The 60,948-nt window shown below is 40.5% G+C and overlaps 1 protein-coding gene across 4 annotated transcripts; it reads left to right on the forward strand.

Annotated features, from left to right (window-relative positions):
- Positions 1-12,755: 12,755 nt before the first annotated feature.
- On the forward strand, positions 12,756-60,741 carry KIAA0319 (KIAA0319 ortholog). 4 transcript variants are annotated; one of them, XM_061346379.1, is made up of 21 exons: positions 12,756-13,048; positions 24,965-25,126; positions 30,348-31,120; positions 35,258-35,441; positions 37,466-37,570; positions 38,243-38,340; positions 38,744-38,831; positions 39,410-39,502; positions 40,095-40,227; positions 41,976-42,204; positions 44,044-44,167; positions 45,573-45,705; positions 46,577-46,725; positions 49,231-49,382; positions 50,593-50,731; positions 51,835-51,994; positions 52,798-52,940; positions 54,789-54,911; positions 56,315-56,405; positions 58,655-58,746; positions 59,597-60,741. In XM_061346379.1, exons 2-21 carry the CDS (start codon positions 25,078-25,080, stop codon positions 59,773-59,775), a joined length of 3,237 nt encoding a protein of 1,078 aa, XP_061202363.1. In that variant the 5' UTR covers positions 12,756-13,048; positions 24,965-25,077; the 3' UTR covers positions 59,776-60,741. The 4 variants fall into 4 exon arrangements, with proteins under 4 accessions (XP_061202363.1, XP_061202362.1, XP_061202365.1 ...); XM_061346378.1 differs by lacking the exon at positions 12,756-13,048 and adding an exon at positions 24,680-24,797; XM_061346381.1 differs by lacking the exon at positions 12,756-13,048 and adding an exon at positions 24,680-24,797 and having other exon boundaries at positions 58,658-58,746.
- Positions 60,742-60,948: the final 207 nt, after the last annotated feature.

A 60,948-nucleotide genomic window follows, 5' to 3' on the forward strand; every position in this document is an offset into this window, starting at 1 on the left:
ATTTATACTAACTGGCTATAAATTAAGTTAAATTCCTTAATTAGAACCTGCTTTGCCCACAACAAATTTATTTAAGGATCAGTTAGCTGAATTAAGTGGGATTTGCTTTGAGTTTTATTTTTTACTCTAATGAAAATTTTTCCTTACATTTGAGCTTTCTGGAATTGTCAAGATTGGCGTTAATATCTTGCATTTGTGTAGAACTTTTCGTACTGAAATATTCCAAAATATTTTATAAATTACAACTACTGGTCATGAAGCTTCTTCCTGTCAATTATAGCATATCCAGTAACAGAGGATCTAGAATAATTTTGGCAATGGAGAAGACAGGCACATTTAATTAAATGTACATTTTTCAGCTGCCTTTGGAAAAAAAACCAGCTGATTGCCTTCCAGGAACAAGCATTCATCACCAGAAAATTACCCCTGATGCCTGCTCAAAAAGAACATTTTGTGGAGCCAGTCCATCCAGACGCGGTGGCGGGAGCTTTCTTCAGCCACAAAACATCAGCCAGACACGTTTTTTCCTTAACTTCTATAAGGATAAAAAGAACAAAATTTCCTTAGATTTGCCACTTCTGGGGGAGACATAGTTCAGGGATGTTTTGGAAATTATGTCTGTCTGAAACACCTCTGATAAATATATCAACATCTCCATGTTTGATCTGTATTCAGAAGTGTATGATACGCTTCTTAATCATACCCTGTCATGCAAGGTAGAGTTTTATCATCATGCCTGATGAAAACAAATATTTAAACCTGGTTTTCTTTCACTGAAACTGCATACTACAGAAAGCGACAGCTGTTTTGAATATAGCATTGTCTCATTCATTTTGGGGGTGATCATTACTCTCACATATATGTCAGAAGACGTAATATGTCAGAATGAAGTTTCAACAGCTTGTGGCTAGGGAGTTAAAAAACACTGTGATAGAGATTACGAAACGTGATACTTTTCAGTTTGGTTTTAAAAATTGAGGTTATTGTATAGCATTTTCAAATAGAGCAATATATTCTGTTTGTTCTTCTGAGTTCTGGATAAGTGAAAAAAAAACTAAAGAGGATTTCAGGCAGAACATCTTTTTCCTTTTGGCACTCTTCGTCTATTTAAAAGTAGCAAAACATGCAAAGCCATTGCATGAATAATTAATACTGAAGTTATCCTGGCTAAGATTTTCAGAAGCAGATTTTTCATTATCTTAGTGCTCTGTATGCAAATGTAAATGCCCTTAGTGGAGTATGAATCTATGTACACTGGCTATACATTCAGTGGGTTCATAGAAACAGAAGCTTTTCAGAGTATTCCCTATATTTGCTACTTAAACATGTACAACCTAAGGATTAAAACCACAAATAGTATTAAGAAATTACCTAAGATTATTATTTTATGGGTTTTTCATCCTCTGTTCATTATGTACAAAATATTTGCTATTTTGGCTTCAGCATTTCTCTTGCCCTGCTAAAGTTTCCTGTCCTCCACAAATCTGTTAGTGTGGATGACAAAGGATGCTATGGCTGATGAAGAATCTGTGACTAAAAGAGGAGGTTGCTGGGGAAAGAGGAAAAAAATGTGGCTATTGTCTGCTTGAACTGCTCCAAGGCAGTGAGGTGTTCAGTTCTGAACCAGGTTTATGTTTTGACTGGCTTTGAAATAAAACTGTTTCTCATTTCTAAGAATGTTGTTACTGTGCCTGTTACTATAAACTGTAAAGCTGCAGGAAGTCCCCGATGCTGACAATGGATGAATACAGGTTGCTGATTTAATTTATGTTATTTGCCTCACATACTGTATCTGAATCTCTATATTTATCTCTGGGTCCTTAAGTAATGTTGGAGTAAATCACACAAAAATTAGAGCAGTCATTTCAAATGAGGTACCTAATTTTCAGTCTTTCTTTAGTTAATAACTAGTGATTTGATCCTGATTTTCAAATAAATTACTAAATTGCACATAGTGCTCTAATAATTTGGACAAGTAAATGTATTTTATGCACTGTGCAAATTATTTGTTTCAATTATCTGTTGATAGCCGATTAAGGGAGGAAGAGAGGATGTTTGACAAATGTAATACACAGTCACAGTACGTTCTTTAATGATGGAATAGAAAGGCAGAATTAATGAACTACTTTCAATGAAGGAATAGTCAACAACATTTTCCCAACTCCATTAACATCAGTGTTGAATCCCTTGGGTTTAGCATTGCAGATACTTTTACCAGTGCTTCAGAGCAATCTGCTTGACAGTTACAGTTGTGACCACAGAAACACAGCAAACCACAAGTATTTTACTCACATGCACCTTTCTGACTGACTGGCTGGCTTTACCTGCTCACTGTGCTGAAGCCAGATTACTCAGTATGACCTGGTGCTACTTCAGCTACTTCTAATTTTTTTCTGTTACACAATGCAGCATTGTGTTACAGAGTGTAGCATTTTTACATTCTCATTACATACACAGATTTAGACTGAGCATGAAGCCCTTTACCTAGGTATCTCATGAAGACACAGGAATGGCCAGCACTTACATACAGTATTCATTTACTCCAAGTTTCCTAGTAATTCACAGTCTCTCATTTCCCTGTCTTGAATTGGTTAATGCCCTTGATCCAGAATGAGTCCCCTGCACACTGGACACAAATAAATGAAGCTTATTCTCAAATAAGGTATTTGATGTGGACCAGTCTCCTGAAGTTCCGAGATGCCACTGTGTCGTGGTTTAACCCCAGCCAGACAGCTTGTGCACTCATTCTCCCCCTTCTTGCCCTCCCCCTACTCCCAGAGGGACGGAGTGGAGAACTGAAAAGAATGCAACTCCCACAGGTTGAGATAAGAACAGTTTAGTAACTAAGTTATAACACAAATCACTACTGCTACCACCAGTAATAGTAATGATAAAGGAAATAACAAGGGAAGAGAATACAACACCTCAGCACCAGCCAACCAATAACTTGCCCCCCAGCCCAACCAAGCACCAACCGATACCTCCTCCAACCCTGCAGTCCACCTAGCCCTTCCGGGTAACTCCCAGTTACATCCTGGGCATGATGTGCTGTGGTATGGAATACCTCTTTGGTCAGTTTGGGTCAGGTGTCCTGTTTCTGCTTCCTCCAGGCTTCCCCTTCTCCCTGCAGAGCATGAGGCTCACAAAGTCCTTGGCCAAACCAATATATCATTGTTATCAGCTCTGTTCCCAGCCTGAAAATCAAAACACAGCACTGCACCAGCTACCAAGAAGGAGAAAAATGACTGCTACTGCTAAACCCAGGACACACTGGAAAGTCAGTGAAAAAAGTACATGAAAGTACAGAGGATGAAAGTACAGAGAATGAATTCACCAGAAAAAGTGGCTGCTAAACACTCTGTCACTGAAAATTTTTTTCCAAACATTTACAGGTAGCAGCATGTGGGGGCAGGCTTAATTGAGGCAGCTAAAGGCAAAGGGTGGTTAGGTTTATGTTCAAAATTTCATCCAAAAGAAGGGAAGACCAGAGAGTTATAGGAATGCTTGACCCATTTTCAAATATTCTTAAAGAGTAATATAGCTTTGGAAGAGCTCAGGAAAGAGCAGCTCAAGTGTTCAGTCTGCCAAAATCAAACTCTTACAGTGGAGAGAGTTTGCCAGCTTAAATAAGTGCTTGTACCTACCTGTAATGATAGAATAGCTACAGAAGATAAAAAAGGTCAGCAAATCTGTAGCTGCTGCTTCAAGATCATTTGAAACGAAAAGTAAAATCTAGCAGTTGTTTTAGATTTTTGCTTTCTGGAAGATAATATTTAGCTTTTCTAGTATTTTTATATACTCTAAATTCTCTTTAGAAAATCTCAGACCGGCTGTAAAGAGATGCCAGTGTTGGTTTCATAAAATAACCATTGGTGCATTTTATTATCATATACCTAAATTAAAGAAGACTCCAAAAAAGGACAGGTGAAGTAGCTTATATATTCCACCAGTTACAAGGTCACATACAAACGACTACTGCAGCAGCCATTTACAGTCAAGCTTTTCTAAGAAGTAGTTTGGTTATGTACCAAACTCTTACATCAGGCTCAGTAAATATCTCCTAATTGGCTTAGCAACTCAATGTTTTATGATGTGGTAATTCTATTACATATCCATTCCAGCATTATTTCCTCTCTTCCTTTCACTACTGACATATTTTGTTTCTCTATCCAGTCAATCCCCTTTTTTCAGGAGCCATCCTTTTCTATGGCTGAGCTTATGAAGTTTTCAAATGTCATTGTAAGTTCTTAGTAAGAAGCAGTAGCCTGAAAACCCTCACCTTCATCCTAACAATAATTAAACCATTGGTCTTCTGTGTTAGAGAAACTAGTCATATTTCTCTTTTATCTTTCACTTTTAAGACTTTTCTTTCAACTTGCTAGTGACCTTCACTGGTGCTTTCCGAAATGTCTCCCATTTCCTTAAACTTCTTTTTAGCAGTTAATTTGACTGTAGATATCTCAGTATCTGGCTTTTTGTTATAAAAGTCCCTGTCTGTAATTATCTATTTTTTGACTTAAAGTGGCTTTGTCTGTACCTGAAATCAGTGCTGGTGAGTTTTCCTGCAATAAGCTTATTGACATCATGTATAATTGTAATTTATACCAACACCACCTTCTTTCCTTGCAATTACTTCCCAATATCATCTGAGTATCTATCATCTGCATTCTTTCCTTTTCTCTGATTTAAAAATAAATAAATAAACAAACAAACTCATCAGATACCCTGAGCTGCTTCCCAACATGCCAGGGTGAGCCTGGGGCAGTAAGCTAGCGTGATCGTACCTCCTACTACACTTTCACTTCCCATTTGGATGCAGTAGCTGGCCACCATGAAGCAAAGGTAGTTTCATGTATATTAACCTTCAGATGCAAATTTAATTATCTCACTGCAGTAACCTTAGTCCCCTCTGTTTTGTTCCTGCCATGTTCTCCCACCAGGTTCAGCAGTAAGGACTACAGGCCCATACAACAGATGCAGCATGAGAATTTAAGGTAAAGAAAGAAAAGATCAAGCCTCCCGCATCGAATCTTAGATGTCCTTTCCTCCGTGCCAGCTTCTTCTCAAAGGGTGCTGTGTTGTTACTGTGTAAAAGTACCCTGTAAAAAAGAAGTTATATGTCTTTTTTTGTAACGGGATTTCACTGACTTCCCACAGCATTTTCCCGAGTATAGCTGAAGCCAGTTGCAGTTTTCTACCGCAACTGTAGAGAGCAGTCGAGATCAGACGGATCAGAGGATTTTCAAATCCCTTCTTTCAAACTGTTTTGCCCCATTTTCCAGGCAAGAGTCTTAACCTGAGCATTTTACTCAAAACAGCAACAGAAACCATTTTTTATTATGAAAGTATTTTACACAATTTGACTACATGGGAGAATAAATAGTTATTTCAAAGCCAAACCAAGGCCAGATCAGAATTCAGTAATTCCCTGAATGACATCTAAACCAGCTACTGACTAAAGAGTACCATCACAGTGCAAGGATATTTTATTCCTTCAGAGATATACTGCTGGGGAACATTCGCTGCTGTATTTGTATGATGCTAATCTATGTGAGGAGGTATAGGAACCTGCACACATGAGATGCAGTGAACTGGCAATGTAAGCTATTGCGCAGGAATGCACAAATGCACCATGTTATGAGTGATACAGAACAACAGAACTTGGTTACTTGATCTGTGAGGTCAGAAAGGAAAAGACTGAAGAGAAGCGACATCTCGTTTTTCTTTATCGTGTTTTATATGTAGCTTGTTGCTTCATGTGTTATAAGAAGACATAACTCATTCCAAATGATTAATTTCAAGCTAGTGTCTCCATGTATTAAATATCAAGTCATACATCATGTACGTAGGTTAGATTATCCAGTTACCAAAACATTGTTTTGGTCTCCATGGTTACTCAGGTGATTCTGGCATTTTTCTTCCACACCATTTGTTGCCAAGGATACAAGTTGTTATAAAATACAGCAGCTACAAGTCAAGATTGCCAGTGTATAGTCCTTCTGCATGTGGCAGTTATATGTAATAAATCTTTCTTTACACAACATTTGAATCCTGAAGGCATTTTCGGTGGAGTTCTTTGAGTTAACCAAGTTAGTAAGTTTGTTACAAAAGGAGAGGTTTACTAAGGCTATCAAACATAGAAAAGTATACAGCATAACTACACTGTCTGAAATAAAGCACTTGAGTACCTTCTGGCAAATACAGGAATAATGCTGATCCTAACTCTATTATTCTCAAATAGAATTCCAACCCAGACCAAAGGAAACTGATTCAGAGCAGAATGTTTTCTACATTCAAGGCCAGTGTAACTTTACCAACAGGGATAATCTCCCGCACTGTACAATAGCTACTTGTTAAAAAGAACCACAAGCATTTACAAATTTCTGCTGCACTACATAAACCAACAAAATGAGACAAAACTGCCTATAAACATAAAAAGGGACAGAATAGGAAATGCACTTAGCTAGGTTTATACATTTTTCTGCCCAGAAAACTGCAAACACAACTTTATGCAGGCATTCATATGTTTAAGTATCTAAACTGCAGGGGTAATACACAGCTGAAACCACTGAATTATATTCAGGAACTGAACTGTTAGTGATCTACATTAGATTGCATGTAAAAATAGGTGCTGTCTGTAATTCTGCAATTCATATATTTAAAAAAAAAAATTAAAACCTGCATTTCCATTAGAACACAGTTCTCTAAGACCTACGCTTTTCAGTTCCTTCAAACTGAAGAAATAAAAAATATCTATTATTTTCAGACATAAAACCAAATGTGCTGAAAATCAATCAATCTAGTTGTGCAAAACCTCAGAATTTGCTATAGTATGCTACAACACAGTATATTGCCCTATTAACTATAATATTTACTCTTAAGAAGACAAAGCAAAACAAAATTAAAATACCCTTCTGAATATTGTTGCTGTCCAACATGACAGATCACATTTCTCTGCCATAATGCGACCTTGAGTAAAAAAAACTTTTTCTCCTATGAAAGTTTTCTTCTTTTTTTTTTTTAATAGATGTCCATTTTCTGCCTAAAATTCTAGAAATCCTGAGTATCAAGTATCTAAAAGAAAATCTTGAATTGCTTTAGTTCTGTCTTGTGAGTTTCTGGAACTGTTCTTGTCAATAGACTTCTCTTTATTTCCTCATAGCTGCTATATTTAAATCTGATCACTTTTACTCAAGCCATACAGGAAATTTTTAGGGTTTTTTTGTATTATTAATAAAATAGTATTGGCAATAACTTTTTCAATGCACAAAATATATGCAATAATTAGAAAGAAATACATAATTATTAGAACAGTAATTAGAAAAATATGTAATATTTTATATTAATATCATTATGCAATAATTAGAAAAAATAGAAATGGCTTTCATTTCTGAAACATACACTGTCTTCTAAAGTGAGATAAAGTTAATTGACAGTCTTACCATCTGCTTAGGAACATAATATAAAAATAATATCCAGAGACCCAGAGTTTGCCTTTTAAAATATTATATTGCAATTTTAAATGGCTTCTTATATTAAGACATCACAGAACCTGTGAGGAGAGTCTGATTAGGTGAAGAACAATATGCAGCTTGGGTTTCTTAAATAATTATAATAACTATAATTATAGTAATTACATCATTTAAATAATTAGGTATTTCCTTTTCTTCTGTCAAATTGCCTACTTTCCTTTTTTGAAACAGATTTTACTGACTTACCTCAAAGCCTGCATTTTCAGTTTGTTAGCTGATTGAGAATGCCGGTAGCCAGCTGATTAAACAGCTCCATGAAGAGAGTTGCAAATTTGTAATCATCATGCTTTATTTAGGACCTAATTAAATTCTGTTAATTGTAGTTGGGGAATGACTTCTTAAGCTATTAGTGTTATAAACCTAAGCTATTAAAATTATGTTTGGAATTCATGGGGAAGTTGCAAGCTTTATGTGAAAGCTAGTCCCCAAAACTTCCTGAACTAAGCAAAAAAAGCATCCTAGTAACACTGACAAAAGTGTTGATATAAAGTATAGTGCTAAAACTTTGCTATCTTTAGGCTTGCCCTGAACACAAAATCTGGACGTTTAGTTCCAACATTAGGGAGCTTCTGAGTCCAAGGGTTTGAAGTGACCCATTACTCAAGAGCTGGCTGAAACTACCTTTCTGGATGAGTTGCCCTCTAAGTCATGAAACATGCTTGTGTGCATCGGAAAATAGCTGCCTAGACAGTACGATACATCTAGTAACAGAAAAAAATATACTGCAGAATTTCAGCAACATTAAAGAAAGCTGTACAAAGCAAGAATATGCTGTATGACGCACAGTGTGGGTGTTGAGGAAATCAGTATATTTTCCCCTAACCGTCTACTTTTGGCAATGATATGGGACAGAGTACTGCATTAGATGAATCTTTGGTTTGACTACACTTGTGTAAGAAATATTTGATATGTAATTTTAACAAGCAGCTCTCCAACATAAAAAAAAGAGTAAAAATGAGTGTTATGTGAAAGATACTGCTCAAGATAAAATTACACTGTGAGATATAAAACCACTTGAAGCTCAGCCTGGCTAATTGCAAATACCTTGGATTTTCTGGTTTGGGCCCTCCACCACTTTTTATAAAAAGTACAGTGATGGACTGTGATGATACCATTTATCTTTTCAAAAACCTCTATCTGCTTTAATATCCCTATTCACATTGATGATTTGGAAGGGTGGCCTTGAAGGACCATTTCTGGTTGAGTACCTTTGCCCGCATGGCCATGGTCATGAAGCCAATTGTGAAACCAGAAAGGCAGGAGGGACAGTCATTTTACTCTAGTAAATGAGTGTTTAAACTATGTCAGTGTGTTTAAATCCTTTGTTTCCATAGCTAACCTGTTTTTAAGGAATGATTGATACTACAGGAATCAGCTATTTCAGGCAACAGTGACAAACATGAGGCAAATACTGCTGCAGTGTGATCAGAAGAGGAAGAGCCCTCAGGTCCTGTCAGCACCACACACTGGTCCCACCACCTTAGGGTGCTGGCCTGGCCTTGCTGAGCAATGAATGCACTGTGCCCTCCCGGGCACAGGGACACATGCGCTCACACAAAAGGTTGCCCATGCCCTCTGGTCATGGGGCTGCAAGTCTCCTGTTGCAGTAGGTCATGGTGTGTATGTACAGCTGTGAGATCACCAAGAACAATTGGCCTGAGGAGAGAGAGTGTAAAGTAATCCTTTCTCTTAGATCAGGAATCCTTCTTACCTCCTGGCCTCAACAGGCTGCCCAGGTGTAAAGAAAAAACATCTAACAGCTCTAAACTACAGTTTTGAATAAGTAAAAGGGTGAAAGTATACATGTGCCTCAGTGAACGATAAGATACTTCAGCAAAGTAAAGAAGGAAAGGATTATACCATGTCACTCTACCCTTTTGCACTGATGGGGCAGAGAAGCCAATAAAGACCTACTCGGACAACATTTGTTGAGGCAGAAGATTTACCTGGACTGGCAGTAGAAATAACATGTGAACACAATTGTTGATGCTGGATAAATGTGGCCAAAGAGAAATCATTGTGGCTTTCAAAAAATTTCACAATTATTGAGGAATCAGAAAAGAAAATCTGTCTCAGATGCCTTGGAGGTGAACACCACCCCCTTTTGCAGTGCTGGCAGACACTTCCCTGAACTGAAACAGATCAATTTTTTTTACCTACTTAAGATGGAAGGTAGGGAAAGAGTATTTTCAGAAAACCACAACACAATCTAACAAAGATTAAGTATTGTAACCAAAACAACACATCTCCCAGACCTCTTTCTTTTGGAACAGATGTCACACGGAAAACTGAGCAAACCAGGTGAGAAGGGGAATCAGAACAGTGTGACTCGGGAGGGCTCCACCAGCACCCTGGGATGGGAGGAACCCTGCGTGCCACAGTAACATTATACCTGTCACAATACCAAGCTGCTCAGAAGGGCTGTTCAGCAGTGTTGAGGGGTGCCTCCCAGAGGCAGGCTCCCAAATACCCCTGGATGTCTGTTAGTGAGTTAGTTGTTCTGAGTGATGACAGCTTCACAAGGCTTTTGTCTGATCAAATGAATGGGCTTACTATGGGAAGGCAGCTGATGGGAACCAGATCAACATTTACCTAGAAGGCTACATTTTGAAGTTTTAATGATTTTCAGATAGCATTACAGCACACTGAGCCTAGTATTTCATGAGAGCTAAGCCTATTAGTTCATCAGTGATATGAAAGGCAAGAATTGGCTCTGCAAGAAAATATCATCTTAGCCTCAGCCATCTTCATCAAACCTGCTCTCACAGTCTGTTCCGCCATTTCATAGCATTTCTGGAGTTTGAAGACTGTGAACAGGCACCAGGTGCTGCTGCTGGGTCTCTCAAATGGGAGCTGTCTGCTCTTATGCCTTTGTGCTTTCAACGCACTTGTTCTTTCAATGCAGAAGACAATCTGCGTACAAGAAAGTCAGGGGTACCAGATCAGGCACTCCTGTGCAGAGATGGACAGTTACTACTCTTATCCTTTTCCTCCTGCTTTCACTAAGATAATGGGAGGTCCGTCCTGAGAGGACACACAGAGGACTTGTCTCGGTGAACCTGTGCTAAGGAGACTTTTGCATACCTGCACGGATCATTAAAAAAGCACTAGTAATGAGTATACAAGCGAATAATCTTTCCTGCAGAAAACTTTTTTTTTTTTTTTAAATAGTCCCACCGTATCTGGTGGTTTTGCAGTCAGTAAAATTAGAACTACAAAACCATGCCAAACGTTGGAGGACAATCCTCTTCCCTCACTGGGTCAGTAAGCCAACCCCTAGTCCTGGCAGGAAGGCTGCAAGGCATGAGAAATGGGGCTGCTTCACGAAGGACAGCCAGCTTTCCTCTCTCCACACACATTCTCCTCAAAGTCAAGTAGCCTTAGGCAATATTGGAAAAAGCAGTCTTCTCACTGATCCTTTGGTGTTATTAGAATGATTTGTAGATTTCACATGCTGCTTTTCACTTAAGTAAGCAAGCAGACTTTAGTCTCCATAAGCTGCCCAAAACAACTAACACATGGAAATCACAAAAACCAAACACTCAAAATTCGCATAACAATATGGCAGTAAGAAATACTTCAAGAAGTGTCAAGACAATTCCTTTAGGCTTCTTCATATATATTCACAAGCAATCCACTATTACAATTCAGAGATTTAATTCCTTGCTTTACAGAGCAAACACATGAGTTATGGGCTCCCCATACCAAGGAATATTGAAGTAGCTTCAGGAGATGTCATACAGACTGCTGTCAAAAAGAGTTGGTAAGGTAAGAGTCAGAAGAGGTAAAAAGATGAGGTAAAAGCAGTTGTGTGCTCAAGAGATGATACTTTAACATCTTTAAAGCACTTTTTTTTTTTCTTTCATCATTTTATAGCACCTGCAAAATACCACTTACCCCCAAGCACTGGCAATTCATTAAAGACTAAAGACAATTTAGCAATGCACTGGCATCACTAGCAGGTGGAACAGAAGATCTGGGACCTTGACAGGCTGGTGCAATTCAGCATGAAACCTGTGCAACTGAAGCTTGAAATTCACAGCTTTTTGCATTTTATTTCACTTGAAATAGTTTGCTTAAATTGTTAAGATGAACAAACTTAAACCACTTCTCTATGGCACATGGACTTTGGTGTTGAGTAGAAAAACGCCTCTTCTCAAACACAAAAATTATTTTGAGTAAAAAACAAGGAAACAAATCATTTCTGCATGTTCTGACTCCAAATATGTGAGAGTCCCTCAGCAGAAAATATGAATAAGGCAAGAACTAGGATAGAGCAGAATCAAAGACACAGAAATGCTGAGTATTTCATTGAAAAGCTGTGCTGAATAAGCTCTGGGTACTCTTACAGCTGCTTCAGAGAGATACTTGTCATTAGGATGCCGGGCTTTGACAGCTGAGCAGCATCAGGGGTCCCTGGCCCAGTGTTTTTCATGAAACTGGAAAGGTGAGAATCAGAAGGAAGGTAGAAAAAGGACATGCAGACTGGGGGGCTTATGGCAGCTAAGTGCTAGCCCCAGAACACTGCACATAGAGCACCTAAAAGCCATGTAGGTGGCAAAGGTCTGGAGAGACCTTCACACAGCATAACCATACAACAGTGGCGGGATCCCATTTTCGAGGCCCCTTGGCCGACAAACAGGGATACTGCTGTTGCCTTTGGAGCACCACTACACAAAGTCTTGTGGCACAGAGGGCTCAGGCACCTTCTCACAAAAGCTTGTTGGTTCAACATATTAAGACCTTTGCTTAAAATCTTAAACCTGGGAGCCTCTTGCTGCTTTACCTCTAGCAGCAGCACTGAGATCGAGACAAGGTAAAACCCCTCTCCCTGTGGAAGGCAACGCGGCTCCACTGCAGCTGGACCCCGCTGCGGAGGGCGGTAGTGGCAGGCTAGGTGGACGGGGGACGGGGAGCGGGGGACGGGGAGCGGAATCGGGACCACCTACCCCCTGTGGGGTCAACAGCGGCCCCGCCACCGGGGGCGCCATTTCGAGTCCGCAGCCCTGCCAGGGGGCGGGGTCATTTGCTGCCCCCAGCGGTCGGCGTCCCTCCCGCGCCCCCTCCTCAAGATGGAGGCGCGGCATCTCCTCTGTTCGCTGCCGGCAGGAAATCCCAGCTCACTCTGGGGACGGAGTCAGACCAACCCCGCGTCCGCACTTCCCACCCCTCCCTTCCCGGGGTCGCTGCGGCTGCCCACAGGTGTGGCTCTTTTCCGCAGCCACAGGCTCGGTGGTCTCCGTGCTGGGGCGGCTCCGAGCGGTGCGTGTTGGGGAGGGGTAGGGGATGTCTCTGGGCAGTGATCCTGCGCGGAACGCGGCGGCCGCCTCTGGGAGGTGTGCGGAGGGACGGCGCCTGCTCCTGAGTCAGCAGCGGCGAAGAGGCGGGCGGCATTGTGCCGCCCGGCCCCGCCGAGCGCCCGCGGCCCCCAGCACCACGCCGGACCCCGGTGCCGAGCACCCGCCAGAGGAAGGGGGCCGTGGGGGCCCGGCGGCTCCTTTCTCCGCCGCCGCCAGGTAGGCTCACTGCTGCGGCCTGGGCGCGGCCGCAGGTGCCGGTATAGGTGAGGAAGGGGTGAAAAAGGCAGTCGGTGCTGTTCAGCTCCCCGGCTGGGAGCCGGAGACTAACTTCACTAGCTGAGCGCTTCGCAGCTGCCGCGGCTGGGGTTGGAGTCTGCGGGGAAGCGCAGCCCGGAACCGCCCCGCAGGCGGGCGCGCTCCCGGTGTGCGGGGCTCCGGGAGAACGAGTGCTGTGAGCGTCGTGCTGAAATGGTAACGGGACGGCGGTAGCGATGGTGCCTCTGGACTAAAGGGAGTTTTCCCTCCCTTCCGCACCCGTCTGCCTGTGGCAAAATGCGTGTCCTGTGCGTGTGCAACCTGTTAGGCCGAGACCACGGTGGGAAGCAACGCTTGGGGGACTGTGCTGGGGAAATGTGTGTATGTTTTGGTATTTAATTTACAGGTGGATTTATTTATATACATGTGTGAAAATAAGTATTTTTGTATGAAGGGTCAAACAGTTTTGATGGGATGTTCCCTAACAGTGCATGTGTATTTAGCTGTATCTAATCTGGGCTCAGAAATCATAGCTTTATGTTGTCTTATTTGTGTGTGTGTGTATATTTGGATATTTATATATGCAGAGCATATAAGAGTATTACCCTTGGCAAGTTTCTCTTCATTCTTCTGTCGAAGTGTGTTTGTTACAGCCTAAACATGTAATTGTTTGTGACTGGTGAGCATGGTGCTAATGTGAAATGCTTTGTCAGATTGTGTTCTGAGCAGTAGAGCAGAGTTTAAACAGAAGAAAATACTATAGGTAACATTTATATTGATGCCGTTTCAGGTATAGTCTACATTAGGACTGTGATATAAAAGTAGAAGACAATTCCATCATTCCCCTTGCCTCTCAGGAGAGTATCACAGATAACCTGTGAAAAATCAGTTGAGGGAACAAAATGAATCACAAGCTGGTTTGCCCTCTGTTCCTCCCTGTCTGCTTTTGCTGTAGGAGCACTCTTAATGTTCCTCGTAGTGACTGCATGACAAGATAGTGGAGTTAATATAGGACATATTGATTTTTAAACTCTTTGAAGTTGGTTCTGTATCTGCCTTTGCCCTTACTGTATCTTGTAGTAAGAGACTGATCTTCAGTCATGCAACTTCACAGACTGGATCAATGGGCTGTGGCCAGTGGTATGAGGTTCAACAAGGCAAAGTGCTGCGTCCTGCACTTGGGTCACAGCAACCCTATGCAATGCTGCAGGCTTGGGAAAGAGTGGCTGGAAAGCTGCCCATGGAAAAGGATCTGGGGGTGCTGATTGACAGAGCTGAGCATGAGCCAGCTTGTGCCTACGCAGCCAAGAAGGCCAGTGGCATCCTGACCTGTATCAGAAATAGTGTATTCAGCAGGGGCAGGGAAGTCATTGTGCCCTGTACTCGGCACTGGTGAGGCCACACCTGTAATCCTGTGTTCAGTTCTGGGCCCCGCTCTACAGGAAAGACATCGAGGTGCTGGAGTGAGTCCAGAAATGGGCAACAAAGCTGGTGAAGGGTCTGGAGCACAAGTCTGATGAGGAATGGCTGAGGAGCTGGGATAACTGGGATTGTTTAGTCTGGAGAAGAGAAGGCTTAGGGAGGACCTTATTGCTCTCTGCAGCTACCTGAAACGAGGATGTAGCAAAGGTGGGGGTTGGTCACTTCACCTAAGTGACAAGTGGTGGGACAAGAGGTAGCAGCCTCAAGCTGCACTGGGGAGGTTTAAATTGGATATTAGGAAATATTTCTTCACGGGGGCGTGATCAGGTATTAGAACAGGCTGCCCATGGAAGTTGTAGAATCACAGTCCCTGGAAGTGTTCAGAAACCATGTAGGTGAGTCCCTCAGTGGCATGGTTTAGTGGTGGTCCTGGCAGTCCTGGGCTAAAGGTTGGACTCGATGATTGTAGATGTATTTTCCAATCTCGTTGATTCTATGATTTTATAACTCTAGACATTTGCTTTGTTTAATTATTTACTCCTTGTGTTAGGTATTTTCTAGGTGCAGTTGGTATTTCCTAGTTGGGCTTTGTCTTGAGCCAAACCTGAATTGTTTAAAACCTGGTAAAATACAAAGTTAACAGGTCATACTGTCCATACTCGTTTTGATAGCTTAGGTGATGGAGTTGAGCTGCATGTAACACATCAAATTGTGTGTCTGAGTGGTGCAGGTAAGGTGAGAGCGTATGTGTACAAGATTCGTGGACTGAGACTTTCCCCATAAGCATGAGACAATGGAAAATGCAGCATAGCCTGGTTTATACATTGTTGAAGCTAACTGGAGTTACAGTCGTGGTCTGTAGACAAGGCTGTGCTCTGGGGATGCTTGTCCAGTTTAGTCTTACCTGTTTTCCTTCAGGGAGTACTGTGGTAGAGAGCTGGAGGTGAACTTCTGTAGCACTTCTACGAACTTCAGGTTCCACAACAAACACGTGCCAATATGGATCTGTTACATCTTCGTTAGTTGCCTATCAGCGAGCTGCAATTCTGTCAATTCTAATGAGCTGCATGGAGCGCGGAAGTTTTGGTGACCTGGAGATGCTGTAGTTTAGTTCATCTTTCCATACAGCGGACCCCTCACTGTGTTGGTTTGGGATGCTGAGCAGGCTGCAAACTTCAGTGGTACTATGGGAGATAGGGAGTTTCTATTGACAACTATCTGATCCTGCTAGCAAAATCTTCATCAGAAATGTTTTAAAAACAATTGATTCCCTTTCCTCCCCATGTGCACAGACATGGGATCTGTTTCAGGTGAAGCCCTTAAGACCCTTTCCAGCTATACCTTCTGTGATGCTGAATAAAGTAGCCTTGCTGCAGGCTTTTTCACATATTGGTTGTATGGACTTTGCTTATAAATCTTTCCTTTAAGAAAGCATGTGTGATGCTTTATGTTTCCTGGTTTTGATAGTGATACTAAATGTATATCCTTAGTAGGAAATACGTGATTAAAGGTGGAGTTGTGATGCTGTATATCCAGCAGTCTCCAATTTCAGTGCTGTAGAGGAAGCACAGAACCACTGTAATGGATATTGTACCCATGGGGAGAAATCCTTCCTACTGTCAAGCAGTTAGCTTTCAATTTCTGTCATAAAGTGTCTTTCTGTACAAATTTATAATCTAATTTAACTGCAGATATAGTTGCTTTTCCATTTAAGTACCTAATATCTTTCTGTATGGTGCCAGGGTATGATTGCCGAGTATTTCTCAGGATGATGTGACTTTGCACAGAATAGGTAGGAATTCAGTCCATCCAATTGGAGGTAATATGAATGCTGTTAGCCTAATGCCAGGTTTCAGTTAGTCAACCTTTATGAAGGGGCAGTTTAGTGGTTGGTTCCTGTCCTAATGCATTTTCCTTGATAAATCTGCCCTCTGTTCCTCTGTACAGTTTATGAACTCTTGTACATGTTACAGAAAGTTCCACTGGTTAAGTATAGATGGATTTTAAAGAACTAAAATGTGCTCAGTGGTCTGAGGTGGGGTTCCAGAGGTTTGCATCTCAGGGGGAGGTTGTGTGGACACTTGTCCTTTAGCTGTAGTTTTCTGAACAGAGGTAATGAGTGTTCTGTGAATCTGTGTTTTGAGGTCAAAGATTTTTCCATTGTCTTTGCATGTGCTTCTACATTTTTTTTCCATGTAGTCCCCTCTTTCCACAGACTGCACAGGTGGTGTGATACATTCAGTTGCAGAAATTGGTTGACTTCTTTTTTTGGGGAGTGGGCTTGTAGAAGTTGACATTGCAATTTCGTCTTGTCTGGCTTGGCTGTTTTTACAGAAGTTATAGGAATTTAATTACCTGCTGGTAATCTGTTCTTCTGTGGTCAGTGGCTTACAGTATACTGTAAGTGAAAAAGGGGATATATGTACACAGTGGTCAAGTAAGATTTTTCTCTGCAGGGGATCAGACTAACAATGCAAACAATGGATATAAACCTTGGCACAGTCATCCAGGTGACAAATTACTGATTGCTGTTATATCAGCACACAAGATCTGAAGTCTAGAAATGGATGTACAGCATCCAGCTGCATTGAGTCTTTCCTTGAAGGTGATAAAATAGCAAGACATAAATGGAGACAGTATTTATGTACTTCACTTGCAAGATTTTGGTTGATCTGGCTCCCTGCTCTTGTACCCACACCGTCTTATGCAAGTTCTTTTTCAGCAGTGAGTGTGATTGTATGTCAGGCAGTGGCTGGATGTTCAGTAATCTCAAAAATGGTCAATTAGCTTTGTTGACTTACATTGCTTGAGCTAGTCTCTGCTGATCAATCTCTGATCAATTTCTGAACAACCCTTGAAGGCTACTATAAATTAGATGCGCTTAAGTAGCTTCTGTTTTTAGAACATGATAGTCTTCCAATGACAAAAACCCCGAACCCCATACCCTAAAATCCTAGCACATTCCTTTGACTTCAAGTGTCAAACTGTTGTTTCCTCTGCTATATGGGGTATTGTTAATTAATGAAAGTATATCAGTCACCTGAAGACCATAAACTAGAAAGTTTGGTTCTCATTTTTAAGTAGGTTCCAGGAAACTTTTTCAGCAAAACTTAAATTTAAGTGTAGTAGTTCTGTTGTCTTCCTCCACAGTGTTTGCATTCTTGCTATTACTGCAATAATGTCAAAGTCAAATGTAGTAGATGATTGAATTGCAGCAATTCAAATTGCAGTGAACAACAGTTAACAGAAAAACCTTTGCTACCCTTTCTGTACCTGGTATTGCTTTGGCTGAAGTTGTAAACTTTTCTTGTTTCAAAACAACCTCGTGTTTTATGTGGCAGTAGCCTTTACATTTTGGAGGCAGCAAGTGTCTGCATTTCCTTAAACTGTGAACTTTCTGTGTTCAGCACTTCTGAGACCAGTGTCCTGATTTTGTCCATAGTATGTTTACAAACTTGGGTACTCTGGATCTGCAAGTGTTAGCTTTGATGCTTTGATGATTAGCTTAGATCAAGCTACAAGAAGAGTTGATTTTATTTATTTATTCATTTTTTAAAGTATTAGATCTTAAATAACAGTATTAACAATTGTAAGGGTTTAAATATAATAAATGACATCTCCTAAATCCTGACACTGACTTAAATGGGATCATGAGTTTATCCCATGAAGTTTTCTTTAAAAAAATCAAAACCAAACAAATCCAAAACAACCAAGCAATGCTCTCCTACCACAAAACAAATAGTATTTAAAGTTTTGACAGTCTTTGAAAGGCTCAGTCTTGTGGGTTCAAATTGTAAGACTTTCTTTAGAGCAAAGAGATAATTTTTTTTTTTTTTTTTTTTCCTACTGAAGGCTGAGACTTTTTCAAGAATTACTGTTGTTCAGGAAGTAGCACTTAAGGAAAAATTCCTAAAATCCGAAGAACTGCAGTACAACAATGATGGTTTGAATCAATTAATAGTTCCTTTTTATTTTTGAGGGCTTACACTCTAAGTTGAGGGGGGAAAAAATACTTAGTTTCAGTGCTATAGCAAAGTTTTTGTTGTATTTTCAGTATCGTCTTTTATGACTTTGAGCAAGTGCAAAATAAATGATTTTTTGTGTTTGCGCGTTTACATCGTCCACCTTGAAGTGAGTACCTTTCTTCTAACTCCTAGTAATTGACTGGAGATTCTCCAGAAACATCAGCTCCCATCAGCAAATTGTACCTCTCTGCAAAAGGGTGTCTTGGTATGGAGTTGGTGCTGGATGTATAGTGCAGCTTGCACTATTTCTTGCTTTCTGTCAAAATGGTTCTTGAACTAGGAAGTGGATTGAGACCATACAACTTTGTCACACAGCTCTTGTAACAACTTCAGGTTTTGCAAAGCTGAAAAGGATTTGTACCACCTTTTCTGCATGTGTGTCTCTTCCAGGCGGTTTACTGAATTGCCTTTCCCTCTCAACCCCCCCATCCACAGCTCAAAACTGATGCTATGTACACCTGTTGGATAGTTTTCTTCTGTCTGTTTTCCTAAGAATAGTTAAATACTGGAGGGAGATAGGCAAATTCTGAAATACCCTTCATGGGAGGCTTAGGACAGGTTAGATAAAAATCTGAAGGAGGATGCTTTGTCTTGCCTCTGGGCAGTGGAGAGAGCAGGATACCATCTTGTTCCTTCAAGCTCTGCTCTCCCTTTCCAGGTCTGACTTCATTTTCACTGCAGAAAGTGTACTTGATGACAGCAGAGGAAATTGACAAGTGAGGCCATGTTCTTGTGAAAATGCAAAACCTATGTAAAATAGATCATGTTGTTTTAGAGGAATTGTTCAATAGTTTGCCTCTCTTCTGAGGAGAGATGTTTCTATATCCCTATTAGTCTGTTAGCGGGGAGTGCAGGGCTTTTGGATGTCTAAAAAATCTCACTCTGTGATACTTACTGAGGTTAGTTTTTGGTTTCTGGGTGTCCCTCCCTGCTGGTCTAGCTGATAGGTCTGGCTGATACATCTCTGTTGCAAACTAAGCTGTAACAGTCCTGAATTATTCTGACCTTATTCCACTTCCTATTGTATGCCGTAATGTGATGTAAAACTTGACACTGATAATAGTGTTTTAATTTCACCATTAAAATTCCACCATTCATTGGTGTCTTTAAAATATTTTCTTCCATGTAAATAATTCTGCACACCATATATACCTGCTAACTGTTTTATCTTTAAGATTTCCACTGTTGTTTGTTCCCTTCACAGCAGTTGTATTGTAGAATAAAGTTACTCTTTCCATCAAGCACTGCTGGTTTTGTTTTTATTTGTCCACTTGGTGTCACTTAACGTTTAACAGAGCTGTGGGAACTGGTAGAGCACCTGGTCCATCCAGTATAACACAGAAGGATATTTTCAGCTATTCAGTTTGTTGGTTTGTCACCATTAACTTGCTGTTTGTGCCCTGAACTTGACTGAGGTAATTGACATAGAGTTGGAATGTAACAACAATCTAATGTCACCCTTGAACAAGGACATGTGGGAGCCCCTCTGAATGAAGCAGAGAAATGTTTGTAATTACAGCTACATCCTGTAGCTGCAATAACTTTCCATCAGTAATCATGGTTTTAGTTTTCAAGTACAGATACCTATTAGAAAATTGTGAGAGGAAGGTGACTTTGCATAGATTGTAAGTACTGATGACTGTGATAACTTCTGTATCTGCTCAACAGCTTGAAAAATATTTATTTTATTTAGATGCCTAGTGTGTGGCTGTTTTGATGATGTGTGTGTTCATACAGTACCTGTTAATGTTGAAGCTCCTAGTGCACATATTCGGATTTTTTTTTGTGGTGTTAGACATGCTACTGCCATGAAGTTCTGTTTTTCTTTCTTCTGCAGTATTAGTACAATGTTAATGCTCAGCTATTAACTAACTGGCTCAGGTATTAATACAGGTACAAGAGCTAATGAAAAAACTGATTGGAATTCTTTGTGAGGGATGGATTTTCTGAAAGAATATCTTACGTTTAGTAGAAACATTGATGTGTGTGTATATATGTATATAGACACTTGCTAAGAATAGGACCACCAAATTGGTAATGTGTTCATTTATTCAGCTCCTGCTTTTTATAAGAGATCCTGTCAGTTAAAAAATGGGTGTTTCGCTTTAGCAGTGGCTTGAGTTTCAGATGCTGTTTCAGTATTTCTTTTGGCATGTTACCTAGCTGTTCTAATGACCAGAAAGGTAAGGATGCGAGAAGCCCCTCCTTGTCTTCTCTACCAGTGCTAGCTGTGGCTGCTGAGGACCCTTGTTCTCCTGGAGATTTCTGCTGTCTGGCATTGTTCTCTCTGGCTGCTTTCATAACACTGCTTGTTCCTGTATCTGATTTTGTTAGCATGAAGGGATTCTACTACACATTTTGTAGAGCGCTGGTATATTGCCTTATGCTCTATTTGCTTGTATAGGATTTAAATGTATTCCCAGAATGTACAGGTAATTCAGTCTGTACATGTTTTTACTGTTACAGTCCTGGCCTAATTAGGTGTAGGAGGTGGCAGTATAACTCTACTTGGCTGACCTGTTTCTTTCTTTGAGGGAGAAAATTACTTGAGTCTGCATTAATGTCCAGGTGAACCAAAATGCAGGGTGAGATTTGAGGTGAAGGGGGGCAATACAGGCAATTCCTTTTCCTTGGAAAGCTGTTGCACTTCATGTGTTATTTAACAGAAGATGTTGTGGTCCTGATGAGCAACTCTGTATGTTTAAAAGATTGTAAAGTTGAAATGTTTGGATTGAAGGATCAGTTTAGAATTCCCCCTTCTCCTGTTGGCTAAGGCATCGCCAGAAGCTGGCAACTGGAACAGAAAAACATGGCTTTCAAAGTAGTATGTATGTATATGTATATTACCTGTATAGTTTTACCACATCTGCCTATAAATGTCTCAAGGCTGCAGTTCCTCATCAAACTAAGTGTGCGAGTCAGACTTGAACTGTTAAGAGCCAAGCAATTCCAAAGTCATTACCAGCAGTGCTGTTTGCTCCTGTTGTAACAAAGATATATCAGTGAAGCACAGGAATTCAGCTAGAAAATCTTGTGGCCTTCATTATTTTTAAATGCTGGAATATCATGGCTGGCCACCTTAAAATTTGATGTCTCTTGTGTTTGTGTGATGAAACTTACGGTTGGGAACAGTACAGTATCATGGGGAAGGTGAAAGGAACATTGCATGCATACACTACAGCAGTGTTTACTGTCATAACTTTAAGAAAACATGCAGGTTTTGGTAGTTATGTTCCCATTTGTGGATCAGAACCTATGCACTGAATTGTGACTATGTGCTTTGTGTCTGAGCTTGATTCTAATATCAGGAAATGCAACTTCTGTTATGTGGAAATTAAGCATCAATAGATGTGTAGCTGCAAGGAAGCATGGGAGGACACAGTGCTGCATTTGTGTATTCACTGGGTCCTCACATTTTGTGTCTCATGGATTCAAGGGAGATTGTGCATGCAGTCCCAAGTCTGGCATTTTGTAGCTGTGGTAATCCATTTTCTTAATAAATAAATAAAAAAAACAACCAACAACAACAACCAACCAAATACTGCCACAAAAAAAAAATAAACCAGAAAAATAGTCCACCAGTGTTCGCTACAAGTTCATGTGTTTCTGAAATCAGGACACGTAATGCTGCAAAAAATCAGGATCATTTACGTGGTGTCTTAATGTTTTTCATAGCACTGTTACAAGTAGTCATGTGGACTTATCAGTCAACTATTATGCAGGAGATAGAAGCTGCTCCTTTTAGACCCAGTGAGATAATGAAGTTTGCCTTGCAGAGGAAAAAGACCTATAAAAATAAACAAAATTACTTTTCTCCCTCTGATCAGTGTTCTGTCCTTGTGATGTTCTGATACCGAGCCTGATGCATTTTTCCTTAGGCTAAAGGACTGAAAGTCTGTCTTAGGCATCTGGTCCATTTGACTGCTTCTGGGAAGGAGTGAAGGTTATAGCAAATGCACAGTAACTCAGGAACCTTGAGTTTCAATAAGCTTTTCTGCAAATCATGGTTTTTGGTAGCTAACAACCTTTCCAAATCTAGAGAGATTTCCATGGAAACTGGAAAAAGGCTGTATGTGAAATTATGTCTTGTCATAGTATCTTCCCTCCCTCTCAAGTCTGTTGAGTTATTTGGGGTGTATGTGTTAGTAAGTTGGAAATACATGCTAGGTTGTCGGTCCTATTATCTGTGTTCCTCTGTTCCCATTCTCAAAAACAACAGAAACATTCCAAAATGTTGGAGTTTATAGAAACTGCATGCGCTGTACGACACTGGTTTAGTTTGAATGTTCTTGAGTAAAACACTAAAAAATAATCACTTTGGATAATGTGTTAGAATGAATGTGCAGATGATCAAAATGGGCAGGTGTATGCTGGTGGGTTCAGTTGGAAAGGCTTAAGAAGTCATTTAGAGATAACTGCCTGTATAGCTGAGAACCAGGATAGATTCGTCAAGGGACAGTCATGCTTTACCAGCCTCTTAGACATTTCATTATAGAAATGATTCTGCATGCTAAGTGGTACTTTTGGAACTATTTGGCTTAAAAAAAAAAAAAAAAAATCTGTAGGGCTTTTTATCTGTTATAAAAACTGGAACTTTATAGTTGATGGAAGGATAGAAGAGCAATGGGGGAGTGCAAGACTAAAAATGGTCCTATTGCTGAAAAGTTTGTATCATAGGAGTGGTACTTGTAAGCATCCAGACAACCTGTTGACCTTTCTAAGGTGAAGCCTTCCTAAATCAGCCCTATTCACTCTAAATTAGTCCTATTCACTAAAGAAGTGCATGGCTATTCTGTAGCTATTCAGTGTATTCTGTCAGGAGCTGTTCCCTGAGAACATCTAACTGCATATATCAAAATAGCGTCATACTAGAAGCAGTGTAATGTGTTGGGGTATGTTTTGTGGGGGTTTTTGGTGACAGTTACTTCTCATCCAAGATAAGAAAGCTGTCTTAGGAAGAAGAGTTTTATTGATGTTGGATAGAACAAAGGTCACAAAAGTAAAGTAAAATTTTTAAATCAGGTACCAGAATTTTGGAAAGTTAGTAATATTCTTTCCTGGTTTTGAAGGGAGCTTGGCCTAACATAATTATTTTTATTTATTTATTTATTTTACTTAGGATTTGTTTTTAAACCTTATCTGTTATTTTCTCCTTGCTTTAGTGGTGTTCTGTGGTCATTTTGCTTATGTCTTGAGCACAGTTAGTGTTTGTACCACAGACTTGAGGAGTTGTCAGTCCAGTACTCTCTGACAACACTCCTTTAGACGTTCCACTTGTGGAGGGTGTAATGTTTAATATCATGTTTACTTATCTGGAGATGTAACGTGGAATTTTAAATTTAGCAACAAAATGCAAATATGCTGAAATCACAATGCACATATACATTACATCTGGAAAAATATAGCAGTGGCTGGATACAGTTCAGTTGCAATACCAATGTGTTTCCCATTGCTGGTCTCTATACTAAGCTCACCGTTGTAACACTGGGCATCCTCTGTCACTGGGAAGGAAGGCATGAGTTGAAGCCATCTCAAGCCCCTTGCTCACTTCAGAATTCTTCTGTTGTTCAGTTTTTATACTGTGTGTTGGGCTGAGCCACATATTCACTTCCCCCTGCTGATCTGGCTAGCTCAGGGAGGCATTCGTTGTGGGAGAAATGTTTACACCATCAGTTGGTCCACTCAGCTGTTAATAGCTGTTTAGCAAGTCACATAATGAACATCACGGGGAATTGACTGGAATGCTCTGCCTTGAGAAGGGCTGTTCTCCAAAGAAACCTCACTGCATGTGTTTTCAATTTACAGAAGTGTCTTTTGGTCAAATATCTACTTAGGATCCTTTATGTGGGAGGGGTGTGAGTTTGGCTAAATTTTTTTTCCTCACATGAGTAATGCAACTTCAAACTATTTGTTCTTAGTAGATCTGTTTCTTGCTTAGGCTGCCTTATTTGAAGAATTCAGTATCCTGCTAAGGAATGTTTACCTAGGAATTCTGGAGAAGTGTCTGCTTGCATTACCTTGATAGCTGGAGGTACCCAGCTTGAGGGCTATCAAGAGCTGATTTAACACTGCATGAATTTTAGCATGGACATGCTGACCGTGATTCCTCAGTTACAAGTACTTTCTATTTTCTGTTTAAAGTCAGAGCAAAGCTGGGTTCTAGATAACTGAAGACAGAATATCTGAGGGTTTTGAGGTACAGAAACACAGCCATGCAAATCTTTTAGGCACATTTCTGCATCTCCAGAGAATGAGATTTCCAGGTAGGTAATTTGTTCTATATCTTCACCTTGACTGGTAAACTGTGTCATCCGTCAAGAAGTCAGGAAGTAATAATAAAGCCTGCATTTAACCTGTTTATTGGCTTTTACTTTTTGATTCTAATTAATCCTCACATCTGACCTATTTTTTCCTGTGCTGTTTGTTGCAGTGCTTCGTGGCTACAGCAGGGTACTAAACAATATTAGAGGAAACCAACATTAAGACACATAATTTCTACAGAGCTGGTTGGAAAAGCAGTTGTCACTGCCTTCCTGGTGCAGCATGGCGTTTGGACTTGGTGTTCTCTGCCTGTTACTATGGGCAATAACAGGTAGGATTTTACTTCTTGTGGGTCTGAGTCACAAACAAGTGAAGCAAGTGCTCCTGGAGTGTATATGCAGGTGTGAATGAAATATGAACAAGGCAAGAGCTGAGACACCTTGTGACTCCTCAGTGCTGACAGCTACATAACTGGCAGTTGATGGCAGTGAGGAATGAAGTTGGGAGCTGTTTGGAGCTAATTTCAATAGGACTGTTTCGGTGCAGATGCATGGGGCAAGAAGGAGTAGTGGGAGAGTTCAGAGTTTTCGTTCTTTCTCTTGCAAGACAACAGATTAAGAATGATGTATTGCTTATATTCTAAGCTGCCTATTTTCTTCTGAAATATCATAAGATGCTTGATTTATGAGAAGCATAAATGCATTTGTTTACATCTCTCATCTTGCCATCTGCTTTACAGATGTGTATTTCCTTTCAAAGCCCACAGGAAAGTCCTGTAAGCTTCTGCTTCAGCCAAAGAGATAGGTAAATTACTTTCTTTCATAATCAGGTTAAGAAATAGTAATTAGTACTGGTTTTGTGTCACAGGGAGATTTATTCTGGTGCAGGCAGTTTTGACATGGCAACTACAAAGCAATATATTCAAGGATGGTGTGTATTTTTTTAAAGAGTGTCTGAAATCTGGTTGTGGGGATACTGGCAGTATTGATATTAGCAAGAATTTAAAAAATAATGCTCAGTTACCTGGCTTTCATCTCCTGTAGTATAAATGGGATCAGCTGTTTCATGAGGAATAACATTGCTAATGTGCTAAGGGTTGCATGGACTACTGAATTTGGAAATAGTGGATGTGGAGGAGTAGGTGTTAACTACAGCTGAGGGGTGATGGGCATTAACTACAGCTGTGCTCATGGCTGGTTTGCAGTAATCCTCAAGATCATCCCGGGCATCTTATAATGCCAAGCTTTTTGAGGAGAGCATGGAGCTGAGGTTTTTGTTGCTATAGTAAACAATAAGTATGCCTTCTGTAAACAAATAAAATGCTCTCCTGTGAGATACTGAGTGCCTGATGTAGGGTCCATGTCGGTATCTGTAGGAAAAAAAAACCCATCCACTTCAAAAGGAAGCAATAATGTGCAGTAAATACTGAATTTTGGCTGTGGAGACTATCACAGTTTTATATTTTTGGTGATGCTGTTAATTGCTAGCAGGCTAGAATATCCTCAGTGTTCATGTAGAAAGTGGTTTTGTTCCTTAGCTGCAATTTTGCTACGCTTTCTTGATATACCTGAGAACAAAACAATTATGCTCAGACTGCTGGCTATATTCCAAGCCTCTCCCTGGATCTCTGGTACCAGAACACAGTGTTTAGGGGCTAATACATTCTGGTATCACACATTATTTTAGTATAAATTTTAGTATTCCATCTTGATAATTTGCAGTATTTTCCATCCAAGTGGAGCTCTAAACTGGAAGGTACTTGCTGGTTTTTTTTTCAGGAAATTCATCAGTGGATGCTCTTCTGTTTTAAAAGTACTGCTTTTTAGTGCAAGCTTTAAGATGAATTGGCTTGGGCTCATGAAGCTGCTAGACGTTCATTCTGCAGTTTTTCTGTGCATGTGAGCTTGTGATTCTAAAAGCTACTTAAGAGAAAAAAAGAGTTTTCTTACCACTTGCTTTAACATAAGATAATGAGAATGCTGGCAAATAAGAAAGGCTTGACATTGCATTTATCAGAGAATAGAGAAATGGGCTTAGTAAGGAGTATATTCAAAAGGATATTGAAGAATATGCTGTGATTTATCAAAGGAAATTGAGGTCTGCTCCCTCCTGTTTAGATTGTATTTGTTTGTTTGAGTCTTTCATTTTGTGTGTTGTGGCTTTTGGCTAATAGTTTTTGACTGCTTTTCATGAATATGGTGGGTTGATGTTGGCGGGCTGCCAGATGCCCCGCAAGTTGCTCTATCATTACCCCTTCTCAACAAGATGGGAGATGAAAATATGATCACAGGTCAAGATCAGGAGAGGGAGATCACATACAAGTTACAGTCAAGAGCTAACCAGACTAGGCATAGAGAAAATAATTTATTGCCTCTAATTATTGCCTCTATTATATTAAATAAGTTAATTAGAGTAGGATAATGAGAAGTAAGAACAGATCTAGAAATGCCTTCCCCCTGTTCCTGCCAGGAGGCTGCTCCAACATGGGCTCTCCCCAGGGTCACAGCTTCATTCAGGGCTTATTCAGCTGTTCTGGTGTGGGGTCCTCCACAGGCAGCTGGTGGATATCTGCTCCACCATGGACCTCTGTGGGCTGCAGGGGGCCAACCTGCTTCACCATGGTCTGTACCACAGGCTGCAGGCAAATCTCTGCTCTGACACCTGCAGCATCTCCTCCCCTTTCTTCAGTGACCTTGTGTGTGCAGACCTGTTCCACTCTTCTCTCCTGCCTCCTGCTGTTGTACAGTATTTTTTACACCTTCTTAAATATGTCATCAAAATGGTGATGTATCAGTGTGCCAGTGTTGCTGATAGGCTCATCCTTGGCCAACAGCGGATTCCTCTTGGAACTGACATGGTGACAGCTTCTGGTGTCTTTCTACAGAAGCATGCCTGCAGTCCATTTCCTCCCACCCCCGACTACCAAAACCTTGCCACATAAACACAATACAATGGATAAAAAAAAAAGGCAGCTAGAACAGTAGACAGGTCACCCAGTGGATCAGATGCATACCAGTGACTAAAGTTTGTGCCTCTCGGGAGGCTTGAGCTGGATGTGGCGATAGATGGTGGGTACCATGTATACCATGTACCATGTTTCTGCCACTCAGCATCTCGTGCAGTTTTGATGAAGCTTCCCGAACCTGCAGATGCAGCTCCTCTTTTCTCCACGTAGGCAGTCTTTACAATGCCAGTTTCATTTCACTGGCTTATATCCATTCGTTGGTGAAATCAGCTTAAATTGAAATAGATTTAAATTATTCTGGCCAGTAATAAAAAGCAATAGTTTTAAAGCTAACGCATCCAAAAAATTACTGACTCCTCCTCCCCCCAAGAGAGATAGAAGACACTGCTTTCCACCACAGGAAGAAGAGTTTACTTTCTAACTGGGAATCCAACACCTTGGAATCAATTCATCTTGAGCAGGCATGTTCTAATCTGGCATTTGCGGCAGACCTTCCAAATAGTGCTACTGAAGTGCATTTCTGGGAGTACAATAGTGTTCTCCTGACTGGTTCTCAATTTTCTCTTACTGCATGTTTATATTGTGATGCTTTATACTGAAACTAGCCACTGCAACAAAATGCAAAGATGGATTAGAGATAATTGCAGTCACAGGTGTTGAGCAGCCTAGTCTCCTCTTTTGAACTCCATGCAGCCCAGCCATAGATTACATGGCCTCACAGAGTCTGCTAGACATCACCAGTATCCTTTTCTTTAGTCTGGGAGAGAGGATGTTTCTGGACACATAGCAAGGCATCAGTTCTCAAAATATTTCACTACAGTTGGTCTTGGACTTTGAAGAATAATGAACACCCTTTTCTTACCACGTATCTAAGGCATGAAACACGTGCCAGGACAAAGGACGCCTTAAGATGTAGGCATGTCTTTGAAATCATAGTGGAACCACTAGCGTGGGTTTGCAGTGCATTCTTTCTTACTTGTACTGCCATAGCTACATGTTCTAGTAATGTATTCTGGTTCACACAGGTCTTTCCAAAATGGCAAGATGATGTAGTGTCTGATAACCATCTTTGAGATTGTAGTGAGTTATGCAGTCTGCCAGGTTAGTTCATATTGTCCACATCCCTGTTGGAAGTGTTGGGTGTTTCCCTGTGAAGGGATGTAATGGCTGCACTGGTGCATCTACCCTTGTAAACTTTTTGTTTGGTTGTTTTTCTTTTTGAATTGAAGTTAATCTGCTTTGCAAGCTATGCATTGATCCCAGGCATTATGATGCCTGACAGGTATTTCAGTAGCTGTATTCAGATCCTGTATTGTGAAAGAGTGTACTGCAGTTAGCCCAAAAGATGTGGTGGGAGCTGTAGTGCGGTGGTTGGACACAGTGCATGGGCAAGAGAATCTCTGCATCTCCAAGGCTCTAGGTCATGATCAGACCTAACCCTTATTGCCGTCTTATTCCTATTCTTTGTTTTTATTTTTCCTGCTTATCAGTTCAACAGATTTGAGCTGGAATCAATCAGTCAAGCTGTGTTTTCTTTTTCTCCTGCCATAGACTGTTGTGAATAAAGAGGCTTCTACTGCCAGAACTTAACTGTTAATGATGTGCAGAGCAGTTAGTCAACTTTGTCTTCCATTACTGTGTTAGCTCTGCAGTGGTCTCATCTTGTTTTCATTGGTTGACTTAGCAAGTCTTGTTTTAAAACATGTTAGGAAGAATGACCTGATTTTACTCAACTGATTGTTGAAGCATGATCAGATTACTTGTTTTTCAAGTTGCATTTTGGCGAGAGGAATTCTGAACAGCAGTTATAACCAGGAAAAAAGCACTTAGAAAAGATGTTAAAAGTTGACTGAGATACACAGTGTGTTGATCCATGCTTTATTTGAACTCTTCACACTCAGTCTGTGATGTACTTAAAAATAATTCTGCTGACATACTAAAAGTACTTCACAGGACAGAAAGATGCTGTGTATTGGAGTGACCTCTTGTTATTTTGCGTGAACTAGGGGGTAAAGTTGCAGAAGTTGGAGAGCTTACCCAGTTTTTATATTAAGTTCAGTAATTGCGTTGGTATGAATGGCTCTTAATGAAGTTCAAGTGAGATGGCAAATGTTTCTTCTATGTAAATTTTTGCTGCCTTCTCCCTGAAATGTAACAATGACACGTTACAACATTTTATTTGAGTTTTGTTTTAAAACATGTTTTGTTCATTATGCTATGATAATGGAAATGGAGATACCCCATGATTTTTTTTGTGCATGTTCCTTGCTCTGTCCCTAGTTTTAAGTACTGGCAACTCACTTTCATTTCTTATGTATTTGTAGAAAGGGAGTAAAAAGTATTTTGCAAAACATCTGAAGATCTTACACTGAAAAATCCTTCAAAGTACAACTGCTACTGCAAAGGGACACGTTGGGGAAAAAGAAGTAGTGGAGTAGTGATGATGTCGGTGAAAAGAAATGAGCTTATTTTAACAGGTTACCACCTGTTTCTATCTTGTTTCTTGTGATGAACCATTTTTGGTCACAGTAAACTATATTATGGCTTGACTGTAGTGTTGTGCCTTATGTTGGTGATATTGTTTCAGGTTCCAGTTGTGAGCAGTGCAGAGAAGGAGCCACGTACTCAGGTGCAGTAATATCTCCCAACTTAGAAACCACTAAAATTATGCGAGTTCCTCACGCTATGTCTGTGTCGGACTGCATTGCTGCGTGTTGTGACCTCTCTGGTTGTGACTTGTCCTGGATGTTTGAACGACGCTGTTACATTGTGAACTGCCAACACAAGGAGAACTGTGAACCTAAAAAAATAGAAACTGTAAAATCCTATCTTACTTTTGTGCTGAGGCCTTCTCAGAGGCCAGCCTCACTGCTGGGATTTGGGCAAGTGATCCCAAGCATGGTCCACTCTGTGGGACTCCAGAATGAGCCATCTGAGGAAGTGAGTAGCCTGAAGGAGCTGTCTCTGCTTGGCAAAGATCCCAGCCTTGATGAGATACCTGAATACATTGATGATTATAAGGAGTTGGAACAGGACCCCTTTCAGATGAGCATCAGACATGAGCAGAAGGAGAGCATGGATTATACTGACTGGGGCCCGATGGTGGCGGGTGAAAATGGCTTCAACTATTCCATGGGTGATGATGGAGATAATCAGGAAGACATTGTTGAGAAGAAAGGAGAGTCTGGGAAAAGGGAAAGCCTTCTGAATAAAACCAGCTCTGAATTCCACTCTGTCACTGAACACTCCATAGAGAGGTTGTCTTCTCTCCCAGAGATTACACCATTCCCTAGGAAGACATTTGAAAGTGAAGCAGCTGTTCAGCTTTTTCAACAACCTGATGATGTTTTGCAAAAAGAGGTAGGTTTGCCCCTCAGGAAGCAGGCAGAGTATGGTGAGGACAGTTTGCAATGGTTTTGTTTTTCAAATCAAATTAGGTTATTGCTTTGTAATGTAACAAGTCTCAAATGACTTACAGTCTTATTAGAGTGTAGAAAAGGCTGAAAGCAATTCATCTGCCTGTTAAGGCAGATGAATTGCTAAAGGACTTTTTTGTCAGATAAGGAACAGAACTGCTTTTGGGACACTGGGGTTTCCTTGGAAGTGTACAGAGGAGTGTGCTTGGACCTGCTGGAATGGTGCGATGGTATTCTTCCCTTCTGACTCTTGGTGACTCCTCAGCAGTAGTCAGCTGAGCAATATTAGTGGACTCTAGTATCCAAAAGGCAAGACCAGTAGCTGTTAAGTTCCTCCGTCAATAAAATTAAGCCTATTTTATGGGTGTCATGTTACTAATGCATAGCAGTGTTACAGACATAATAGAGCTGAATACCTTCTATAATATTCTTAAAACATATTAGAGAGTCAAGGTGTGGAAGGGGCGGTGGTGGCTTTGGACTATGAGGTACCTCAGGATAAAGTGGATAAGTTGGTTTTGTTCTCGGAATCCTTTTCCCGAGTCTGTCAATCAGAAAAATAAGTTAAATACTTAAAGCCAAATTCAGATACTCAAGTAAAATGCACCTGTTTATGCCCACGAGTTTGATCAGTTGAGATTAAAGGGGCTCCAGTTTCTGAAGACCAGGGTGGGATCAGTTGGAAAGTTGAAACAGGCTGTAAGGTCAACATTTACTGGGTTTGACGCACACACCCCTGCTAGAGGGAGGAGGAAGTTTAGCACTGTTAGCTGGATTGCTCTAAATTCCACCAGATTTTATGACCAGCAACTACCTATCTCTTGCTGTAAAAATGATAATATATTGCCATTACCATAGGGAAGAAAAGACTTGTCACAGATTTCATGCAACTTTCTTACTTACAGATGAGATTCTTGGAGGGGACAGCTGAAATGTTTCCCAGGGAACTGAATGATTGGGTTTTGGGGTTGGTTTTTCTGTTTGTTTTTGTTTTTTTGTTTGTTTGTTTGTTTTCTTTGGATATGGGGGTGTTCTTGTTTTCTGTGGGAATTCTCAAGAGATTTACACTCGAGTCAAACCCTGAGAACTGAAGGACATGGGCCCTCATGGGTGGTGTGTTTATTTTGTAACAAGCAGTTGTGGCTGTACAGGTGGGTAAAAGCAAACAAAAAAAAAATCCCACAAAGCCCATACCAACAAAACTGCCTACCCTATTCACTCCAAAAAAGAGTCCTTTTTTTTCTTTCCTTTTCCTTTTGGTTCCCAAGCTAGAATTTGGGTTAATCTTGCTTTCTACATCTGCTCAGGAATATCTCTCAACAACAGTTTCTGTCTGAGAACTTAATTCCTGATACTGCCCCTGCCCCATTGCTGCCTGCTAATGTTCCTAATTTAAGCTATCTTTCTGGCTGTGACACTGCTTTGGATGTGACAGTGCCACGGAGCAGCTTTTTTGACTGCAGAGTGTTGCCTAGGCTTGCCAACTGAAGAGATGTTTGGTGCTATTGCAGAAGACCGTGACCTAGGAAAGGTATGTTTGAGGTGACCTTGTCCCCATCTGTCCTACAAAGGCAGGATGGCTGCTTCTCAGCTGATAGATTGGAAAAGGGCCAGGAGAGGAGGAAAACCAGAGGGAACTCGGAAAAGTAGACATCCCTCAAATTTGGCAGGCGAAGAAATGCTTTGGTTTTCCAAAGTGTGTTAAAGCAGGTCTTTTTGGAAGACATGGGATGGAGTGATTATGTAAAGGAGAGCTGTCTTCTGTCAAGGCTTGAGGCAGGGCAGGCTTAAGGCTCTTACAATGTGTGAAAGTGTTGTCAGGGGTGAGATTCCAGCTGAGGATATAGGTTTGGCATGCCAGGGACGCTACCTGGAGAGCTGCAGTCTCTGATCCTGTTGTCAGTGTCCCAGCTGCTCAGAGGCATCATCTTACTCTCTGCATATTGGGCAGAGCTGGAGATATGGCCACAAAGTGCTTGCGTTGTCTTTTTTACAGGCCCATTTGGAGGTGCAGCTCTTGGTGTGGTCCTTTGCATCCTCACAGGTCAGGCAGCCACAGTCCCCAACACGGCTGTTACTGTCCCAGCTCCACAGGGATCTTTTCTCTCTGTTTTTAACTTAAGGCAGAGGTGAAGTTGCAGATGACTTCCATACGCTCTGTTTCCTTGCAGGCTGGGAAGCCAGTCCCTGATGTCACCTTGGTGCTCCCAGCTGCACAGGCAACTTTTCCTCCTGTCCACATCCAAGGCAGAGCTACTCTGATTTCCTAGGGAGGCAACAGACTGCAGAATGAAAGTGGAGCAACTGAAGAGAAGCTGAGAGCTTGGACTGTTCAGCCTTTATCAGAGAGGGTTTAGGAGTGTCTTACCAATGTGTATAAATAACCACGGCAGGAGTGAAGATGGGCTCTTTTCAGTGCTGTCCAGTAACAGAACAAGTGGCAATGGGTATAAATTGAAATGCAAGGAATTTTATTTAAACACTAAAAACATTCCATTTCTTTTTTCTTGTGATGGTGGTGAAACTGGAACAGGTTTTCCAGAGGGTGTAGATTCTCTGTCCTTGGGGATAGTGAAAACCTGACTGGACATAGTCTTGAGCAGCCTGATGTATCTGACCCTGCTCTGGGGAGCAGAGTTTGATTAGGCCATCTCTAGAGGTCTCTTTCCACCTCAGACAATGTGCATTTTACCAACCTTCATAATCCTATTCTTCAGTTAATAGATTATGTGTACAAATAATAGCAGTATATGTCTTCATGTGCCACACATAGTAGCCCTAATTAGCAAAATGCTTTTCTCTAGGTGTTAGGTCAGAAATATATCTTGAGAAAGTAAGGAGAAACTGCCATTCGAGACTAATGTGTCGTTGAAAGGTGATATGGCTTAAGGGAGAGGGGCAAGGTGTTGGGCAGGGCTATCGCAGTGCTGAGTTATTCCTGTAAAACTTGCTGTGTTCTTTGCTGAAGTACCAATTTACCACAAGCTGGGTGAGAGACAACACTACTACAGCTTGGTGACTGAAGTGGAGAGATTTAGGGTTTTATCAGTAGTGAGGAAACAAGAAGGCATGAGGAAGTTCTGGTCTGAGCAGATACAGTAAGAGGCAAGAATTCTGTTATGTTTGTGTGTAAAGCATGAGGACAATAATTATACACAGGCTTTCTGTCATTGTGTTTTAAAGGGCTATGACTGTATTTAGAGCTGGCCTACTGTTCTTTGTTGCCTTGAGAACTGATAGCCTTAGTTGTGGGTTACCTCATTTTCATAACTGTATGAGCATTTTTTGTAAAGCTTGTTGGGGGGGGGAAATGAATGACAAAACAAATCACTGAAAGCCCCAATCGGAGTCCTCCTGTTTGACTGATATTCTGTATATGAATAAAACCTCCTAGTAACATGTATCAGTAAGCTCACCCTACATGCTATTTAAAAACCAGCATACCTCTAAATCTAGTGTCTTGGTTCAACCCCAGCCAGACAGCTTTTTTCACTCACTCCCCCCTCTTCTTGCCCTCCCCCTACTCCTGGAGGGACGGAAAGGAGAATCAAAAAGAATGCAACTCCCACAGGTTGAAATAAGAGCAGTCCAGTAACAAAGGTATAACACAAATCACTACTGCTACCACCAGTAATAATAATGATAAAGGAAATAACAAGGGAAGAGAATACAACACCTCAGCACCAGCTGACCGATAACTCGCCCCCCCAGCCCGACCAAACACTGACCGATACCTCCTCCAACCCTGCAGTCCTAGCCCTTCCAGGGAACTCTCCCAGTTCTCCCCCTCGGCATGCCGTGCTGTGGTATGGAATACCTCTTTGGTCAGTTTGGGTCAGGTGTCCTGTCTCTGCTTCGTCCCGGCTTCCCCTCCTCCCTGGCAGAGCATGAGGCTCACAAAGTCCTTGGCCAAACCAAAACATCATTGTTACCAGCTCTGTTCCCAGGCCAAAAGTCAAAACACAGCACTGCACCAGCTACCAAGAAAGAGAAAAATGACTGCTACTGCTGAACGCAGGACATCTGGAAATGTGAAAAATGGCTCACTTTTACAATTCTTTCCCTATAATTCATTTTTCAGGCTGTTACACCTTCCGCTCCTTCAGAGAAACTGGATTTCTCCCCAGGTGTGTCAGAGAAAACCCAGACTCCCACAATGGCCCCAGAGAATGGCACTGAAGGTGGAATCATGCTACTTCTCACTAATACTGTGCCATCTGAGCCCATGCAGCAATTCACACCGTCTGTTGCTGACGCTAAATCAGGTAATGTTTTAACATAGCTGGAGATCTGAGAGGTGCCTGCAGGTTGGACAGGGGGTGGGGATGGATTTTACGACTGTCAAGCTTCCAAACTGTTGTTAGTTATGAGCTCACTCTTTATCCGAATGTAACATCATCCCACTTTAGGCCTGTAGACCTACAGTAACATTGCAAACTTCAGACTCCTTAGCCATTTGAGACAGAACTCTGACCAAGTCCATTGTTAGCAGGAAATTGCAATCCAAGCAAATACAGCAAAGTAAAAGAAGAGATTAAAAGGCTTTTAAAAATGGGTTAATTTTTATACTTGGTGAGAAATATTTGAGGCTTTCTGCAGTTTTAGAATAGTCTCTTCTAACCATACTGCTGGTTTTGTGCGAGTCTTGAGAATATTGTTCCCTCTTAAACTCTTGAGTAGGGTTTCCACTATAGTTGTCAGTTATTGTGCAGGAACATAGGTGGGACCTGAGGAAGCTCAGCCCTGAATAGGGAGAAGCCTAGCCTGTAGCAGGGGAGAATCTGGCCTCTTCATCCCTAGGAAAAAAAAAGTTCTGCTCTAATATCAAAGCTGTGAGAAAGCTTATCGTACTTCCATCTGCAGAGCAACAGCTTTTAGTTTGACAAGGACATGTATAACCACTGTATTCTCAGTAGTTGCAGTAAATTCTCTGTGTGTGTATGTTAGAGTATCTCCTTTCTTCTTCTGAGTTTCCTGCGTCCCTGTGCATCCTGATAATTGGAATGGTTAGAAGGGCCACAAGTAGCAGAGAAGTGGTGTTTGGCCCTCTGGTATACTGAAGGATGTGGAGAGTTAAGCGTTTGGGACACTCTTGACACCCTCTGCCAAGCTACAACCTGCCAGCCAGGATAGCAGTAGTAGGTGACAGGAAAAAATGAGCTGCAGGAGATATCTCTCCAAGGTAATGGATCATCATTACCACCAAGTGTTGACTAGGCAGCTCCTTGTCCTCCTTCACAGGAGGAGATTGAAGATGACTCAAAAAGGAGCTTGGAAGAAGAAGCTAAAGGGAAGTTTGTGATGAATCTCAACTTAAGTACTGCTTTGTGCAAGGAATACCTCAAGTTTGTGTGTTATCAGCCCTACAGTCTTAAAAGTCTGGAAGACAGTCGCTCCTCTCTTCTGGTCATCACCCTTATCTAGCCATTTTATTCTCATCTGGTGTGGAGGTCCAAGTACAAACATCCACTCCACTGGTGTCTAGGGCTACTCCCATGCGCAATTGTGGAGCCTTGGGCATATTAAAATAGTGGTGACAGAAAGTGTGTTGGCAGTGTGACCTCTTCAGTCCAATTTTAGGCCTGTCAGCTGGCACTGAATACCACCTTGCTTATCTGTTCGGAAGTTGTAAGCTGAACATTTAGACACTAGTGAATGTTGCCTTTGCAGGACCTCTGTGCTGTGGATTCCCAATATTAACAGGAAGACATTTAAAACCTTTGAAATACAGGTCTGTGGGAACCTTTCCTGAAGTTGTGCTTTGATACATTTCTGTTGGGGATTGGATTTGTGGACTTTGCATTTCTTGGAAAATTGTTTCACAGATGAGAATTGGTGTTCCTGGATGGCAAGCACTACAGTTCTAGTTTGGACTATTTTACTTCATTTAATTAATTTTGTTCTGGTGCAGATGGCTTTCCTTGTCCTCTGTAATTATGTATTTTTTAATTCTTGCACTTCTATCCAAGAAAATTGTGTAATTCTTTATGCAGAGCAATGTTACCTGTGATATTTAGGAGTAATCAAAATGCTTTTCCCTAAAACAGAAGTAGAGGAAATGACACTTCATATTTGGGGAGGAAGAAAAATTTTGGTTTGGTAAAAGGTGAAGGAGCCATAGTCATGAATGTAGTAGATTATGTATTGAGTAATTCTTATTTTTTGCTTGTCCTTCCCTGTTCATTGTAGAGTTTGTCAAATTTTATTTAATCCATTACAAGTAATATTCAAAGGTACTGAATTTAAATCTGTCCATCTGTTAAAATCTAATGTACTCATTCTGTTTTAGATACAGTAAAAGACCTTATTGTGTCTGCTGGAGATAACATACAGGTGGTGCTACCCAAAAATGAGGTTGAACTGAATGCGTTTGTTGTCCCACCACCACCTACAGGTGAGTCGAATGGCCTTGGCATACAAGGAGATGCACACACTACCAACCTGTAAATGCAGACGAGGCCTGATTTATGTGAATATCTCAGATAAAACAATCCTTCTCATCTCCTACTGATACATTTTTTTGGTGGCTCCAATTACAGGGGGGGATTTCCTCCTTTTCATTTTGGAGGTTTATCCTTTTTTTTTTTTTTTTTTAGTGACTGTTATTTTCAGAACCTGAACTCTTAGCCAGATGGTTCAATAGAAAGTCTGTAGTTTCTTCCAAAAGATGAAGTGATCCAGGTTATAGTATCTTCCTGTAAAGGGAAGGGGGAAGTTGCTTCTGAGTGCAGCATTTACCTTAAAATTACCAGCTTCTGAACTGTAGCCGCAAAGAATACACATTTCACAGATAGGTACATAAAACACCTTCACTTCACATGAAGCTGGATTTTATGAAGTCAGTTATTTGTGAAGTCCGTTATATACTTGCTGTTTTACCATGTTACAAAGCACTGTGGAAGTATAACATGTTTTCATACTGCTTCATTTTGCAGGCTTAAACAGTAGCAGTTATGATTTCCTACTCTAGCATTTTATCTGGTAGATAGTGAACTTGATTTCTTTGTTTTCTGGGCTTATTTTGAAGGCAAAGCTGATTACTGTTATGCTGTGTTACTGCTCTTAGAAACAGCCTACACCTATGAGTGGAGCTTAATCAGTCATCCTGCTGACTATGGTGGTGAAATGGAGCGCAGGCACAGCCAGACCTTGAAGCTCTCTCATGTAAGTGAGCTGTAAGCTCAGGCTCAGTGTATTTGTGTGGTCCTTTCACAGGAATCTAACCTGTGGGGAAGGGCACCTGGATTCAAGGAGTCTCTCCACTTGCATATGTCACCAAATCTTTTGCCAGATTAGAAGTGTGGTATGGTTTTTGTTTTTTGGTTTTTTTTGGGGGGGGGGTTTAGAGTGCTCTAATAATTTTCTAAGGTACAGTAAAAATTCCTAAGTTTTGGCTTTGTGTTTCTCACTCTGGGCAGTGACTAGTAGCCTTTTGTGTATGTATTTATGAAAGGAGCTCTAGGCTTCAGGTATGCAGGTTTTTTTCTGTTTACATGACTGGCAGATTTATGCATACCGCTTTTGTATAATTTGACAGGTAACCCAATTTGTTCTGTGTTTGTTTCAGTTATCAGTGGGACTTTATGCCTTCAAAGTGACGGTTTCTGGTGAAAGTGCCTTTGGCGAAGGTTTTGTAAATGTCACAGTCAAACCAGGTAAATCAGTTGGATAAAATAATGAAATTAATTTCTTCAATACAAGTAGTTGTACAACATGCTTATCTAATAGTCTGTCACTTACTGTCTGCCAAGAGCATCTGGTAGTCCAATCATGCAGAGATGTTGCCTAACTTGCTGTCTGTAAAGCATTTTAAGGAAGTAGAGTTGCTGGCTCATTGTGTCTAAATGCTTTCTGGTCTTGTACCCTCCTCAGGCAAGGCTTGAGATAGCATCATGCCACCTTTTGTGGTCTTCTCCAGTACAGCTGGGAACAGCAATTAGGTGCTGAACCAGCTGTAGCTGCAAGTTACAGTGTGCAGGTCTCATCTAAATTACACCAGTTAGAACAGGCTGCAGCAGAAGACTGCTGCATCAGTGCACTGTTCTTCAGCAACCTTTTCTCCCCCTTGCCCAAAAAAGGACAAACAGAAGATGCTGCAAAGCTGTCAATCCTACATTTACATCACTGGGGACTATTAATCTGTAGAGTCAACACATTAATTTGACCTGGGCTTTCACTGCTTTTATTTTTTCCTTTTTTTTTTTTTTTCCTTCTCCTCTCATCTTTCTCACAGCAGTCAGAGTTAACCAGCCTCCTGTTGCCATTGCTTCACCCAAAGTACAAGAAGTTTCTTTGCCTACAACTTCTACCTTCATTGATGGCAGTCGTATGTACTGGGCCCTTCCGTGCTTATATCGTCTATTTTTTGTATACAGTTATAATGTTGTTGTTGTCGATTACAAGTGAGATTCCTTCTTTTCACTCAGAAGTTCCCTGAATTTATTTTTGGGATTTGAGTCCAGTTATAAATTATTTTAATAAATAAAGTGATAAAATGCAGCCTTCCACCTAGAGACTGAGATGCAGTGTGTCAGAGGCTGCTGCATCCAAACAGCAGCTACTCTTACAGTTTCTTCCTCCCCTGCCTAGAAAACCTGTCCCAGTGTGTCTGGTGTCATGGTAGAAAGCTGTTACATAGGGTATGATGAAATGTCATAATTCTGCTCGTAATTACTGAGAGCAGAGTGTGTAGAGTCTAATTTTAATTTGTGTGTGTGTGAAGAATTTTTTGTTTGTTTAGATAAACCATACCAAATGTAGTTTGGAATATGTGGTTTAACAGCTATGGTACGTGAAATCTGTTCAAATGTACTTGAGAAGATAATAGTAGAAAAAAACAGGGATCAGTGCATGAAAGACATTAGTATTTATTCCAACAATTTCTACAAGAAACTGGTGTTTCTCTTTAATGAATATAGAAAGTGTTGATGATATGAAGATAGTGAGTTACCACTGGGAGGAAATTAAAGGTCCTTTGCGAGAGCAGAAGGCATCTGCTGACACACCTGTCTTGCACTTGTCTAACCTTGTCCCTGGGAACTACACTTTCAGGTACCTGCACAGATGCTTTCCTTTGAGGTTTTAACTATTTCTGTGATGTCAGCTAAATGTTTCTCTTGTGCTCACATGTACCTTCTCAAACAAAAATACTTAATTTTTCTTCTGCATGCTTTTAACCTTCATTTTGTGCTGTAGAGAGACATAGGGAGCAGTTTTATTAAAAAGTGCTTGCAATGATTTTTGTGATGCAAAACACCCACACCCCCCCACCCCTTCTATAGAAGTTGGCAAGTTTGCTGAGATGAAACTGCAGTCGAGCTGTGAAAGACATCCCCTGAAGGGTGATGTCAGACAGGACAATACTGGGAGACTTACCCTTGCATGGCATTGTTGTCTGCTCATTTTAATAAAGGTCACTCTGTTCTTCATAAAAGCCATTGCTTTGCTACCGGTTCCCTCTGTTCATTGCTGAAGCTGGATTTTGTCCAGCAATGGAAGCAACATTTTTGGTTCTGAGTGCTTTAATTAAAATCAGAGATCATTTTCTAAGCTTTTTAACTTAAAGCCTAACCTGCAGAGAGGCAGACTTCCTCCTGATCCAGCCTGGGTTATTTGGATACCGGTACGCAACAGCCTACTAGTCAATATATTGTGTATCAGTGTAACATCAGCAGAATGTTGAAGTTGGCATACATATATGTTAAATGTGATGCTTTGCATAAGCTTCAACAAAAATTGCTGTAACTTCAGCTTCTATTCTGTGTTCTTTATCAGGATTGTTCATATTGTACAGTGGCAGAAAGGAGCATAGGATTTTTTTTCTGTACTAATAAGGGCAGAGCTTGCTTTTACAAGCAATGCTCTCAAGTGTGTTCTAAACCCTAGGGAATTAAGAAATCACTTTCTGTATGTGTGCACCTCTAGAGAAGGCTGAGGTACTTGAGCAGTAGAGCACTGTGTTCAAACTTAAAGGAAATGAGCTGGACAAAAAAAAATCCAGTGTTTCTGATACACATGGATGTGCACCCACTGCAGAAGTATTTAATCCCTAAAATGAGCACTGGTTTTGCTCTACCCAGGAAAGGCTTCAAGAGTGGTTCCCTTCCATGTGGACAGCAGTATGTAGTTTTCAGAAGAGGTGAATTAGAGATATAGTCAGTTACCATACTGCTGAGGACAGACTTCATCCCTTTTGGGTGTCTGCAGCAGACTCATGTTAAGATGATTTGTCATTATGTTTCTGAGAGGCAGTAGTGGGGTTTTTAAACCCTGTACTTTTTTAGTTTTGTGACTTGACATCTTCAGAAGTGTGAGCTGCATTAAAATTAGTGTCACAAAGCAATAAGAATTTAAGAACTGCTAGTGCGTTATAAGCAGAGCTTCTGAACATCAAGAAGAGTAGTCTTGGATATAGGTATTAACTGGGATTGTTACACTATGGCTGATGAGTCAAATCCCTTGGTTTTACTAAGTAAGCTTCTTAAAGAATTTGCAGTGAAATCTGTTTGATGAAGTTGCTGTTGACTGCAGGGAAAGGATTTCATGTGGGATCCAGTATAGCTGGGCTTTTTATTTTTTTCCTTAAGGATTGAAACCCGTGGGAATTTTTAAATCAGTCTTTTGAATTTCTTTCCTACCTTAGTTGTCAGATATGTGTTTCTGAAGCTGAAGTTTGTATAGTATGATCAGTGGGTCTGTCTTAGGTGATGTTCAGAAAAGTGCCAGGAAAAGTTAACCTTTGAACTTAAGACTTAACAGAAGCCCATCTTAACAGATTTCTGATACTGTTCTTGTTGTAGACTCACAGTGATTGATTCAGATGGAGCAGCCAACTCTACCATTGCATCTCTGAGTGTCAACAAACCGGTGGATTACCCACCCATTGCCAATGCAGGACCTAATCAGGCAGTCACCTTGCCCCAGAACTTCATCACACTGAATGGAAACCAGAGCAGTGATGACCATGAAATTGTCAGCTATGAGTGGTCACTCAGTCCCAAAAGCAAAGGAAAGGTTGTAGCAATGCAGGTATGCCTGTTTCTCCTTGCTTAGGATTGGAAGGCTCTTTTATTTTTGCATCTAACACAAGCAAGCACATACCTAAGTAACTACTCAGAACTCAGAAGCACTAAGATATCTAGTGTGCTGTTAGGTTTTTTTTGTTGTTGTTGTTGTTATCATTCCTCTCTGATATATTCAGCTCGCATTGTAGACACTACTTCTAATTCCTTCTCTTTCTTATCATACCTTGTGGCTTTTTCTCATTCCTGCTGTTGTTGTTCCCTGGTGGTTTGGAAAGATGTCCAAGTTCACAATGTCTGTCCTTGGACCCTAGAGCTCCACAGGTTTCCATCTTCTGAAACGCTGGACATGCTAAAAATTGGTTTTGTGAGAATGTCGAGTATGGTCAGGGTTTTATTATAACATTTCCTCCTGGAGAAAGTAGGACTCAAAAGAACCTTAATTTTGCAAGTGAAAGATGGCAAGGCTTTTGATAGTGTTATGCAGCCATGCTCTTTGGCGTTCTTTATAGGCTCACTAAAATTTGGGTTTCTTATGAAGGCCATCTGAATTTATTATCTTATTTTCATGGCTTTTTTAATCTGAGAATTTTTTTAATCTGAGAAAATGTAGTAATAATTTTCAATGAACTTGCACTCAGTTGGAGAGTCTTGTAACTCTGTAGGCAGTTGAGATAATTAACGTAATGAAGCCCGTTGAAACTCAGAAGCCATTTTTTTTGAGGCCTGATTTCTGCAGTGTTGCAAATGCTTTAGACCTTCAGAAATTGAAAGAGATCACTTTGTAGCTCTGTTTAGGAAAGGAGTAATATTGATGCAAGCCTATACTGTAGAGGTAATTAGGAAACTAGGCTTATAGCTTATTTTTGTTCGTTTACCATGACAAAGATTTTCCAAAAGCATCCGTGCAGCCTGAACTTGTAGTTTTCAGATGCTGTTCAGCCTTAAAGCAGCTTTCCTGGAAAAAGGGAATGACTGTTTGAGATACCTTGTTGGATATGTAATGTGGAAATGCAAGAGCATTTTACAGTTTCTTTCCAAGAGCCTAGTAATCTTTTTCATTTCCTTAAAGCTGAGGATGCTTATCTCAGATGTGTTACATGGTATGCATGATTTAGAGAGCAATTTAATAAGTACCTTTGCTGGTTAATCATTAGTTCTCATTATCATATTTGTAAAAAAACCCCCCACCTAATTGTGTTGTGACTTGTTATTCCTCACATGAGAGATGCCACTTTATTTTATTCTCATTTTATTAGCAAAAAGACCTATAGCTGGTCCCAGTCATTTTATGAGTTCATAATAGATATCAACTAATATTGCTGGAAGAGTATACTCAGGACAGAGTTGTCTTGTTTAACTTGCTTTTTCCATAAGCCTCTCTGGCTGGGATCAAATCAAGCTTGAGTTTGCATTTAACAATTTTCATAAATATTATATTAAAGAATGTCATGATGTTTGGTTTTACAGTATCTCAAAGGAAATGGAATAAGATGTAGTAATTTCTGCCAGTCTTTAATTTCCTAATTGAAAAAGTTAATATCCCATGTGTTTCACAATTATTGTGGTTCAGAAACAATGCAGCAATTATACTAGAAGATACTAAAGTTTATTGTCTATAAATATTTCTCTGGGTTGATAGGGACAGTCGCAATAGGGAATGCGTACATCTGTACATCAAATTTTCAGTTTCCTCTTTGTCTACAAGATGCTTAAACTGCTTGCTCAAGCACTGTACTGATGAATTAAATTGTATTTTTTCTTCATAATTGCTCTGCGATGTCTTTCATATTCCATGAGCATTTCTGTTTATCTTGCACTCTCTGTCTTTATAAATGTTGTGTAGGGAGTGCGAACACCATACCTCCAGTTATCTGCAATGCAGGAAGGAGATTATACCTTTCAGCTGACTGTCACAGACTCTGCGAGGCAGCGGTCCACAGCTGAGGTCACACTGATAGTACAGCCTGGTAAGTCAGCTGCAGGCATGTCTGGGTCCCTCAGGGGTGGTCAGCCTGATGTCTTAGCACTGTGCTGCAATACATCATTTCCCCGCATTGCACCACTGAGATGACAGTCCGAATGTCCTGTATCCCTACCTCATGGACTCTTCCACCTCTGTTTTCTGTCAAATGACACATTTAAAATAAGTGTAGAGTCACAGAAAGTCCAGGTGGTGATTCTGAAGGCTCAGACTAGCCTGATTATGTAATGCAACCTGTACAGGTATGTGACTGAGTGTCTGTCTAAAAGCTAAAATGGGGCTCTTGTAATAGTCTACAAAGTATGTTTTGCAGAGTTGTTCAGAGTATCAGCTAGTGCTTTGCTCAATTTCCTTACTGTTTTGCAGTTTTCTTTCGAGAATCCTTGTGTAGTTTGAACTCTCGCTAGAACTGCATTGTACTTTCGAGGGAAAAATGTCAAGCAATGAATTTTCAAAGGCAGCAGCTTTCACACACTTGTTTAGGTTTGGGAGCTAAGTGATGAAAAGGCCCAAGTGGTCTGGTACTCCTGAGATCTTATGCACACACACCCTTTTTTTTTTTAATATATATTTTTTTTTACTGTGTCTGCCTGTTGCATCTGAAGTAGCCTGTTTTGCCCATCTGAAGGTCTCACATTCCAGCATGGGGCAACATGTTATCTTCCAGTTGTTGCTTACATCTTTTTGTAGATGACCCCTTCTGGGAAAACTTCATAGTGGGCATTTACTGTGGAAATCAAGAATGTGAATTGGAAGTACAGCTTACGGTGGTGTCTTTTAGACCCATTGTAGTGTGGAACTAGAAAGGTGTTATTGAAAGATGTTACGTAGAAGTCAGGTCTAAGGGTAAATAAATATTCAGAAAAACGATAGCATTATTAGTTTTACAATGCCACAAAAGCATAGGCTGAAAACACAATAGGTTATATGTGTCTGCACTAAATCTAAAAGGCTCTAAACTGGCATTAACTTAGTGGCATTGTGCTGACCTTGAGCAGCAGAAAACTGGGCCAGTATCATCTTCGCAGGCAGAGGCCTATATTTGTGGGGATGGTTTTGAAGTAGTAGTGGAACCAGGAAAATACCCCACTACTCTTGTTATGAAACATTGCATATGAGGGATTGAGCACAATGCAGAACTTTGGGAGCATGTACTTTTAGATATGACTGTAAAAAGGGGAAGTATTTGCTGTGGGATTTGACTCGTTACAGAGCTGGTCTCACCCACCTCGTATTTTCTGCTGGCTTGTGCACGTTATGCATGTGATTTGTACCTTTGAGCCAATATATCAAATTTGTTATATAATATTCTGTGTAAAATCTGTTGTGATTGGCAGTCCTTGCCAGTAGCTACCTAGAAAATGTCATACACTAAGTATTACTTTTTACAGAAAATAATAGTCCTCCAGTAGCAGTGGCTGGCCCTGACAAGGAATTGACCTTCCCAGTAGAAAGTACTACACTGGATGGAAGCAAAAGCCAAGATGACCAAGGCATCGTCTTCTATCACTGGGAAAATATCAGGTATCTAGAGATTTTATGGATCTCCAGTAGAATAAAGAACAAAGTGAAAGTAATTGGGTGCCAGAACCTCTTATACAATTGTGTTGGGTAATTCACTGTTGGAGAACTGCTTTGAGGATGTTCCTGCTCAGGTGGTAGTAGGGTGATAGGAATTTTAAGTTCACCTTAGGCAGAGATTGCATAAGTCTTCCATATTTTGCAGTGTGTCGTTCTGAGGTTTACTGTTACCAAGTTAAGCGAAAATGATGGGAGTTTCCATGTCTCCTGTTAAAAAGCAGCTAGTGGGTTTGGGTACCCTCCTGAAATACAGAAAGTTTTCCCATCAGTGCTTAAGACTAGGATTTCTTGATCACTTGTTTGTTGGACAATAAGTTGACAATCTGTTTAACCTGAGCTTTCAATAGTAGGTGACACTCTTGAATGATGATTGAAAATGTTTGACAAAAGTTTAGTTGTATGCTTATGTGCAAAACTAATTGTTCCTTAATAAAAGGACAAGGTATTAGCGCATCCATGGTACAGGAAGAGGCTTGTTTGGCAACCTGTACATGTTGTGAGTGGCTCCTAAAGCAACAGTCTTTGGATGCTCCCATGAAATAATACAGTGGGGAGGTTGAACTTCTGGGGTGCATTTTCTAATTTTCTAATAAGTGAGTATGGAATGCTTGGGTGCTTTGTCTTTAAAAAAATTGATTTATTAGTTCTCTGAACTAAACTCATGTGTCGTATAGTTCTTTAACCACCAGTGCTTACAAGGGGTGGTAAAACTACAAAATACATAAAAGCAAATGACATGATCGATGCTGCTGAAAGAATAATTTGGCTGTCTATGTAGGATTTTTTTTCTTTTTCCTGGGATGCTTTGTTTCAGTGGACCAAGCTCTGTACAGATGGAAAATGGTGACAAAGCAATAGCAACTGTGACTGGTCTTCAGGTTGGTACCTATCGCTTCAGGCTGACCGTGAAAGACCAACAGGGCTTAAGCAGTGCATCTGTGCTATCTATTACTGTGAAGGAAGGTAAGCCTAGCTGCTGCTGTTTAGAATACGGTAGGCAACTTGCCAGTTAATTCAGTCACTAACAGAATATATTTGGTTATCATGTTTCAAGGGTATTCAGGAAGAGTTAACTGCTATTTTGTTGTAAAGTGTATTGTGAGTGATTGGTGGCATTAATTTCACTTGTTGCAAGCTTTTTTGAAGTTAAATATATGCAGAACCAGTTGTAATAACAATGCTTAAAAAATATTATTTTGGACCCTACTGCACTAGTGTGTGTCTACTTCATTGAGAATAAAATGAAAACATCATTTTAAAGTTAAACTTTGAGCAGAAAAGCAGTTTTACGGTGGGTTTTAAGTGAGATCTCAGAGTATACCATTTTCCACTTTAAAACCTTGCATCAGCAGACCTGTATTTATTTGGGGTTTTTTATATAGGTAAGCTGTTGCTATGGTGGGGGTTAATTATTTACCTTCCTCCCCCCCCCAAGCATGCTGTAGAAGTGGCTTTAGGATAATAATATCTATTGTACAAGATCATAGAATCGCCTAGGTTGGAAAAGACCTTTTATGGTCATGGAGTCCAACCATTAACCTAGCATTGCCAAATCCACTACTAAACCACTCCCTAAGTACCACATCTACGTACACATCTTTTAAATAGCTCCAAGGGTGGTTGGCAACCTTTTTAGTGAAAATTTTTGTGGGGTTTTTTTTCATACCCAATCTAAACCTCCACTGGGCATAACTTGAGGTCATTTCCTCTCATCCCTTTGCTTGCCACCTGGGAGAAGAGATTGACATTCACCTCGCTACAGCCTCCTATGAGATAGTTGTAGAGAGTGATAAGTTCTCCCTTGAGCATCCTTTTCCCCAGGCTAAACAATCCTTGTTCCCTCAGCCACTTCTCTTAAGACTTGTGCTTTAGACTCTTTGCCAGCTTCATTCCTGTGACAGGGGTACAGATTTCATAGCGTGTTGCGTTCTCAAGTTTGCAGGTGGTGATAATTCAATCATCTTTTACCTCATGTTGTTCCTTAGGGAGTGAATTTAGCAATCTCCATAGGCCTATACCTCCCTCTAAAGAAGGTGGCATAATACGTTTCAAATCTTGTTTGTTCCAGTGCTTGGCTTTCTGTTGCATACCTTGATGGCGTTTTTTTAGAGGGGACTGATGTACTCTGGCTCTGCAAGTATGGTACCTATACCATTTATGAAATGATAATAGAGCTGTGTTAGAATCTTAGCTGCTGACTTCTTGAAAATGGAGTAGAGGAGGAGAATCACCTTCCTTGATCTGCTGGCCATGCTCCTTTTGATGTAGCCCAGGACACGGTTGGCTTTCTGGGCTGCAAGTGAACACTGCTGGCTCATGTTGAGCTTCTTATCAACCAACACCCCCAAGTCTTTTTCTTCAGGGGTGCCCTCAATCCTGTCTCCACCAAGCCTGTATTGGTACTTGGGATTGCTCCAACTCAGGTGCATCTTGGAGCAGATGGACTCAGTTTTACCCATGTTCATCATTGGTTAAACTGTTTTAGAGTTTCAGTTAGGTGTTTAGTCAGAAATGCATAACAACAGCTCTGCCCAAATGTGTCTCATGTTTTCATTCAGACTGTAAAGTGCAGTCACAGTATGTACTGACAGCTGTCACAGGTTCAATATTTAAAATATTCACTGGTCCAGTAGCCAAGTTTAATCAACTGGTTTATTTGGAAGAGACAAGATCATCACTTGTACCACAGAGAACTCTGTGCTGTTCTAAAGAATACCTACAATGCTAGCCAGCGCCCTGGAGATCTGTCCTGAATTATTTATGTCAAATCTAATATTCAGACTGGCAAGGTATTTCACTCAGCTTCACAGCTTCCTGGAGCTTTGTCTTATCAGTTGTGTTTTAAATAAAAGTCAGTGATGTCTGGTTTCTGGAAAGAGAATGCGTCCATGTTTCTTCATTGTTTTTTGGGTGTACTCCCAATGCATGCCTTCATTTCAGTGCTAGTGGTAAGCAAAAATCATTTGTGAACTGGGTTTACTGTAAGTTTCTAATTAACATTTGCCTGTGTGAAGATACAATACCTTACACAAACTTCTGTTACATAATGAGGGATTCTCAAAATGAGAAGAGCCCAGCATGGTGATCTGTGGGCACATGGGCTGTGAGGCACATGGGCTGTGTTTCTAAAGAGGCAGAAAATCTTTCTGCTTGACTGAGATCTGATGTTTAAGTTATTGTCATACTGTAAATAGCGTACCCCACAATGCTTTCTGAAAAAAATCTTTTTGTGTGGTACCTCTTACTGGCATTGTCCTTGTGGTGTGGCTCTGCTTCTGTCAGGTTGTAATAATTCTGGAGCCAAATTCTATATACCCACTCATTCTTTCCTTGTACCTTTTACACAAGATTCTGTTGTTATTGCCTGTAATCCTCAGGTAAAGATTTGCAGTGTGGGTGTATTTGCAATGGCGTGTCACATTTCACATGTTTTGAAAGCAAATCCTTCTCCACTATTTCTATGGCTAGAAAACAACAGTCCACCTCGGGCGCATGCTGGTGGGAAACATGTTCTAGTGCTACCAAATAACTCTGTTACCTTGGATGGCTCAAGGTCTGCTGATGACCAGGGGATCGTGTCATATTTGTGGATTCGGGATGGTCAAAGCCCAGCAGCTGGGGTAAGTTTCTTGAAGATTGCAACAAGTCAAATTCTGCTGTTGTTATGCATATAGAATCGCTGCAGCAGGGCAGGCAAGTATGACTCATAAAATGCTTTGAGGCATGGTGTCTGTTTCTGGTTTGTCTTCTCTGCTCTCTTTAATGCTTTGGTTCAAGGGGCTTGTGATATTTTCAGTACAGCAACAGAATATGGTGTCTAAGTAAGAGGACTAGTTGAGAAAGACTCAAAACGTAAAAATAAAGGTTTGTCGTTTTAAGTAATTGGTGATAGTACCAAGCTAGTGTGTCTGAGAGAAAAATCTTCTGAAATCCAGATACCCTAAAAGTGGAAGGGTCTGAGAGAGCAAGAAGTAATGATAAAGACTAAGGAATTATGCCTGGTACCAGATGAGCCGAAACTTCCAGTTTAAGATAAAAATGATGTGTGGCGCTAGACCTACAAACACCTGGACTGGCAGATCACAGTGAATAGGTTGGATCATTAGGGCAATGGAATCTGTTATTCTGCTCTTCAAGGTGGGCAGACAGCAAAAGTACCTCTTGGTAAACTGAAGTTTGTGCCAGCTACTATAACTGTGATAACCTTTTTCTGCTTGTCTGCACAATGTTGTGTACAGTCCTTTGCAGTCAGGAAAATAGTGACAAATTGGTAAGAAGCAGGAAAGGAGAAACAGCAAAATGATAGCAGAGATTCCAGAAGCAATTCACATGAGGGTATGAGAAAATTTGAAGAGGTTTAGCTTCAGTATATAGCTGGCAGAGATGATAGCTGGAAATACATGGTCGTCAAGGAAAGAAAGTAATTTGAGAGTGAAGAAAGCAGAACTGAGGATAGTGAAGTAAAGCTGAGAAATAATGTACCTGTCTCAGATTTTCAAGTAGCTGAGTACTTGAGAATGTTTCTGCCTGGTTTGGGTTGGGGTTGGTTTCTGTGATTTTTGGTTTGTGGGCTTGTTTTTTTTTTTTTTTGGTTTGGTTTGGTTGTTTTTTTCTGTTGGTTTTATTAAAATATTGATACTGTGCAGACATCCTTATTAAGTATCACTTCCAAATTTGTATTACTTTGCCATAAATTGAGAGTAGGTCACATTTATCCCAAAAGCAAAGCAAGAACTCACACTGTCATACCAGATACCCTACTTGATAATCACACCTTCAACCTTCTCTGAGGCTATAATCATCCCAGTACTAATCTTGTTTCTTTTCCAGGATGTGATCCATGGCTCAGACCACGAGCCAGTACTGCAGCTAACTAATCTGGTAGAAGGAACATACACTTTTCACTTGAAAGTAACAGATGCTAAAGGAGATTCAGATGTTGATTCAGCAACTATTGAAGTGCGGCCTGGTATGACAATTAAAAGGTCATCGATACGTTGTGAATACCTCATCTTTTCACTTATTTCAATGTTAACAAGATTCTCTCAAGTTAAAACACAAAGCAAACAAATCTCTCCCTACCTTCTTCTGGTCTCTCAATAGGGTTGAGTGTATTAGACATGTCAGGATTCTTAACTACCTTACTGGAAGTGTTTCAGTTTCTTTTTCCTGGTGGACAATAGAAAGAGATGGGAGCTAAACATTAAATTTAGGTACAAATGCTGCAATTGTGTATTTGATGATTGAAAATGTGATTTTATGCTTGTTTTCCTTCTTTTCATCTTGAAGGACAAAAACCTTAAAGCATTTCAGGGGTTTTTAAGTTGTTTTTTCATAGTTTTGGTAGTGGTCATGTATAGACTTACTTTCAAATGCAGCATAAATGCCTGTGTGCTGGAAGGATAAGTTGAGGTTTCAGGAAACAAGCCTGAAATCTTGGGTCTTTTGGAGGTTTCTTGTCTGGTTCTTGGAAAATGATTTTATTTCTGTTCCTTGCTTTATTGTTGAATGTAGTCACAATAATTAGCTCAGGATTCTCAGTGGATATTTGTGAAGCTTGTTTTGTTTGCAGGGCACTCTAGAAGTCCAAGTATTATTTAACAGAACCCTCAGTTTGTGTAGGTAAACATACTTGGTATTGCTGAAGTTGACCATCCTCATTTAGACTTGCTCACAGAGTCTTGCATGCTACCATATGAGTTCATCTTTACCTCCCTTTTTTGTGGGTGGTAGCCAGTAGTAGAAAACTAGCAGGGAACTGAAAACTTAGACTTACCTAGTGCTCACCTCTGAGACCTTAAGATTTAGCATTTGGGGGAACAAAAGTTGATACTCTGCACAGAAATGTATTCATGCTAAACAGAAATTTAGGCTCAAGTGCTTTCTTTCAACTGATAAGCTGGGTTGCTGTCTTAGGACCCACCAGGCTTTTTTCAGTACTTTTTAAGAACATGAAAGGGCTGGGTTATAAGGAATATGAGCCTTATGCGGGAAAATACTGTATTGTCTTCAATTAGTACTGAAATACTGGCCAGGCTCCGAAAGAATAGCATGTTCTTTTTTTTCTGTCAGATCCCAAAAGAAATGGTCTGGTGGAGCTCATTCTGCAAGTTGGAGTGGGACAGCTGAGTGAACAGCAGAAGGACACTCTGGTGAGACAACTGGCTGTATTGCTGAATGTTTTGGATTCAGATATCAAAGTTCAGAAGATACAAGCCTACTCAGATATAAGGTATAAAGATAACCTGCTGTGCAAGGAAGATTTGTGATTTTCATTAACTCACAGCTCATAATGACTTGTAAAATAATCTTTTCTAAGATGAACAAAAAAAAAAAGCTATGCTCATAACTCTAAAAAGTGAATTTCGTCTGCTGTGGTAGAAAATTGGTGAAGCTAACTCTCTGGAGGCTCAGAACTGAAGTGTTTTGGTTTTAAAAAGATTAAAAATTCTTTGTATAGTTTATTCCTTTAAATAAAGCACATGCATATATTTCAAGATCTTTGTTCCATACACTATTTTTATTTTTCCCAAATACTGGATGGAGTGAGACAAATTTTCTTACAGTGAAGCAAGTATTGCTTATATTCAAAGTAAGGTTCCAGCAATATCTGATCAAACGTGGTTTATTCTCATCTTCTATTTTCTTGCTGGCTACTTTGCTCTTCAGTTCAGTTTCCTAAAGGTACTCAAACTGCTTTAGAGTGCTTTGGAACAGGTCCTGGATGAGAGTGAGGAAAGCAAATGTATACATACTTCTCTTAAAGCAAGAGTCAGCAAGACCAAGGAGGGAATTATATTTGCTGTTGTCACCTTTTGTCTGTGAAAATGAGAAGCCAGAGAACTGCTGGTCTTCTGGCTTATAATGAAGTCCATGGCATTTGGATGGAGTTGTTTGATCCACGGACAAAGTTCCCTAATCTTTATCATTGGTGACATTTGCTTTCCAGAAACAAACAAAACCAAAGGCTATAAACTAATGCCTGACAAAAGTGATCTTTGACAGCAGTCATGACCTTAGCTGTTCTTTCTGCAGCACCGCAGTTGTGTTCTACGTGCAGAGCGGGCATCCTTCCAAGGTGATCAAGGCATCAGATGTCTCACGAACTCTGCATGTGCAGCTTTTGAAAGAGAAGGCTGACTTTCTGCTTTTTAAAGTCCTGAGGGTTGACACGGCTGGTATGTTTTGGATTGTACTTGCTCATTTTGGAACTTTGCAGGTATCTGGCTAGCACGGCATCTGGAAACAGTGCATGAAAGCCTTCTGGCTGCCACCTGGTGTCTGGTTTGGATGTAGCTTTCCAAAAGATGATGTTGAACATAAAACTGAAGATATTTGTTCATTTGTGGTAAACTGGTGCCAGTTATGTTCTTTTAAAAGACATCATCAGTGACAGCATGCAAAAGCACAATATCTTAATCTGGTCTTCATCAGGAAGGTCTGGGGAATGAGGATAGAGATACCTGACTTACTACCATCTTTTGTTGGAAGATGGAAAAAACGTAGTATATCTGTATTATAGAATGTTTAATGTTTGTGATTCATTGCAGGCTTTTAGTGTTCAGTAATAGGTTTGTAAGGTAATGTCATGGTTTAAGCTCAGTACCATGCAGAACTCTCTCACTCCCCCCCTTTCTTCCCTCCCCCTGGAGGGATGGGGAGGAGAATTGAAAGAATGTAACTCCCACGGGTTGAGATAAAAACGGTTTGGTAACTAAGGTATAGCACAAATCACTACTGCTACCACAAATAGTAACAATGATAAAGGAAATGGGAAGAGAATACAGTACCACCTGCCAACCCAGTAGTGAACTAGCCCTTCCGGGTAACTGCCCCCAGTTCTACATCCTGGGCATGCCGTGCTGTGGCATGGAATACCTCTTTGGTCAGTTTGGGTCAGGTGTCCTGTCTCTGCTTCCTCCTGTCTTCCCCTCCTCCCTAGCAGAGCATGAGACTCAGAAAGTCCTTGGTCAGACTAAACATTTGAGCAGCAACTAAAAACATCAGTGTTATCAGCACTGTTCCCAGGCTGAAAGTAAAAAACACAGCACTGCACCAGCTACTAAGAAGGAGAAAAAAAAGACTGCTACTGCTGAACCCAGGACGGGTAACTTGCCTGTTACCAATCAAAATGGTGAGGTGATCTCTGATATAACCTATTCTTCTAATACTTACAATGCAGACAGGCCTCTGGGATTTCTTATAATGAACTTTTTATTTCGCCCCAAAAGATGCTTGAACTCCTAAGCTTATTTTGAACTTCACTAGTAATGTGAACCCATTATGATACTCAGATATTGCAGGTATGATTTCTTCATGATTTAAGATTGGAACATAATGATACAATCACAAAGTGAGCTAGCTCTGGCAGCAAAATAGTCATTGATTCTGTAGTAAATGCTGTCTTCATTTACCTGTTGAAAAGAACTGTTGTTCTGCTGTAAATGTGCTTGGATTACTAAAATGTGTAGAGTCACTTGAAAATCTGTATTAACATTTTTCTTGACATAGCAAATCTGCTACTCTTAAGTTTTAAGGGGAATAACTTTTCATTTTAGTCTGATACGATGCATTAATCTAGCAATAGCTACTACTCATAAGCCTATGAGGCATGTGAATGTTCTGGCCTCAGATGCTGTAATTCAGCTTTGAAGTACTGAAGTGCACTCTAGTTTATTGGTATGATGCTTGTCTTCTAATACCCGAGAATGCTGTTATTCCCCAGTTCTGAGGTACTTTAGAAGTTCTTACAAATTTGTCATAAAGGATGAGGTCTGAATTCTACAACTTCAACTCTTTATTTCTGGTTAGAGTAATCTGTTCTTGACTTGCATACAGTTTGCATATTGTACGCATTCTGATGAGCTGTGAATCTGTTTAGAACATAACATCAAAATAAAGAGAGATTTAAAAAACTAAGAGTATTACGAGCTAGATGCTTTACCACCAATGTAGCCTCACAATAAGAGGATGCATGAAAAAATCTGCATTTACACAACTGACCCTATGTTTGTTTTTGTTCTTAGCCTGTCTTTTAAAATGCTCTGGACATGGACACTGTGACCCCATAACAAAGCGCTGCATTTGCTACCAGCTGTGGATGGAAAACTTGATTCATCGTTATCTAAGTGATGGAGAGAGTAATTGTGGTGAGTTTGGGTGGTACAGAATGTATTTCAAGAATAACTCATCTTGTGAGACTGTTGATTATTTGCTGTCAGAGGGGGAGTACTTTGGAAGTAGATGCTGAGGGAAGACTAACACAGTCTTTGTTTTCCAGCCAAGCAATATCTTTCTATAGAAAGATGTCTTGAAATTATAATGTCTTTACAATAATAGCTCATATTTAAAATATTGTAAAGCTTAAATGAGTAAAAGTATTTGAGGAAAAAAGCATGAAAACTTTGTCATAGGGGGAAGATCTTGCGACAATTTGGGGCCAGTTGGAAGGGTTGTTGAATAGTGTGGGCATTGCAGAGCTTTTTGAGTAGTATTCATCTGGTTGTTGCAAAGCTGTAAAAGAGGCAACAACTTAAATTGTTTTAGTGGGTGGTTGATGCTTCCATGCTGTAAGGTGTGATCTGACCTAAGGAAAGAAAGCACCAGTGTTCTTGGCTAACCAAGGCTAACCACGTTTAATCCTCAGCTTTTTAGAATTTCACAGTTTCTTTTGGTTTGCATGTTGCACTTGGGAAATGAAATTTAGTTTCGCCAGCTGAATTGTGTCTGTATTCTGTGGCACACCTAACATACCAGCTAATCCTTTCTATTTCAAATATTTAATAGTTCTAATTTAACTAAATGGGTCTTCTACTTAAGTTCAAATAAAGTACTCATAGTACTGTGCAGGCTTGGAGACATTTACTTAGCAATGCACTAGTCTTCAAGTAAATCTTTAAACATTTGAGGAGCTTGCTACAAGCTGTTAAGTAACTGTAGGCCATGTGTCTGTCTGTTGATGAATGAATGCTAATTGACCAACCAAAATGAGACAGCGAGTTTTAAGTCTGAGGCTGAGACCTCCTGCAGCCTTGCCCTAATGCTGTGTTGCTCTGTACTATAACACCACCACTGAAATAGTGAGTGTATATATATGATGGAGTTCACATTCTCATACATCTCTCTGTACCCTTCTCACGTTTTCATGGATTTACAAATGGTAACCATAGAGGTAGAAGGACCTATCTCTAATCAGCTGCTCTTTTAAAGCACTACTAAAATGCCAGCCCTAGAGTACACCTATGCTTATTTCAGCTAGAGAGTGACAGTTGAGGTGCTAAGCATTCCCTCTTAAGTTCCCATGTAGACCCACGTAGACTTCAGGTATCTTGGAATGGTAAAAGGTATTGGAGTGAAAGATTTTCAAAAGGGCACTTTTGGTCTAGAAACCTAAGAATTTTTAGGGATTCTTCTGAGAATATGAAGGTGCTAAATTCTCCAAAGCTCCTGTTGCCACTCCCCATTCCTCAGGATTGGCTATTCTAATAGACTTGTATTAGAAATTATCCCATTTACATTATTTTACAAAGTACTGTTGTATTTCTTTTTTCAGAGTGGAGCATACTCTATGTCACTGTATCTGTTTTTATTTTGGTTGTGGTCATAGTAGGGCTTGCCTGGTTCTGCATCTGCTGCTGCAAAAGGTATGTGATTTGTGGGGTTTTTTTAAATGGGTTATATGCAAAAACTGCACACAGCTGCCCCGTTTTAATCCAGCCCTTAGCACTAAACCACTGAACTCTTTGTTTCAGACGTGTGAGGAGCTTCCAGTGCCTATTTCTTTATAGACACATTTTTATTGAAAAAAGGAGTATCCATCTGTGCCTCTGTGCTCTTCTGCATTTTGAAAAACAAAGCCGATATTGGAGTATCCTTCATATTAAGAGATAATTAACTTTAAAATGTTGGGAGTACACTGCAGATCTTCATGGTCTCCCACTGAGTCTTCCAGTACTCCATGCTAAAAAAAAAAGGCACACCCTGAAAGTCAGTGTTGTAGGAGTATTCTAGGCTATAGGAAGGGAGCTGCTCCCAACCTGGTGTTTCCCTTAGACAGGAAGGTTGGACATGGGGCATGCATCTGGCTGACTGGCAAGGAGTACTGCAGAGATCTTCAGTTACTCTTTTCTTAAACAGTTTTGCCTGTTCCTGTTTGTCATTCTCCTCTCTGGTTCCCTCCTCCCCCCCATCCCAGTCTTTCTTAGTGAGCTGATTAGAAGTTCTCTTTCAAGTGACAAGTCCCTGCAAGTTCTGTCACTAGAGGAAGTGTTCTTGCTGCTGCTTAAAAAGCCCAGTAAATAGATAGCTTGTTCAGGTGTTAGCAAATATGCAAGGCTGTCAAAATATTTCTGGATTTTCACTTTTTTCTGGGGTTTTGCATTATGTAAGGAGTGCTCTTTGAAATGCGTAAGAGTTGTTACTGGTTTTCTGTTTGTGGTTGAAGAAACAATGTAGTCATTAGAAAGGTTTAAATAGAAGTGTCATCTGTTCTAGCCCCACAGTGTAGGGTGGAGCCTCACAGGCTTGCGTGATTTGATGAGAAAGGAATTATTTATGGAAAAGTTGTGAGTATGCCATCTCTGGCAGTGGTTAAGACCAGCTTGGACGTGGCTTGGAGCAACTTGCTCTGGTGGAAGGTGTCCCTGTCTGTGGCTGGGTTTGGAACTAGATGACCCTTAAGGTCCCTTCCCAACCAAACCATTCCATGAATCTATGATTTCAGCTGCTTCTGTCTTTTGTCCTCATGTGGCTTGTGCCAGAGGATGAGGGCTGGGTGGTACGGGTAAGTGGGGGGGTGGAGGGTGGGGGGGGTGGAATGGGAAGAGATGCCCTTTGCCTAGTGGAAACTACAGGAGAGATACCCTAACCCAAGATTTGGCTGGAGTTTTGGGTGTTTTAAAGCCATTGCTGAATTGCCAAATGAACTCCATTTTTTTTAGACCATGTAGAGAGGAGGCTGAATAGCTGGCTATGGCTGTAATGTCAGCTGAGCAGTGGGTGGCTTCTCCACTGTGAACTGTGCAATCTGGGTAGCAGTGCTTCTCCAGACATTGCCAGAGTCAATTCTTGCCTTGACAAAGGGCATGTTCCACCCACCTCCCTCCAAAGCTGAGAAAGAATGCTGGAAAAATACCTGAAGTGTGAGAATCTTCTAGGAGGTGTCCACTTGGTTTCATGCATAAGTGCTTTTGTTTGTACCCTGAAATCTTTTGTTCCTTCTTGATCCAATACAACAAACAGTTCTGTGTCTGTTCCTTTAGCTCCAGGATTTTTCGTCTGTATTAATGAGCAGATGAGTAGCTCCTGCAAATAGCTGTTGCTTAACATAGAGATGATGATCTTTGTAGCACTGTAGAAATAGATGCTGGGGGAGGATTTAAATGAAGAGAGAATAAGTGGGGATTTGCCTACAAACCGTTATGGCTTTGTCCCTGCATGTGTATATATGAGGGAGCCAACTTCCATTATTGTTTGGTTTTCTTTGTAAGCATAATTAGACGAGCACCAGTTCTGTCAGTTAAAAAGAAAAGTAGGAGTAGGAACACCTAAACAATTCTTGCAGAAATTTTATTTGAAAATGAATATATGTCTACCTTGTATCTAGTTACTATATTGACATTGAACAAACTGAACCCTGTGGCCTAGGAAAGCAAGTCAGTCTTTCTTGCTTTCTTCATCTTTTTAAATCAGAGAGAAAATCAATCTATACCAGAGAATATAATTTTACAGCTTCTTTATAAAGATATAAGCTGGAACAACTCTTTAAATGCAGGTGAGAAAGTACAATGAGGTCCTGTATATTGGGGTACGTAGTTATGTTTATTGAAAGGGAGAACAGCAGATTTATGTGTGTACATGAGAACCAAATGTCTTTCTGGTACGTATCTTTTAGCAGAAAGAGAACAAAGATAAGAAAGAAAACAAAATACACCATCCTGGATAACATAGATGAGCAGGAGAGAGTGGAGCTACGACCCAAATATGGTAAGTGCTGTCTGTTTCAGCTGCGAACTTACCCACCAAGTTTACACTCAGTGTGTTTGAACTGATACGTGCAGTCAGGAGGAGCCCAAGAGCTGATCTGCGAATCTGGGAATGGCAGAGGCAACCATGGAGAATTAAATGGTTGAGGGAGTATCCACTTCATTTCTTTCATGATGCCTTGGACTCAGCCACTGCTCTAAGCTGCTTTGTTAACCTTAATTTAGAACATCTAATTGTCCTGCAGACTTTCTTCATGTAACCCCTTCCTCCCCTGCGCACACTTTAATATTGAGCTGGTTTTATTGCTGTGCAGCAGTTCCCTCCTGGCCTAGAAGCATCCTGTTAAATATCAGCAGAGTTTAACTGCTATCCTCTTTTCACATGTATTTTTTTGTTTATCGGAGTTTCACTTATTAGCAGGGGAAACAAAATCACCCTGAGAAACTGCTGCCTTAAAAAGACAGACAATGTTTCTGTAGAAATCAGGACCTTTCATTGCTGCTCATGTTAATCAGATGGTTCAGTGGACAGACTAATTTCCAGATTCAAGCTATGAAAAGTACATGGGCTATGTACCAAGATATCTAATTGGTTCAAATTTAATGCATATACTCGCATTTCAGAGCTATAGACTGATGGGCCTGTAGTGAATTCAGAGGACTATCTGTCTGATACCTCCTAGGCCAGTTTTTATGTTGGTGGTGGCAATGGTGCACACTGTTATGCAGGATTGAAGAGAATGTTTTCACTTGTACTTCATGTCACAGCAGAAGAGAGGATGATGGTTAGTTGTTACGCAAGTTAAACCTTTCTAATGAGCTTGTTTTACTTTTTTTTTTCTTTTTGTCAGGTATAAAGCACAGAAGTACAGAACACAACTCCAGTCTGATGGTCTCTGAATCAGAGTTCGACAGTGATCAGGACACTATCTTCAGTAGAGAAAAGATTGAAAGAGAGAATCCTAAAACCCTCATGAATGGATGCATCAGAAATGGGGTTTCCTTCAACTACAGCTCCAAAGACAGATAACTGAATGAGGGTAAAAGCACAGAACACACTGATCCGACACATCTGAAACATGTTGACCCACCTGGTTTTCCAGAACTAAAAGCTTCCTAAAATATCAACTAATTGCAGATTGAAAGGGGAAATTTCTGGCATGGTTAAGGAAAGAAAGGAGGAAGGACTAGATGGTCAGCTAACTCCTCTTGTCACCATTACAGGAACAAGGAAGAGCACATCTTACTTCTTGCATGTTCCGTGATGAATGTTTGTTTAAACTTCAGAAGGCCCTTTTACCTGTATTACTGCTACAGACTAGCCAGGGCTGCTATGGAACTAACAATGGTAACTGAAATGCGTAAAGATTCATGTACTGTGCTCCTGTCTTTTTCTCTCAGAGAAGCAGTGCGATTATGATGCTGACCTAAACTAGCAAAAGCCAATACAGATAAATTCCCTTACAACTATAGAGAGCAATATGCGATCACAGGCTCCATCTTTGTTTTCAGTTTAGGTTGACAACACCAAGACAGAGCATTTTTAGTGCATTGTATTTATATCTGACTGTGCTTTGTGACTTCCTTTTCTAGGGTAGTGCTCATCAGATGGAAGTGTCTTGTTTTCAAAGAAAGCTTACACTTAGTAGTACACTTAATCAGCTGTAATGTGATACATCTGTGTCCTGTAGGATGCAATGTTCCCTGTATTTACATAAAAAAATATGCCTCCAGGGAAGTCCAGCTGTCCAGGTTGCTTCTGTAATGATGAAGGTGCTTTGGCTCTCTGTTATCTGTCACATTCAGCCAGGAAACAGTAACAGAAAGGCAGGAAGGATGTGGTATAATGCACCTTCAGAAGCATTTTGAACATCTCAACCAACCTTTTGCTTAGAGAGCACTTCTAAAGAGCTCTGGACCTTCTAAGACTGAACCATCAGCTGAGACAAGTTTCCATCTGTCAGCCTCAGTGCTCAATTAAACAATGTGCCAGCCATTTGTGTACTGAAATGCTTGTGGTGAAACACCCTACATGGAGCAGGAGATTCAACACCTACATTCATTGTCATGATAATTGGTACTGGGAAAGGTTTTAGCTTGAACATTAGGTTGTTTTATTTTTTCCTCTGTGGCTATGCAGCAACTAGGTGTATTGACCTAAAGAGATCCCTTTAGGTGCTTTGGAAGGGTAGGTATCTTGGAG

This window comes from Neopsephotus bourkii, unplaced genomic scaffold, assembly GCF_033783945.1.
Source record: "Neopsephotus bourkii isolate Nb327-2 ecotype Australia unplaced genomic scaffold, CSIRO-AGI_Nbou_v1 NB_272, whole genome shotgun sequence".
NCBI lineage: Eukaryota > Metazoa > Chordata > Aves > Psittaciformes > Psittacidae > Neopsephotus > Neopsephotus bourkii.

Excerpts from the sequence above, each read along its gene's own strand:
- KIAA0319 (XM_061346379.1), top strand. The coding sequence starts at position 25,078 with ATGGCGTTTGGACTTGGTGTTCTCTGCCTGTTACTATGGGCAATAACA. Across the intron at positions 38,341-38,743 it reads AGACCTTGAAGCTCTCTCAT|TTATCAGTGGGACTTTATGC; the intron begins GTAAGTGAGCTG and ends TGTTTGTTTCAG. Across the intron at positions 38,832-39,409 it reads AAATGTCACAGTCAAACCAG|CAGTCAGAGTTAACCAGCCT; the intron begins GTAAATCAGTTG and ends TCTTTCTCACAG.